The 64,490-nt window shown below is 59.1% G+C and overlaps 1 protein-coding gene across 4 annotated transcripts; it reads right to left on the bottom strand.

The window, feature by feature from the left end:
• Window positions 1-7,881: 7,881 nt before the first annotated feature.
• ADAM11 (ADAM metallopeptidase domain 11) lies at window positions 7,882-63,094 on the bottom strand. Of its 4 annotated transcripts, none has more exons than XM_032806588.2 (27): window positions 62,713-63,094; window positions 62,049-62,239; window positions 41,757-41,833; window positions 39,963-40,029; window positions 33,860-33,945; window positions 33,426-33,492; window positions 31,736-31,802; window positions 30,549-30,616; window positions 29,862-29,936; window positions 29,179-29,250; window positions 28,778-28,944; window positions 26,676-26,760; window positions 24,997-25,087; window positions 23,739-23,790; window positions 22,693-22,792; window positions 21,861-21,932; window positions 21,202-21,294; window positions 19,927-20,007; window positions 19,543-19,593; window positions 18,852-18,915; window positions 17,287-17,386; window positions 16,719-16,838; window positions 14,304-14,472; window positions 13,577-13,691; window positions 12,615-12,705; window positions 10,837-10,854; window positions 7,882-8,583 (listed from the first exon to the last, which is right to left on the bottom strand). In XM_032806588.2, exons 1-27 carry the CDS (start codon window positions 62,768-62,770, stop codon window positions 8,568-8,570), a joined length of 2,313 nt encoding a protein of 770 aa, XP_032662479.1. In that variant the 5' UTR covers window positions 62,771-63,094; the 3' UTR covers window positions 7,882-8,567. The 4 variants fall into 4 exon arrangements, with proteins under 4 accessions (XP_032662479.1, XP_032662481.2, XP_032662480.1 ...); XM_032806590.2 differs by having other exon boundaries at window positions 62,137-62,239; XM_032806589.2 differs by lacking the exon at window positions 10,837-10,854.
• Window positions 63,095-64,490: the final 1,396 nt, after the last annotated feature.

The following is a 64,490-nucleotide window of genomic DNA, read 5'->3' as shown; positions in this document are numbered from 1 at the left end:
AGCGCGTTCGAGGGCTGCAGAGGCCCCAGAATCGCAGGGTCCCAGGTTTAGCAGGGTCAGCTGGTCTCACTGCATCCAGGAACAGTGATTCCGGTCACTTTGGCTATGGCCTTAGCTGGCCTTGCGGTTACCCACAAAGCCAAGTCCTGAGCGTCTCTGCCACCTGCCCTGCTCCCCTGGAGCTGAGAGCGGACTGTGCACTGCCCCCTCCCCTGAGCAGTGCTCCGAGCTTGGCTCTGACCTATGGGGCGTGACTCACCTGAGCTGCTCAGGGGCCCTGCCCAGGGCTAAAGCTCCTGTCTCCCTGCTCAGCTCAGGGGTGGCTGACACACCCAGGCAGCTGCCGTCTCCTGCCTTGGTTCGGCTCAGAGGGGAGGGCTGCTCAGACCCAGTGCAAACCTCCTGGGGTGAGCAGAGGGCCAGGAACAAAGTGGGAACGCGGTGACCCCGCAGCCTGTGCTGAGCCACTAGCAGGAAACTCACCAAACATGTTTTTCTTCTTCAGCTGCACGGATTTGTGCTGACAGCGTCCGGCGTGGGCCCCAGCGCTCCCTGGAAAGCCCAGCCATGCCCACCTCATCCTTGAGTTAAAGCAAATGAGCCCCGGGGCTTGTCACAAGCGGTGGAGCTCCTAGGAGAGGGGTTCCCTGCCGCAGTGACGCTCCTCTGGCGGCTGCGTCAGTGGCCAGCTGCCAGCCCTAGAGGTGGCTGAAATGAGCCCCAGCTGGGCAGAGAAACCTGCTCAAGAGACAGAGTCAGGAGTGAAGGGGCCCAGCCCAGCATGTGTATGTGGCACCCAGCAGTCGCTGAGCAGCCAAGATCCATAAGGGAGACGTGCTACAGCACCTGATGCACAGTCCATAGAATCTCAGGGCTGGAAGGGACCTCCAACCCCCTGCTCAAAGTAGGACCAATCCCCAGACAGATTTTTGCCCCAGATCCCTAAATGCCCCCCTCAAGGATTGAACTCACAACCCTGGGTTTAGCAGGCCAGTGTTCAAATCACCGAGCTACCCCTCCCACAAGTACTCCTGGAGCATGTTGGGAGCAGGACTGTCCTTCACCATGCTGGGCCTGGGCTGGGTGCTTCAGACTCAGGTTTACGTATCCGATGCTGTGAACCCACCATGGGTTGGAGCTCAGCACCCAGAGAGGCTAAGCAGCACGTGTGCAGTGCTAGTGCCAGACCTCCGTCACCGGCCCGTGTGCACTAGAGTGTGCTGAGGGGATGTGTGGTGCTGCCCTCTGCTGGATTGAATTGGAACTGCTTAGCTGCATATCATAGAGCCTATACTGCTAGTGGAGATTCTCCTTTAGCTGAGGGTTTTTGAAGCAGGAGGATGGTGTTCTGAGCAGCCATGGCCTGCAGCAGAGTAATATTAGGTGCCCACAGATTTGTTCCATTTTCTCCCTCACGGTGCCACATGAATGCTAGTGCAGTAACCTCTGCTCTGGCAGGAGCTTTGCCTCCTGAGCAGCTCGTGGTCAGCCCCGGCTGCCTTGGAACTACTGGTTTGGCTAAAATGAGGGTTCAGCGGCTTCTGAGCAAAGAGACATTGTTTTTCAAATACTTTTTATTGTGAATGACGTTTGAAGAGTCCAGGGAAGCTTCCCATCAGCCTGGGGCTGGGAGCACTCCAGGGAGGCTCAGCTGCAGCACGAGCTGTTTACAGCTGCTCGTGTCTGCAGTCCCTGCCTGCAGGCTCTCAGCATGTTGCACTGGCGTGCAAATCTTCACACACTCGCCTCCCTCAGCAGCTTGGTCCTGGGGCACTCAACGACTGCTAGTGCAAGTCCTAGTCCCACTGGTGCAAAGCATGCATGTGACCTGTGGTGCTTGTGCATGGTGCTGGGTCGCGGGGTCCTCCTGTGACACTGATGGGCAGAGAGTTTACGCTGCAGGGTTGGGCCCTGGAGCGCAGGTACTGAAGCTGGTGCCTGTGTAACACGGCTGACGGAAGGGAACTTGCAGCCACCTGGGAGCATCTGAACCCCCCCGACTTGGGCCTTTTTCCGCTCCATGGCCCGGCTGAAGGGGCCTCAGCACCCAGGTTGGTCGGGTTTTTTCCTTGTTTGTCTCAATCTTCAGACAAATTTGCCACAGCATGGCCTGTGCTTGAGGGAGGGTGTGTTGTATCCAGAGGCTGGGCATTGGGAGCCCCACACATTCATTGGGGGCAAAGAGGGGACTTGAACTGAGGTGTCATCTCTCCCTAATGGGAGGCACTGGGGCTAGAGGCCAACACCCAGCAGCAGCCTCCACACGGCCTGGCTGAAAACCTGGCCTGACTCCATGGCTTGGCGCTCACGCCGGCCCTTCGCTGGCTCCAGCTGCCACAGAATCATGGCACTGGAAGGACTTGCCTGACCTCCCTAAAGCCTCCCCACCCCCATCCTGACCCTCCTAGACCCCCCTCCCCATGATCCTGACCCTCCCAGAACCCCCACCCGCTCCCCATTATCCTGACTCTCTCAGAACCCTGCCCCCCCATTCCGACCCTCCCAGACCCGCCCTCCCCACGATCCCGACCCTCCCAGACCCCACCACGATCCCAAACCTTTCAGACCGCCCACCCCCTCCCCATTATCCTGACTCTCCCAGAACCCTGCCCCCCATCCTGACCCTCCCAGATCCCCCTCACGATCCTGACCCTCCCAGGGCAGGGGACAAGGTGGCCACAGGTTACAGTGCTAAGGGTCACTTAGCCCCCCAGAGGAGCCTACAGCTGAGCGCAGGGCAAGGAAGTGCAGCCACCTCTGTCTGCAGAGCTGCCAGGCCTCCCTGCTGCTGGGCCATGGAGAGGTCACTGCCTTCAGAGGGAAGGTCCCACGACTGAGCCCACATGCAGCCACGGAGAAGCCCTGGCTTCTGGTGCAAATTGAGGCCAGAAGGGCAGCACAGGAGGTGGCAGTAGGAGGCTTTATACCAGTTTTGTATCTCCAGGATCTTGGGTTGGCTGCTCAGCAGGTGGGTGATGGCAGGACCTGCTCCGTTGCCAGGCGATGGCAGGATCTGCCCTGTTGCCAGATGACCACAGGACCTGACCCATTGCTGGGTGACAGCAGGATCTGTGTCATTACTGGGTGATGGCAGGATCTGCCCCGTTGCCAGTTGACAGCAAGACCTGTCCCATTACTGGGTGATGGCAGGATCTGCCCCATTGCTGAATGACCACAGGACCTGCCCCATTGCCGGGCAACAGCAGGATCTGCCCCATTACTGGGTGACAGCAGGATCTGCCCCATTGCTGAATGACCACAGGACCTGCCCCATTGCCGGGCAACAGCAGGATCTGCCCCTTTACTGGGTGACAGCAGGATCTGCCCCGTTGCTGTGTGTATGCAATAGGGCCATCTGGCAACAAGGTGGCTGCTCTGAGCACAGATCTCTGGCCTACTTTCTCCCTTCAGCCCTAGATGATCAACCGAGTGGTAGCCCATAGCTGAGGTCAGGATTTGGGGCTGTGTAGCTAAACTCCCGACTCAAAGGCACTGAAGCAGGGACACCATCACCTCTATGTTGGGATCGGGTTGTTTGCCCTGTGGTGCTAATAACCCAGCTGGATTTTAACACCCCACATCCCACCCCTCCTCCAGTGTACTGCTTTCAATCAGTGTGCTGACAGTACATGGAGACTAGGCAGCTTTACCTTAGGTCAGGTCAGTTTCACTGTCTGGTTCTGCACTGTCATCCTGCCCTTGGGTTCGCAAATACTGAAAGGCTTTGCCCACCCCAGCAAACGTGGCCTCAAGTTTCGGTTTTTCAAATGTTTCTGTAAGCAGAGTCAGGATGAGCTCTACCCTGACATCTGGTGGTGAATTGTGGCGAGTTGTGGAAAAGAACTTCAGGGGCTGATCTTGTTTGCATAGGCACACCCACCCCACCTAGCATAGCCCACAGCAGCCCAAATGTCACTTTGACAGCTGTGGGATCCCCAGTTTCTCTGTTATTGGGGCAGGAAGAATAGAGTGTTACCCTGATTATGTGAATCAAGGACAATGAAACTGTTTTATGACAGAGGGACTCGCCATCAACTAAGTAGCGCTCATTAGACAAGAGACATGGGTTCCAAAACCTAGTGAATTGAGAGAGGGTGGGGACCTGGACTTGGATGTATGGGCCCTCTCTGAGTGTCTGAAATACCAATTGCATCTTCTTGCTCTACTGTGGAATATGGGAGCTAATTATAATTCTGTTAGGAGTCTAGTTACAGGCTGCTGAGCTGAATTCACTTTGGATTGATAGTGCACCAGCACTGAGGCTCCCCTACTACAAGCTGAAATCACTGAGTGCTGTGGAGGGGTCTGAAGGGTATGTTGCTGAGCAGCTGGCAGAGCAGAGGAGTTTGTGGGATGACTGGAGTGGCTTGTGGTGAAGCTACAGCAGAACCTCATGGAGAGGCAGGACAGTCAGCCTCGGACCACGTAAGGTGCCCCTTAACACAGCTGCACCCTCCCCCCCTGCTGATAAATTTTTGAACTCTGGGGCATGACCAGGGACAGAGACTTTTGGGTTGTTGGACTTTTGGGTGATTTTTGCATTGCTGGACTTAAGACCCCGAGGGGAAAAGGACACTGGCAAACTTACTTGGAGGGGGTGGGTGGGTCTTTTGCTCATGGTTTGTGTTATGAGTCCTGTTTGTGGTGTTTCCCCAACATAATGCCACATTGTTTCCCTCTTTTATTAAAAGGATTTTGCTACCCTGACTCCGTGCTTGCCCCTTAGAGGTGCCCAGGGGGTGGTATGTAATTGTCCCAGGTCACTGGGTGGGGGCTCAAGCCGGTTTTGCATTGCATTATTGAAATGGACCCCCTAGATACTGAACCTGGCCCTTGTTGCTGCCAAATCAGATGGGCAGAAGGGCTACATTTCCAAGAACTCTTTTTCCCCAAAAGAACCCTCCCCCCCCCGAATTAGCAAACTTGCTGTGTCTGCAGCCCAGCCGGAAGTGCCACATTTCACTATCCAAATAGCCTGAGATGAAGTGCCTGGAAGCAGGCGGACCTTAGCCTCTGAGGTCTGCATTGAGCTGAGGTAGCTGGTTACTGAGGACGCTCTTCCAATGGGCCCTCATGTGAAAAGTTGAGAGCTTAAAGTTAAGCAGCAAAATAAATGGCGTCTCCTTCCAGTGGTGCTGAGTCCCCGCTGGCTGCAGTGGGAGCTCGGGGGTGCTCTGCACATTTGATAATTGGGACATTGTAGGCACCTTACTATGGCTTTAGGAACCGACCTCAAGGCTCCCACCGCTGAACACTGGGGCCAGCCGTGCTGCGTCTGGAATGAACCGTTCTGGCCTCAGAGCAGGGGCTTGCTGCAGTGATGGGCCCCACTAAACCAGCCAGGCCACGGAAAGCCAAGTGGAGGGGTGGGGCTTCTACCCCAAACACTATTTCCGGGCCAGATCCTGCCAGGTGGTGTATCTCTGGCATTACCCCACTGATGTCTACGGTGCTTAGGCCCCTTCACACCAGCACGACTGAGGGCAGAACAAAGTGATTTTTTTTTTATGGTGTAGGTAAAACCTCCCAGTCCAAGCTCATGGGAAATGTAGTGCCCACCGCAGAGAGCAGGTGCCCTGCCAGCTAGAGCCAACTCACAAGCAACCCCCTCCCCCAATCCTGTCCAGCTGGGAGGAGGCCTGGCTTTTCCTAGGGCCAGGCTGCCCCAGGCCAAAGGGCCATCAGTATTTGGCAGCATCTGGCCCCATGCTGCAGCCCCAGCTGTCACTGTGTGAGCCCCTTGCTCGTCCACTCAGGCAGAGGCCCCTCCTGCGGCAGAGCTTGGCCTCTGGGGGCCAGCAGAGGCTGCTCAAACCCTTACACAGAAGGTGAGGCCAGCACAAGCTGTGGAGCGTGTGCAGGGTGCAGCTTGGGCTGGCCAGGGCTCTGGGGAATGGAGAACTCTGCTCAGCCCTGCTGCATGGGGTCTGTGACGAACTGGGAATGTTCTTAATGTTTGCTCTGAATACGATGTTGGTGCCTCAGTGTCCCCTGTGCAGTTCTTAATATCTAGGTGGTGGAATAAGGGGGTGTGATTGCTGCAGAGGAAGGGGCCAGTGCACCTAAATGCCTGGCACTCTGTCTCCTAGCAACTGATGGCCTGGGCCCCTCCCCTGCAAAGGTGCCAGCTGAAAGTGTTGAGAAAAGGAGCAGTGTGACCTCTGGCCGCAAAGGGCTGAGCAGAGAGGGGGCTGGAGGGTTTGTTAGTCCTGGAGCTGGTGAGGACAAGAGTTGAAGTGCAAACCTGGGTCTGGCTCACTGACCCTCGAATGACCAGCAAGGGTCGATTCTTAGCTACAAGCTCTGTTTTAGACCCTGTTCTGCATCGAAATAACCTCTGTGTACTGGCTGTGAGTCCACATCTGACTGTGACAGTGGGTGCAGGACCCTGTGGCTTCCCAGCTCCACTGCAACGGACTCTCTGCACGGCTAGGCAGAGGATATTAAATGCGTCTCCAAGGAGAGACCCAGGTAAGGCGCATTGACATCATGTCCGAACAGTCTGCTCCAAGGAGGAGGCTCCCCAGAGTCCTGACTGGCTTTGTGGGGAGCAGTTCCAGAGCATCGCCCGGGGACTCCGTGACAGGGTCAGAGCCCTCCTCAGGTATTATCTGGTTACTCTACCCAAAGCCACCAGCCGCACCCCGGGGGCAGGGCTGGAAACCCCACCATACGCCACTTGCCAAGCCAAACAAGCCACGTTCCGGGGCCAGAGAGGGCGAGGAACTTTCCAGGGCTGCCCCAGTGGCCCTGCTGGGCCAGTTCTCCTGCTGCTGGAGCAGTGGTGCAGCAGCTGGGAAGGGTGGGTAACCGTCTCCAAGGTGTCTGAGGCCCTAGGGGCCCTGTGGAGGTGTTGGCTGGCCATGGACCTGCTCAGGAGGCAATTCACTTTCTGGCATTTTCTCCCGAAGGCAGCAGGCAGATTCCCTGCCCTAGCAGCAGAAGCGCATCCCTGGCTGATGTCCCTCCCCAGGCCTGCTTCTCTGCTAGCCCCACAGCCTGCAGTGCCAGGGCCCAGCCCGCACAGGCCATCCCTGCCATGGAAAGAGCTGTGCCTGCAGGGCGTGGGGTGGGGCGCCTGGCTGGGCCTCCAGCCTCACCGCTCCCTGCCCAGAAGCTGGGGGCACTTGGGCTTAGAGAAATGACTGTAATGAAACAGCCTCTTCTCGGCGAGGAGAGATGGCCTGGGCAGTGACAGGCAGCACCAGCACAGTCCCTCCTGGCAGCTCAGCAGCATCACATCTATGCATCAGATGGGGAAACTGAGGCACACGAAGGGGAAGTGATTTGCCTGAGGCTGCACAGTGAGTCAGTGCCTGAGAACCCAGGAGTTCTGACTCGCAGTTGGGCACAAGAGCCTGAGAGAGGGTGGGATGTAGTGGTGGATGTGCCAGCTGCTGGTCAGAGGAACCCAGCGGTGCAGGGCTGGCTGTGGCGGGTGGCGTGAGAGTCCCGTGGCAGTTTGTCGGCAGTGGTGTAGCTGCGTCGGGCCCAGGAGTTAGAGAGACAAGGTGGGGAAGGGGCTCGCTGGTATTGGCCCGTGTGTTGGTGCGAGAGCAGCTTTGGTGCTTACCGGCACAGACACTGGGCCATTCACGCCGTGACTACCCCACCTAGACACTCCATGGCCATTTGGATTTGGTTTGCCTGTGGGCTTGGTCCCCATTCCTGGGGGCGGGAGGGCGGCGCTGGGCTCCCATGGGAGCAGACTCCTGAGTTGTCGGGGCTGGGCAGGTTTGAGCTGGAGGCCAGGCACAGGCATATCTTCGCCTCCCCACTGGTTTGCAGCCTTTGGGTGGGGTGAGCGGGCGACGCAAGACCAATGTCTAAACCCTCTCCCTGCCGCCCCCAGCAAACACCCAGCTCCATGTTGCCCCCAGCTACATTCACTGTGTTGCTTTACATTAAAAAAATATCCCTGGCAGAATCCCAGCCCCATCGGCACAGCAGGGCACCAAGCTCCCCAGCAACTGGTGCCGGCAATGGGTCACGCTGGAGACGTGCTGAAGGCTGAGGCCAGGCCACGTGAATGATGGGAGCCCAGGCAGCCCCTAGGTCACGGGGTGGCTCTGCCTCCATTCCAGCCGGCTCCTCGCCTGTCCCCTGTGCTCCGTTGCCCGCTGTTAGCTGTGCCACCCAGACCCCGTGCAACAGGAACGTGAGCGTGTCCGCCCGCGGGCGGCAGGTAGGAGGCGTGCCGAGGTCTGCGGGCAGGTACATTCCGTGGTGGTAGTACAGTGCAGTGGGGGTGGAAGCTACATTCAGGCAGGGACGGGCAGCAGACGGCCCGTCGAGGAGACAGTGCCCGTGGCCAGCTGCACACAAGGCTGCGGCGTCCACGCAGAGTCTGTGCCATCAGGGTCCCTCCAGTGCAAGGCTGCGGGGCCCCCTCCCGGCCCCGCCAGGTGCAGCCAGGGCCATGCCAGGCGCCGGGCAGCAGCGGAAGACGTCACTGATTGTTCACCCTCTCGTCGCATCATTATTTGGTGGCTGGTTTGGTTTTTAGGCGATTTCTCCCCTCCCCTTTGGAAGGGCAGGCAGAGAGCCGCCAGGAGGGGGTGGCTGGACTAGGCCCCTCCCGACCTGCAACACAGAAGCGAGGGGCACGTTAGCGCTGGCACTGGCGTGCGGGAGATGAGGGTGACCCTGGCACGGTCCAACAGGCAGTGCAGGCAAAGCCTCGGGGGCTGGTTAGTCCCAAACCAACGGAGTTGCACAGGGCCCAGCTGCCTCAATGCTGCTCTGCACCCCAGGACACCTACTGAGGCCCGGGGTGCTTGGGCCTCACCCGGGAACCCCAAGACTTGTCTGAACACTACGGCAGGGGGGGAATGTCTGGGGCCCACCTCCCAGAGCAATGCACCAGCTGCGGGGAGAGGACAGGAACTGGGGGGCTGGGCAGGCACTGTGCTCTCGCCCCCACACTGGCTGGAACACACCTGGCCCCACCACTGCAGGCCTAGGCTATGCCACTCTGGGGGCAAACAACCATCTGGGGGGCAGGGAGGGGGTGCAACCAGCACCCTCCCAACCTGCACACTGTCTCCACTGCCCAGCCCCTGGAGCACCTGACGGGCCCCAGGCTCTGCCTCTGGCGTTGGTCCAGAACAGGAACCTGCTGCAAACTGGCCAGGGTGGGGTTTGAACTGGCCACCTTGAGTCAGCAGCTCCGTGGGCCATGGCCAGGCCCAAGCCCAGCTAGAGCACACATGCATTGAGGCAGTGGCCTGGACCTGCCCTGGGCCATCCACACATGTCCGGGGTGCCCTCATGCCGCTAGCCTGCGGAACGGCAGCCACTGGGGACACCTAGCATGGGATAGCTCAGGCCTCTAGGCTAGTGACCCTGCTTCGCCCACCTCCTCCCCATGGGTGGGGCAGTGCCCTGGGGCGGGCTGCCCCTCAGCAGCAAGCTTCCCAGGGATGGTGAGTGACGCAGGCACAAAGACGGGCATGGCCCGGGGCGACAAGATGGACACACAGACAGTGACATGTGGCGGGAGGTTCACATCGGGGGCACGATCCCACACCTGCCTGTGATGAACTGGGAATGTTCTTAATGTTTGCTCTGAATACTGTGTTGGTGCCTCAGTGTCCCCTAGGCAGTTCTTAATATCTAGGTGGCGGGATAACGGTGTGTGATTGCTGCAGAGCAAAGGGCCAGTGCACCTAAATGCCTGACACTCTGTCTCCTAGCAACTGATGGCCTGGGCCCCTCCTCTGCAAAGGTGCCAACTGAAGGTGTTGGAGACAAAGGGATCAGGTGACCTCCTGGCCCGGGAAAGGAGCTGAGCAGAGAGGAGGGGCTGGAGGGGTTGGTTAGTCTGGAGCTACCTGGGGATAAGGAGTGAAGTGCAGACCTAGGGGTCTGGCTCACTGCCCCCCAGAATGGACCCGGCCGAGGGGTCTGGTTCGCTGTATCTACAAGCTCTGTTTTAGACCCTGTTCCTGTCATCGAATAAACCTCTGTTTGGCTGGCTGAGAGTCACGTCTGACTGCAAAGTGGGGGTGCAGAACCCTGTGGCTTCCCCAGGACCCCGCCTGGGTGGGCTCGCTGTGGGAAGCCCACGGAGGGGCAGAGGATGCTGAATGCTCCAAGGAGAGACCCAGGAGGTGAAGACGTGTGAGCTTCTTGCCCTGAACAAGTCTGCTCCAAGGGAGAGGAGGCTCCCCAAAGTCCTGACTGGCTTTGTGGGGAGCAGTTCCAGAGCATCGCCTGGTGCCTCCGTGACACCACCCCACCCAGTCCCTGTCCTGGGGTGCCCAAGGAGCAGGCTCCCTGCAAATGCGGGCACTTTGCTGTGTGAATGGGGCGCAGCATCAGGGGAGCTGACGGAGGGAGAGCATCGGCTTGGGGCAGGGGGCCGGCTGTCCGCTGGAGCTGCTGCTAGTGTGGGGTCCAGCCAGGCCTGGCCCCTGGGCAGGGTGCCCCCAGCAGGATCCCTCCCTGCACAGGGGTCAGGTGCTGCTGGCAGCAAGGGGCCGGGCTGGATGGCCCAACCTCTGCTGCCTGCCCCTGCACACTCTGCCTCTCCAGCCTGGCCCAGCCCGAGCGCCCAGGACACACTAGCAATGGAGGGGATCTTCTGCCATCACCCTCCTGCTGGCCCCATAGAGCCCCCAGGCCTGCGCCCAGGGAGGGGGACACAGCCCCATGGAGGAGTAGAAGCGATGGTCATGGCCCATGCAGCAGGTTCCAGGCAGGCAGGTGCAGCAACCAGCAGGAGGCAACGGTAGTGTCCCAGCAGACGGGGGAGAGTGAGGGGTGGGGATGGATGGTGATGGGTGACAGATGAGTGGTGGGGGCTATCCCAGCCCCGGCTGAGCCGGGTCGTACCTTCCTCTCCGGATGTTCCTGGCGAGGTGAGGAGAGAGGACACAGAGAGGGGGGCAGTTAGCGAGGCCTCAGGGGGCAGCCTTGCTGTGTGTGTCTGATCCTGCCCGGCTCTGCCCTGACCCCGCCAGGGCCCTACTCTGGGTGGCATGTGGCTGAGTGCCAGGGCCCCTGCCAGGAGCCAGCCCCAGGGCTTTGCAGGCCTGGCATGGTGTGTTGGGCTTGGGCTAGCCACTTTGGGGGGGTGCTGGCGGCTACAAAGTCTAGCCCTGGCGCTAGGGAAAATCTCACCCCTACAAGCAGTGCGACCCACCAGGGCGGAGGGGCTGCCCCCTGCCAGTGGGTGCCCATCAGACCCTGCTTGGAGCCCTGTACAGGGCTCTCAGCTCCCCCTACCCTTTCTGTCAAGTGTTTTGGGTGCAGCTCTGGCCAGCACCAGTGCGGGACGGGGCGTGAACATACCCTCGGGGAGCAGGGCCAGTGCAGGGGCTTGGCATGGAGAGGGAAATGTGGGGCAGGTTTTCCCAGGGAGGGGGCATTGCAGCCTCGGCTCGTGGGCCATGGCGCGTTCTCCAGCCTCAGGAGCCTTTCCACTGAGCATGCCCACCCTCCGGAAAGCCGTGTGCTCACTCAGCCCAGCGCTGGTGCCGCTGGAGCGCCGAGTCTGGACACCAGCTGCTCCCACCCTGCGGCATCCCCGTGCACAGACCCGCCCCCCCCCCAGCACAGGACAGGGGCTGAATACTGCTGCAGCAGGGCTGGGACTGTCAGCCGCGCTCAGCAGAACACACACCAGGAGTGCGGCAGCCAAATAGCAATAGCCAGGGTGGCAGCAGCCTGGCCTGCAGGGCCCCAGGGGCTGGGCCCAAGGCTGCCCAGCACGAGAGCAACCCTATGCCGAGATCTGGTCCCTGCAGCGTCATCAGTCAGGGCTGGTTCGCCCAGGGAGCAGCTCCCTGTCACAGCCCAGGGTGGGGGCCTCCTGGCCCCGTGCCTCTCGCTGCTGCCAGGCCTGGGGCCTGTTGCCGATAGCTGGTGCATAGGTTCAGGGCCCAGGGTCTCACCACCTTTCCACACGGGGCAAGGCGGAGCACACCAGTCCGGCCATGCGGGTACCACCCAGTGGGGCTCCCCCTACACGTGCAATTGCCACTGCCCGCAGGCTGGATGCCACCCTGCTTGGGCAGCGGGGGCACGGCCGCGGGGGCACTCCCACCCCAGCGCTCCCTGCCCCACACCGGGGACGTTGTATATGTGTGCAGGGGGCAAGCTCCTCCATGAGTTATTTCTGCCTTTCTCCCTCCTGCCCCCCTCCCAGCTCCATGCTGTTCCTTCTGCCCCCCAGTCTGCTGCCCCTTGCCCAGAGCCCTCACCTGCTGCCTCCTGCCTGGCAGGCCCCAGGCAAACCCTGGCGTGACATGCATTGTGGTGTGAGAGCAGAGTGCCCCCAGAGCCTGCAGTCAGGCTGGGGAAAGCCCTGCAGTACCTCACTCCCCTTCCTGAGCCCAGCTAGGGGGCAACTCCCAGGGGACAGGGCTGGAGAGTAGCAGTGTGGGGTGCCCCCCTCATGCCCAGTCCCCTCCCCCCAGCACAGGACCAGGGCCAGGGTAGGAAGGAGATCTAGCAGCAGGACTGGGTCAGACTGGCCAAGTCCATGGAGTGCTGGCCTAGGAAATGCCTCCCTCCTGCAGCCTCTGAGCAGGGCAGGGTCTGTGGCCCGGTGCCCAGCCCCGGCATGGGAGAAGGATGCAATCAGGAAGAGGTACGCGGCGTTCGCTTACTTAAATCCCCAGCCAGTTCCTCCCAGGACAATGGCCGCCACCAGCACAGCACCAGCAATGGAGCCGATAATGATGTTGGTGCCGCTGGGACCTGCGACAGAGAGAGGGGAGGAGAGCACAGGTCAGGTGCGGGGCATGGGCACTGGCTTGGGGAAGGGCAAGGGGCAGGCAGGGCACGGCCCGGACTCTGCGGTAGCTTCGCCCCCTGTGGACGCTGAGCCGGGAGCGAGGGGTGCCATGATGGGCCATGCATCCTCCCAGCTCTGCTCTCCTGATGGCGAGCCTGGCACGAGATCAGCTTCTCTGCAATGCCAGGGGCCACCCTCGCAGGGACCATGGGGAACGGGCACCACAGGGTCCCACCCCCACCCTGAGGGCTCAGCAAACAGACCCCTCCAATCCCATCCAGAGCTCTGACGCCCGGCCACTCATGGGGATGCCCTGAGCAGAGCCCGGCTCTGCTGTTCCTTGGCCTGTCCATGCCACCCTGGCTCCCTGCAGCCAGCAGGGCAGAGGGATTCCACCAGGCAGCTTCCGTCAGCACGGGGCGCTCTCCCAGCTGCCTGGTCCACACCCTTTATAAGCCCACTCCAGGGCACTGTGGGCTCTGCAGCGGGGCCTTCACACTCCTCCAGGACCCCAGCAATAGCTCGTGGGCAAGCCACAACCCCAGGCTCTCCTGTGGAGATGCCCCTCTAGCTGGGACCCCCGCAGCCTGCCTGACAGACTGGGTGGGTGGAGTGGAGTGACAGACACAGGAATTTAGATCTGCGGGGAGAGCTGGGTGGGCTGGGGCCAGGGAGCTCCGGAGATAGAGCAGCCCCAGCCTCGACCCACAGGAGGGGGCCCAAGGTTCTGGGCAGGGCTCCGCGTCTGGGTTCACATTGCCTGGCCATGCAGGGAGGCGGGGGCTGGTAGCAGCTGGGAACCACTGAGCAGCCTGGCAGAGGGGGGACACGGACCCTTGTATCTCTCGGTTTCGCCGGTGGGCTTGGGCTCCAGGATGCGGTCGTAGACGCTGCAGTCCTTCCCCGTCCAGTCAGCGTGGCAGATGCACTTGCCCTCGTTGCTGCAGACCTGAGGCAAAGGAACAGGAGGCGGGTGAGTGCCGCAGGGAGTTGATTCCATCCCTGGCCAGGCCCTGTGCTCGGCTGGGTCATGGGTCCTCCCTAGGGCTGCGATGGGGATGCTCTGGCCTTCGGCCGCTCTGCTCCTCAAAGCTGGGGCTCCCCAGGGAACACCCCACAGCCTGAGAGCCCTGAGCCTTAGAGCAGTGGGGCTGCGGTCTCTTCCACAGCCCAGGCTCCTGGCACCCTGGGACGGGGACACCTCCCACCAGGAGTCCCACCCTGCCCCATGCTAGCCATCCAATCAGTCTTATCCACCGCCATGCGGCGGTGCCAGGATCTGGCGATTCATGGTGTCCCCAGGCAGCACCCTCCTCAGGCAGTGACATGCATGCACCTCCGAGCACAGGAGATGGGGAGGCCAGAGGCCAGGGCTCAGCACAGGAAGGAGACCAGCTGCTCGCGGTGGCGTGGAAATCAGGGCAGTGAAGGTGGGAGATGCTGGGTACCCCTGGGCAAGGTGCCACCTCTGTGATCCCATGCTGAGGCCTTCTGCCCCATAGATCTTCTCCCTGTGCACAGAGGGAGGCCTGGCACATCCCAGCCCCCAGCAAGGACTCACCCCATGGTCAAAGCAGATCATCCCGTCCCAGCTGGTAGGGCAGGCGCTGAAATTGAAGGTTGCTGCGGGAAGGCATTTGTGGTCAAGACACAGCATGCCGGGGCCGCAGGGTGTGCCGTCCTCCACGTAGCTCAGATCCGAGCCGTCCACCAGCTCGACGTGCCCACCTCTGGGGAGGGGAAGAGCAGCTGAGGGAGGGGGCAGGTGACACTTTCCGTGCCCCAGGGTGTGACTAACACGCCCCAAGGCCCCAGCTCCTTGCCTGTGGCCCAATGGGGGTGCAGGCTGGGGACGTATCTGTGTCACTCATGAACCCCATCATGCACCTGGAAGGATCGGAGCCTCTGCGGCGTAGCTATTGCAGAGCTTGGCAGGGCCATCAGCACTGCCTGATGCCACCAGGGCACTGCCTCTGCACAGCTCTCCGCACCGCAGCACAAACGGGGGCTGACACCCAGACCCCCCAGCCTAACACGTTAGTAAAAGGCCCAACTGCCATGCGAGAAGAGCTGCCTGCCCACAGGCGCTAGCCAAACCCTGCTTCACGGTGGGCCCAGGCCAGGGCACTGTGCTGAGGCCATTGCCAGGTCCCAGCGAGGGGAAGTTGTGACGAAGTCAGACTGTTCTTAATGCTTCCTCTTAATACTATGTGGGTGCCTGTTTCCCCTATGCATTTCTTAAGTCTCCAGTGTGCATAAATGGCCGACACTCTGTCTCCTGGCAACTAATGGCAGGGCCCCTTCCCTCTGCAAGGGGATGGCTAAAGGTGAATAAAGAGATCAGGTGACCTCCTGGCCTGGGAAAGAGACAAAGGCCAGAAAGGAGGGGCTGGAGGGGGTTTCAGTTTGGAGCTGGCTGGGAATGGGGAGTGAGGGCAGATGGGGGTGTCTGGCTCACTGGTCCCCAGAATGGACCCAGCTGCGGGGTCCCGTTCTCTGTACCCACAAGCTCTGTTTTAGACCATGTTCCCGTTACCTAATAAACCTCTGTTTTACTGGCTGACTGAGAGTCATGTCTGACTGTGAAGTGGGGGTGCAGGACCCTGTGGCTTCCCCAGGCCCCCACCTGCACGGACTCGCTGTGGGAAGCGCACGGAGGGGCATATGCTGAATGCTCCAAGGTCAGACCCAGGAGGTGAAGACGTGTGAGCTTCTTGCCCTGCAGACAGTCTGCTCCAAGGGAGAGGAGGCTCCCCAGAGTCCTGCCTGGCTTTGTGAGGAGCAGTTCCAGAGCATCGCCCGGGGACTCCGTGACAGAAGTGCCTGTGGTTAGGAGCCTGTTATACGTGTACAATGAGCAGAGGTCGCTGTGATGGAGTAGGGGCTGTCTGCATGGGGAATGGGAGAGCAGGGGATGTCTTTAGGTGACGGACAGGTGCTGAGGCTGTAACCCGACCCGGCAGGGGGGAGGGGGAGCACCTGGGCGGAGGGGAAGAGAACAAAGGATTCGGCCGGAGGAGGAAAGGCAGGACAGTTTCGGTTTGGGGCTGTGGGCGGAATTCAGGGGATCCTAGCTGGGATCCAAGCACCCTGAACCCCCAGAAGGACTGGATGGAGGAGTCCTGACTGTGCCTGCAAGCTCTGCTGTAACCTGTGTTCCTGTTGTCCAATAAACCTTCTGTTTTACTGGCTGGATAAAAGTCACTGTGGGTCCAAGGAAGAGGGGTGCAGGGCTGGAACCCCCAGACTCCGTGACAGTCGCCAACAGGATGTTTCCGTTTCTGGGGAGGTGGATCAACGACAGCGATGGAAGAACCCCCACCAGTGCCGTAGGAAGCTTCTGCAACCGAGCGGGGCGGCTGTAGCGTGCACATACCTAGGCTGTCTCCTCACTCTCTGCACACTCTCTCTGAAGGGCGTAATTGAGACCCCAGGGCTCCCAGAACCAGGGCCCTTGGAGACGTATTGAAGGGACTGGGGCTCTGGACAGCTGAGGCCCTGCTTCCAGAGTCTGCACCTGGGACCAGGAGCTGGCAGTGCCCTGAGCCAGGAGGCCGAGCAGCACAGGGGGCCCAGGATGTGGGTCAGAGAACTGCAGGGGAACACTAGGCTCCGGGGCCAGGCTACAATGGGGTTCTCCCAAAGCCCTCTCAGCTGTTCCCCTTCCCCCATCCCACAGTGCGCTGAGATAATGCCATGTGAGATAATGCCACCATGAGGGGTCACTTGGAATCAGGGTCATGTGGGATCCGCTGAGCCAGGAGAGGGCGACTGAGCCGATCTCACCGTGGCCAGCCTTGCGTCAGGGGCTCCCTGCTGGGACACCCCCCGCCCTGACCTGGAGCAGTGATGAGATGCTCCCCAGTAATGCCCCCTCCCTCGTCTCACTGGGCCCCCGGTGCTGGGGAGCTGGCCTGGCCCAGCGTGCCCTAAGCCAGTCAGGCGGCTGGCACTGGCCCGGGGCAGCCCCGCCCACCTGCAGTCGACGTATCTGTTCTGGTGGTAGAAGGTCATAGTGGTGATCTCCCCGCTGAGCTCGCCCAGCCGCGGCACACCTGTGATGTTGCTGCACAGCAGGTAGCCGCACAGGACGTCTCTGCAAGGCAGACACAGAGGGGTGGGCCCAGGGTACCCACTGCCGCCCCAACCCAGCCCCAGCCCCAGCCCGCCCGGCCCAGCGCAGCCCTGTTGTGGGAGGGGAGAGTGTGTCAGGCCAAGGAGTGCCAGCACTACAACTGGTTTGACAGCTGCCAATTACTGCGTGGCCATGCCCCGCTGCCCTCGCAGGCCTGGCAGTCTGCTTACAGGGGCAGGGCCTGCTGGCAGGAGAGGAGGTGGCGTTCCCTGGGAGTGGGGGTAAGACCCTCCCCCCTGGCCCAGAGCAGGTGCCAAGCAGATGGTGGCAGAGCATGAAGGGAGATGGGAGGAGGTAGAGGAAGGCCAGTGCAGAGGCGTGTCCACTGGGGCTGTGGGCAGCAGCTGGCATGGACAGAGGATGCTGCGATGCCCACGTCCCACCCAGCAGAGTGGGCCCCAGCACTTACTGCTTGCTGCACTGCACCCAGGCTGGGCCCTTGCGCCCACAGTTCCCTCTCTTGGTCCCTTCCACATTCAGCTTCTCGTAGCAGAACCTGTCAGCGGCAGCTGCGGTGGGAGGGGAGCAAGGCAGGGGAAGTTACCTGCAGACATGGCCCTGCCCTCCCCCTGTGCCCCAGGCAGGGCGGTGTGGAAGCAGAGGCGTGTGCTCTGGCACACAAGCCAGGCCTGGCAGAGTCCAGCCGGGAACACATGGACCAGGCGTGTCTGTGTGGGATCACGTGGGGGGACCCGCCCGTCAGGCTCCTGCTTTACAAACACATCCCTTAGCGGTGGGGCAGGGAGCGTTAGCTGAGTCAGTGCCAGAGCCACGAACAGAACCGAGGAGTCCCAGACCCCAGAACTACCCGAGGCACCTTCCTTCAGCCCTGGGCTGGAGCCCAGTTACTGCCCACAGCATCACAGCTGGTCCCACAATGGCTGCCTTCACAGAGCCCCGTGGCTGAGAAGGAACAAGCGGACAGCCCTTGAGGGCCATGGGAGGGGCTCAGCTCCAGTGTTAGGGGTGCGGCCAGCAGGGCTGTTTCCTTCCCACACACTCCAGTGGCACTGGGGTTTCTGCGGAGTGGGGCAGGGCTGGGAGGCTCTGGGAGAGGGACTAGCCATGAGTATGATGGGTGATACGCAGAGCACTGGACCACTGATCAGCCAGGCAGGGTCCCCCTGGGCCTTACACTGGTGTGTCACTGCATGGGGTCCATGGGGGGAGCAAGAAGAGAACTAACCCATAGGGATGGCCAGCCTCACTCATCTCAACGGGCCTAGACCCTTAACATCCATCGCGGTTTACTGCAAATATCTGGGCCACGTTCTCCACTGCCCTCCACCCTGTGCCACCCGTCCTGCTGGTGCCGGGTCCTGTTTGAAGCCAGGTGCCCCAAGCCTCTCAGCACTGATGCACTGACAGTGAGAGGAGGAAAGCTAGAGGAGGACGGGGGCCATGATGTTTCCTTTGGCAGGTTCCCTTTAACTGAGGGCTCCCAAGCTGTGTCTCTGCTGGCCGAGGAGAAGTGCGGCCGCCGGGGGATCTGCAGTGTGAAAGCGCTGGGAGCAAATTGGGGTTTGATGTGGTTTTGCTTGAGAGTAAGCAAAGGGCCCGATTCTGCTCTCATTGACCGTGCGGTGACCTGGAAGTGACTCTACTGAAATCTGGGTAGCGAGGCCAGCAGGCAAGGAGTGACACAGGCACACAGGGCGAGCCTGTAGTCTGTTGGCGGCTGTCGGCAGGATTAGAGGGCTACTCTGGGAGAGATGCGGCAGTGACATTGCCAGGGCAGTGCACCCTGAGCGCCCATGGCAGAGATTGGCTCACAGGGCCTCAGACCCCAGAGCTGACACCTCGCACTGCGCAGCACTGCACTTATCGCTCTGTGGGCTTCATCAATGGGGCCGCAGAGCCCTTGGTCGCTGGTGTTCAGCCTCCAGCCTGCTCTGCACCCCTGCCCTGTGCACGCGCTCCCTCATCTCACTGCGCGCCCCCCAGGCCAGCTGGAGAGCTCAGCCAGGCACTTACCACGGCCCCAGAGTGCCTTGCACTGTCTGTCCCTGGTTTTGCACCTGCCCCCATAGCACCGGCCCTGTGGGGCAGAGAGAGCCAATTTCACACAGCGACACTTGCAGGTGGGCACACGTGTGTTGACATGCTCCCAAGCCTTGGCATGGGGACTGCAGCCAGATAGCATGAGGTAGGCATGAAAGAGCTCTCTGGAGCAGCAGTGTCCCTGGCCGGCCAGCCGGCTGCCTCAGGCCGTGCGTCAGGGTACGGCAGTCACTGGGAGCCTGTTTAATGGAGCAGGTGTGCCAGTGTGTGTGCACAAGCAGCAGTGTCAGGCAGTCTGTCTGTGGGAGCAGGCACGTCTGCCTGTCCGGGCAGTGGGCATGGGGGTGTGGGGCCGTGCCAACCGACCTGTCTGTGGAGCTGGTGCAGGGCCGTGTAAACCAGCCTGTCCGTGGAGTGGGCAAGGGGGTGTGGGGCCGTGCCAACCAGCCTGTCTGGGGAATGGGCAAGGGGGTGTGGGGCCATGCCAACCAGCCTGTCTGGGGAATGGGCAAGGGGGGTGTGGGGCCATGCCAACCAGCCTGTAGGGGAGTTGGTGCAGGGCTGTGCCAATCAGCATGTCCAGGAGAGCGGACACAGATGCGTCAGTCAGCTCATGTGGGGGCGTGGGCGAGCGGGACATGCCTACGCTCTGCAGGGCTGTTACCTGCTCGTGGTCACAGAAGTAGCCATCCAGCTTGTGCAGATTGGGCGGGCACTGCAGAGAAAGAAAGGGAGTCTCCATGGGCCTTCCTCGCACACAGCTCTGCCAGTGCCCCGCAGCCATCCCAGCTCTGCCCCCCACACCACAGCACACCCCACCACCCCCCCCCAGGCCAGGTCCCTGCCCCGGCTTTGCCCAGCAGGCACCCCCTGGGCTGCGTCAGGGCCAGGACTGGGGCTCTGGCATTGGCCAGCTGGGAGCAGCACCACGGGGCAGGGCCAGGCGCAGCACAGCCTAAGTGCTGGTGGCAGTTTGCTCCAATGCCACTGCAGAGCTGCCAGGCGGGCGCCCTGACTGAGCTCCCACCCCTGCCCCCAGCCCCCTCACCTGGCTGGAGTCCCCCGTGCAGCTCTCCGGGATGTCGCACTCATTGACGGCTTCCCGACACAGTGTGCCCCGCCGCTCGTACTGAAAGAAATGGGAGCGAAGGCCATGACCGACGGGGGCAGCAGAGGAGCCAGCATCGGCACTGCTGAGTCCCCGAGGCAGAACTCCCCCCTCCAGGCTGGTGGCAGCACCCTTGCCATGTCCTGGCCAGGGCATGTGCTCAGCCCCTCGGGGTGACCTGGGTCCGGGCTCCTGGGTGCTCTGCCTCCGGGGGGGGGGGGGCCTTTGGTGATATCCCTGTCACGGTAGTCCACCGGCAATGCCTCTGGAACTGCTCCCACAAAGCCAGTCAGGACTTTGGGGAGCCTCCTCTCCCTTGGAGCAGACTTGTTCAGGGCAAGAAGCTCACACGTCTTCACTCCTGGTCTCCTCCTTGGAGCATTCAGCATCCTCTGCCCCTCCGTGGGCTTTCCCACAGCGAGCCCACCCAGGCGGGGTCCTGGGGAAGCACAGGGTTGTTGCACCCCCACTTTGCAGTCAGACATGACTCTTAGCCAGCAAAACAGAGGTTTATTCGATGACAGGAACAGAGTCTAAAACAGAGCTTGAGATACAGCGACCAGACCCTTGCCGGGTCCATTCTGGGGTCAGTGAGCCAGACCCGGTCTGCACTTCACTCCTCGTCCCAGCAAGCTCCAGACTCACCACCCCTCCAGCCCCTCCTCTCTGCTCAGCTCTCTTTCCGGGCCAGGAGGGCACCTGATCCTTTGTCTCAACACCTTCAGTTGGCACCTTTGCAAGGAGAGGGGCCCAGGCCATCAGTTGCTAGGAGACAGAGTGCCAGGCGTTTAGGTGCACTGGCCCTTTGCTCTGCAGCAACCACACACCCTTATCCCACCACCTAGATACTTAAGAACTGCCTAGGGGACACTGAGGCACCAACACAGTGTTCAGAGCAAACATTAAGAACAGTCCCAGTTCGTCACACTCTCTGTGCAGGGAGGGGCCCGTTAGCTGGCTCTATCCCTCCCTGCCCTGCAGCGGAGCCAGGATCCCAGGCTCTGTGCTCTGCATGGGAGGGCCGGGGCAGGGACTGGCTTTGGGTTAGTACCTCTGGCACATGAATGGATCATTAATAACCTGTCCTGCCCCTGGAGGGTGCTGCCCTCTGCTGGAAGGGCCCTGCCCAGGTGCTTGTGACTACATCGCCCCCTAGTGCCCGCAGTCTGCACTAGCCGCTGGTAGGCCCAGTGCAGGGCCTTTCGCCAGCCTCACCTTGCAGCCTTTGCAGCAGAGCCCGTCGCTGCACATGGCATCATGCGTCAGGGTGCATTTCTTGCAGCAGTTGCCGCCGCCCTTTGCACACTCCTGCCAAGGAGAGACACAAGCAGATGCCCATGATGTTTGCGCCTAGGAGCGAATGCCCCCGGCAGGGGGGGAGGGGGGTCAGTGTGAGACACCACGTCCTCATGCTTGTGGGCTGTAGGGTTAAGGCTGCAATGCTCCAAGCAGCCAGCAATGCCTGGTCCCGAATGCCCCCCCACATGCCCTGCCCTCCCCGAGGCCCAGCACCCACACTCTGACCCGCCCCAGCCCTGCCTCCCCAGTGCCTGAGCAGGGTCAGACTCCAGGAATCCTCCTTTGCCTGTGACGTGTGTCTTCGCTCCTGCTGAACTGCGGGGGGCCAGGGGGGCAGGCCCCAGAGTGCCCCCCAAGACAGAGTAAGAGCCCCAGCAGCCCAGGCCTCTCCCCACCTCTCTCTCAGCCCCACATTACAACACCTGGTCTCTGATCAGGGTGGGGGGCCAGGTGCCCAGCCCCCAGTGTCCCCAGCCCACAACTGTGCTCCTCCCCTGGTGTCCTCCACTCCAGTGGCTCACAGGCAGCCTAGGGGAACTGCAAACAGGCACTGCCCCTCCTGCACAGCCCCTCACCGCAAGCGAGCCGCAGTCGCATTCCTCTCCGGCCTGCACAAAGCCATTGCCGCACTCAGGGGGATCCAACAGCTGCAGGGAAGGAGAGAGAATGGGAGATGGGTCCTGCAGCTTTCATTCCCTCTCTGCCCTGGTGCGGGCATGGGCCATGCTATGGAGCACCCCGGCGCAGACACAGGGGAGATGGGCCGTGCCCAGGGCTCCCCATCTGGATGGGCAGGAGGGAGTCAAGCAGCTGGGGTGTTTCCAAGGCCTTCCTGGAGCTGCCTCTCCTGTGCCGGGAAGCTGGGCTGGGCTCGTCCCCGGGAGCTCAGAGCTCCTCAGAAGGGGAAGTGTCTGCAGTCATGGGAAATGCAGTCTGGGAGACAAGCATCTGGCTCCTCTGCTGCCTGAGGTGACGGCAGCAGGCTCTGGATCCCCCCTGGCCCCACATGACAGGAAGGGGGAACTCTCCACTCCAGCTCCCCGTCTGCCAGGGGCTTGGCAGTCTTCCAGCTCAGGAGCAATCGGGTGCCCCTACCCTGCAAGCCGGAGCTTCTGGAGCCTCAGTAGCACCTGCCCAGGCACCCACCTTGCCCTACAGCGACCCCGCTCCTGGGGCCCTTTCAGACCTGGATCTGTCTGCTCAGCCAGCTGGCCAGGAGCTTGTGTTCTGCTGTGGTGTGGACACTCGTGGCCCAGGGGCTGGGGGGAGCCCACATCCCCCCACACCCAATGAAGGGGAACAGCTCTCGGGACGGTGCTGCCCAGGCCATGGCGGAGCAGCGCTGCCAGGGCAGGCAGGAGTCCAGCCCACAGGCCTGGCTGGGGAGGGGGGAGGGGGCTGCGTTACCTTTAAGGGTTTGTTAAAGAGGCAGCTGCCCCCGCCCTCCTGCAGGAACTGACTGTACTCCTCGATGCTGCAGCGGGAGAACTTGCGCGGGAGGTAATACCTGGGGAGAGGAGCCAGCAGTTACCAGTGCCATGGTCAGTGCAATGCGCTACGCTTCCCTGCCCCCCAGCCAGCCAGGGCCATGTGCCCTCCCCACAGTCTATTTCCTACACACTGCGTCCTGCCCAGCTCAACATGAGACACACACCAGATGAGCATTCGACTCTCTAGCGATGTCTAGAGTCATTCCCAGTCCTGTAATGCTGGGGGCTGCAGGCCAGTCCCTCTGCTGAGGCTCCCATGGGGTCAGGCCAGACTGCCCACATCCTGGCTGCTGTGGTCTTAGCTCGGTCCCTCAGCAGCGGGTAGCGAGGGTCATACGCCAGCCCAGGGCTGACTGTAGGCTGGGAGGAGGCTCTCTGAGCACAGAACAGGCGAATTTAACATGTGGCTGCTGTTCACCTCGCCAGCAGGCCAGACTAGGAGCCAGGCTGGCCAGGAGCCGCTCTGCACAGCAACACAGGCGTCACCAGCGAGATTAGCTAGCAAAGCGGGCGGCCCCTGCCGTACCAGCCAAGCCGAGCGTCTCTCTGTGCTCCAAGAGTGACCTACGCCTGGACAGCTGGAGGAGGTGCAATGCGCAGTGTACTCTGGGGCACTGCCCTTTGTGTGCCCCCTGCCAGCAGAGGTGCCCTTCATGTACCACATATCGGGGGGCTCTTCATGGCAGCAGCTGGTGATCAGCAAATGCCCTGCCCAGGGCTCAGAAACAGCTGGTGCCACCCATATGTTTTACCAGCACATCCCTGAGCCCACTGCCATCTTCTCCCGCCCCCATCGACTCCAGGGGCCAAACAGAGCTGCAGTGCATGCCGATGGACAGGTGGTCCCTCGGCACATCAGCGGCTAGTGCTCTTACTCACTCCCTCCTTGGCTCAGATTCCTGGGACGCCAAGCCCACCCCCCACCCCCCCGCCCCCGCTCACTGAATCCAGAAGGGAGCTCACCCCGTGTCTTCCATGATGCATCCCAGCCAGGAATCTGGACATCGGCAGTCCCCTGCGGACAGACAGGACAGCGCATGAAGGCCCAGCCCTTGCCATCATGGGGCCAAAGGCACAGACCCTGAGCCCGCCCAGTAACTCTGCCAGAGGCATCTGGAAAGAGCCTCCCCCCAGCGCTCCCCAGGCCGTACCTCAGTGGGTTGCAAAGCAGCGGGCTCAGCTGCCCCAGCAATGGGGACACGTCACCCCCTTCTGTCATTTCAGGATGCAGCCCCAAATCGGCTTCCTAAGTGCCCAGCGCCAGGATTTGCTAGTCTGCTGCTTGGACTGGGACACTGACCCATCCCAAGCACAATCTTCCCCCCGGCCTCAGAGCCCACCCAAGACTGTGCAGGCTGGCAATGGGACAATCCACCCCCAGCTCCGCAGCCTGTTCCTGAGGCGCTGGGCACCTTGGGAAGAGTAGTGAGCACTTTTCCCTGCCCCTGCTGCCTGACTCTGCAAACACCTGCTTGGCCCCATCACCCCAGCCACCCGCCCCAGCACAGCCTGCTTTCCCCCAGTCAGTCACCCACCCCTCCCCAGCCCACCGCACGCACGCAACCAACCTGCACCCACACACTCCACCTGTCCTGACACTCCACCCTCTGTCTCCACAGGGCTCTCTGCCCCATGGCACTTACCAGGCACCTGGGCTGCCATGATGTTTGAGATGGGTTAACACCCCAGCGCCCAGCCCAGGGGATCTTGAGCTGACCACCCATAAAATCATAGACTATCAGAGCTGGAAGGGACCTCAGGAGGTTCTAGTCCAACCCCCTGCTCAAGGCAGGGCCAATCCCCAACTAAACCATCCCAGCCAGGGCTTTGTCAAGACAGGACTTAAAAACCTCTAAGGAAGGAGATTCCACCCCCTCCCTAGGGAACCCATTCCAGTGCTTCACCACCTGACACAGCCAGGACCTGAGCTGAGGTCACACCTGAGGGAGGTACCAGCACCCCTAGCCCCAAGCTTGGAAAGTGGGGTCAGCAGAGGCTCAGAAGGGCGCCCCCTAGTGCACCACTCTCCCTGCAGCACCTAGGGTTCCCATCCATGGACTGGCCTAGCTGTGCCCTGCTTCGCACAGGCCAGGCCCTGGTGGGCCAGCGGCGGCCTGTGACCTTGCACACACCCCAAATGCACGGCAGGGCCGGCTGTTCTTGGCACCCCGTGCCGGTGCCAGGGCCAAACATCCAGCCCTCTGCACGCTCGGTGCCTTACCCGCGGTGCGCCGCTGCTTGTTCCACATCATGCCGACGTTCTGCCCAAGGGTCTGAGCCAGAGTCACAGCCATGGCGCCGACGTTCCCGTACTGCTGGCGCGGCGAGAGAACGGCAAAGCCATCAGAGCGGCTGGGAGGGGAGAGATGCCAGCAGCCCCCATCTGTGCGCTCTTCCCCCTGGGCTCCCTGAGCCCCCAGCAGCCCCTCACACAGGGCCGGCTTTAGGCCGATTCCCCCGATTGCCCCACAATCCCATACCCCACCCCACCCCACCCCAGATCCTGCTGCCCCACAACCTCCCAGAACCCTGCCCAACAATCCCATATCCCCTGCCCCAGATTCTGCCACCCCACAACCTCCCGGAACCCTGCCCCACAGTCCCATACCCCACCCCATCCCAGGTCCTTTCCCCCCACAGCCTCCCAGAACCCTGTCCCACAATCCCATACCTTACCTCGCTGGATCCTGCTGCCTCACAGCCTCCCAGACCCCTGCCCCACAATCCCATGCCCCCCCAGATCCCATAACTTTCCAGAATCTTGCACAATCCCATAGTCCCCCCAGATCCTGCAGCCCCACAACCTCACAGAGCCCTGCTCCACAATCCCATTCCCCCCCCTACCCCCGGCGCCCGGCTCCTGCCACCCCACAGCCTCCCAAAACCCTGCCCCACAATACCATACTCCCCCTCCCTCAGATCCTGCCTCCCCACAACCTCCTAGAACCCTGCCCCACAATACCATACCTTAGCCCCCTGGATACTGCCACCCCAAAACCTCCCAGACCCATGCTCCCCCAGATCCCATAACTTTCCAGAACCCTGCACCACAATCCCATACTCCCCCCAGATCCTGCCACTCCACAACCTCCCAGAACCCTGCCCCACAATCCCATCCCCCCCCCAGATCCTGCTGTGCCACAACCTCACAGAACTCTGCCCTGTAATCCCATGCGCCCCCCCCCCCCCCCCCCAGATCCCACAACTTTCCAGAACCCTGCAGGGCCACCCAGAGGATTCAGGAGGCCTGGGGTCTTTTTTGCCACCAAATACCCAGCACTTTGGACGCAGGTCCTGGGGCAGAAGGACCTCCCGCCACGGGTCTTTGGGGCACTTTGGTGCACTTAGGTGGCAGGTCCTGGAGTGGAAGGACTCCCCCCCCACTGAATTGCTGCTGAAGATCCGGAGTGGAAGAAGCCCAAAAAACTCTCATGAGGGCCCCTGTGAGGTCCGGGGCCTGGGGCAAATTGCCCCACTTGCCCCCCCATTCTGGGTGGCCCTGGACCCCTGCACCACAATCCCATACCCCGCCCAGATCCTGCAGCCCCACAACCTCCCAGAATCCTGCCCCTCAGATCCCACAACCTCCCAGAACCCTGCCCCACAATCCCATACCCGAACCCCTGGATCCTGCAGCCCCACAACCTCCCAGAATCCTGCCCCTGCAGATCCCACAGCCTTCCAGAATCCTGTCCCACAGTCCCGTGGCCTCCCAGTGCAGTCCCATAGCTCAGTATCCTGCTCTGTATCCCAGCACCCTCCCACTGCTCCCCACACCTCCTATCTCCAAGGGGGAGGCTGTGTTTGGCTGAGGGTCAAAGCTGCATGGAGAGGACCATGTTCCCTCCAAGACCCTGGGCTCCTCTGCGCAGAACAGGCAGGACTCTCTTCCCCACTCACCTCATTGACACCCCCGCCCCGGGTGAGCGAGCAGATCCCTCCCACGTAGGCACTCCCGCTGCGGCTGCTCTGGAACGTCCTTCCGCTGTAAGGGAAGGAGAGAGGAGGTGAGTGGTGGCAGCCCAGCTGCAGGGCTCTTAGTATCACTAGCACCCAAGGGCTCAGCCCTGGCTGGTCTTGTGAAAGGCCATCATGATCATCTAGTTTGCCCTCCTGCACATCGCAGGCCACAGAACCTCACCTACCCCCTCCAGTAACAGATCCCTAACCTCCGGCTGAGTTACTGAAGTCCTCAAATCATGGTTTACAGATATCAAGGTTACAGAGAACCCACCATTTACTCTATTTCAAACCAGCAAGTGACCTGTGTCCCATGCTGCAGAGGAGGGTGAAAACCCCCCAGTGTCTCTGCCAATCTGACCTGGGGGAAAATTCCTTCCCAGCCCAATACGGTGATCAGTTAGACCCTGAGCATGTGGGCAAGACCCACCAGCCAGACACCTGGGAAAGAATTCGCTGTAGTACCTCAGAGCCCTCCCCAGCTAGTTAGTGTCTCCTCACCAGTCATTGGAGATATTTGCTAATAACAGGTGCACGTGGGCCATATGCCACTGTTGGCAGTTTCATCTTCCCAGCCCCTCCATAAACTTGTCAAGCTCAGTCTTGAAGCCTGTTAGGATTTTGCCCACAATGGGAATGGGAGAGCTCAATGGTTTGAGCATTGGCCTGCTAAACCCGGGGTTGTGAGCTCAATCCTCAAGGGGGCCATTTGGGGCTTGGTCCCCCTTTGAGCAGGGGGTTGGACTAGAACCTCCTGAGGTCCTTTCCAACCCTGATAATCTATGATTCTATGCTCCCCTTGGGAGGCTGCCCCAGAACTTCACTCCTCTGATGGTTAGAAACCTTCACCTAGTTTCAAACCTAAGCTTGTTAATGGGCAATTTATAGCCACTTGTTCTTGTGTCCACATTAGCTCTTAACTTAAATAACTTCTCTCCCTCTCTGGTATTTATCCCTCTGATGTATTTTTAGAGAGTGATCAGATCTCCCCTCAGTCTTTGTCTGGTTAGGCTAACCAAGCCAAGCACTCTGAGTCTCCTCTCCTAAGGTAGATTTTCCATTCCTCGGATCATCTTAGCAGCCCTTCTCTGCACCTGTCCCAGTTTGAATTCATCTTTTTTAAACATGGGAGACCAGACTTGCACACAGTGTTCCAGAAGTGGTCTCACCGGTTCCTTGTATAATGGCAATAAAACTTCCCTGTCTCTACTGGAAATACCTCGCCTGATGCATCCTAGGATCACATTAGCCTTTTTCACCGCCGCATCAAACTGGCGGCTCATAGTCCACCTGTGATCAAACAATATACCAGGTCTTTCTCCTCCTTCGTCACTTCCAGCTGAGAAGTCCCTCACTTGTGGCAGAAGTTTTTGTTGTTTAGTCCCTAAATGCATGACTTTGTACTCTGCACTATTCAATTTTATCCCATTTCTATTACTCCAGTTTTCAAAAGTCATTCAAATCTTCTTGTAGGATACTCCAGTCCTCCTCCCAACTTCCTGGCATCTGCAAATTTAATTAGCACGCTCCCCTTTTTGTGCCAAGGTCATTGAAAATGTTAAGTAAGTTTGGTCCCAGGACCAATCCTGGAGAAACTCCATTTGTAACCTCCCTCCAGCCTGACAGTTCACCTTTCAGTATGACCTGCTCTAATCGCCCCTTTAACGAGTCCCTTATTCACCTTTCAATACTCATATTAACCTCCATTTTCTCCAAATTAACCAATAATTTCCCATGTGGAACTATATCAAATGCTTTACTGGAATCCAGATAGATGAGACCTACTGCATTTCCTCAGTTTCCCCATCTATAAAATGGGGATGATGACCCTGCCCTACCTCATGGAGGACTGTGAGGATTAGTTAATCAGAGTTAAAATTGCAAAGTACTATGAGTATTCTCAACATGAGCCTCTCCCAGCAGGGGGTGCTCTTGGCTACTCCAGTCCTGGCTTCTCCCAGCAGGGGGCACTGTGGGAAGTGGGGCAGGAGTGCTGGCTGTTGGGGTAATGAGGAGCGCCGCATGGGCGTCGCGGATCTCACGAGAAGAGGTGGACAGCATCGCTCTGCTCCGGCAGCGCCTCCGTCCGGTATCTCATGAACTCGCTCAGCGTCTGCAGCGAATCTTCCCCCACGTGGATCTTGTCCTCGGAGGCCCATGTTTCCATGGCCACCAGCACAATGCGCGTGTTCAGCTGCTCCTTGTATAGCTGCAGTGCCAGAGGAAGGGGGCAGGCCATTACCATCCCAGCAGCCCTTGCAACCTCCCCAGGCTTCTGTGACATGAGAGCAGTGCATGGCCCTCCCCAGGCACCCCTGCTATCTCAGCAGGGAAGGGCCCCACGTCCCCTCCCATCCCTCTCCCCCTACACACACCCATCCAAGCAGGTCAGCCGGCAGCGGGAGAGGCAGTGAGCTGGATGTCCCCGCACAGCCAGACTCACCATGTCCGCCAGGTTCACCACGGACTTGGCGAAGTTGCTGGTGAGGATCACAGACCGGCGCGTCTGTTCGAACTGGAAAAGAACACACACAGGAGAGCAATGGAGGGTGGCTCTCACCCCACCTGCCACAGTGCCCCCTGCTGGGAGAGGCCAGGGCTGAAGTATGTGGGAGCTCCCCCCACAGCCAGCATTCCTGCCCCGTCCCCCATAGCGCCCCATGCTGGGAGAGGCCAGGGCTGAAGTATGTGGGAGCTCCCCCCACGGCCAGCACTCCTGCCCCGTCCCCCATAGCGCCCCATGCTGGGAGAGGCCAGGGCTGAAGTATGTGGGAGCTCCCCCCACGGCCAGCACTCCTGCCCCGTCCCCCATAGCGCCCCATGCTGGGAGAGGCCAGGGCTGAAGTATGTGGGAGCTCCCCCCATGGCCAGCACTCCTGCCCCGTCCCCCATAGCGCCCCATGCTGGGAGAGGCCAGGGCTGAAGTATGTGGGAGCTCCCACCACAGCCAGTGCTCCTGCCCGGTTCCCCACAGCGCCAGGGCTGGGATAGGCAGGTGCTGTGCCCTGCGTAGTCTGTTGTGTTCAGCCTGCCTCTGGCCCTGAGCACAGCCGAGACCCCGGCTGGCACCCAGGGCCGGGCCGTCCCTTCTCTGCAGGGGCATGGGGCCCCGGGCCCCGCACTCACCAGCTGATGGTCGTTGACCACCAGCAGCTCGATGTACTTGGTCTCGCTGTGCACGGTGTGCTGGGCTCGCCGCACCTGGGGAGCGCAGAGAGAGACGTGAGCGAGAGCGCGGGACCAAGGGAACCCGCTGGGCTGCTGGACACAGACAGGGCCCCTGGTCCCCTCTGGGGACACTTGCCCCAGGCCACCGGCCCAGCCAGCCTCTCGCTGGGACTGAACAGCCTTTGGTTTCTGGCCAGCCTGGGCCCTGCATGGCTGCCCCTGGAAAGATCAGCACCCATCCCTCCATCCCGTAGCTCCCCTCTCCTGGCTCCATAGCCCTCTGCTCCCCTCTCCCCCGGCCCCTGAGCCCTCTGCTCCCCTCCCCCGAACCCTGAGCCCTCTCTTTGCTCCCCTTCCCTGGCCCCTGATCCCTCTGCTCCCCTTCCCGCACCCCAGAGCCCTCCTTCCCTCACCCTAAGCGCTCAGCTCCCCTCCCCAGGTCCCTGAGCCCTCTGCTCCCCTTCACCCCACCTCTGAGGGCTCAGCTCCCCTTCCCCCCACTGCTGGATGCTCAGCTCCCCTCCCCCTACCAGCCTGAGCGCTCTGCTCCCTCCACCCTGGCCCACCCCAAGCGCTCAGCAACCCAGCCCACCCCTGAGCACTCGGTTCCTCCCCCCCAGCTGGCTGGCTGAGCAGTGCCCCTACCTGCCGCCTCCTCCGCAGTCTGGGCAGGTTGTCTGGGTCCTGGTGTCTCAGGGCTGCAAACAGGCAGCCTAGGGGCAGAACACAGCAGGGTCAGGGGGTGATGATGGGGCTGGCAGGCAGGGCCAAGGCAGACGGTCCCAGGCTGGATCCTCCAGCCGGGCACAGGGGATCCAGTGGGAGGCAGAGCCAGGGCTGCTGCTGGGCAGGGGTGGCTAGAGGAAGCGCCATGATGGAAGTGACCAGGTGTGATGATGTGGGAACTTTTTGCAATACTTTGTATGACCCCTATGTGTGCCTGGCCTGGGGGGTGGGGTTGCTTTGAGCGGACTGACCGGTCATTAAAAAGGACTGGCCAAGGCAGACCCATATCAATGGAAAATTCAAGACGACCATGGAAAATCCACTCACCACAACACTGACATTCAGCAACCAACAGCCCGGAGGGAGGGGGCTTTTCCTGACTCTCAGCCGGGAAGCAGAGCAGAGACCCCTGCTCCAGAACAAAGGACTCGGAGGTGGGGGCTCTGCAAGGCACTTGGGGGTCCTCTCCCCTGGGAACTGACTAAGGAAGAAGTCAGTGAGACAAAGCCTGCAAATGGAGGTTGCTGCAGCTTGGCAGGGCTCTGGGCTGGTCAGAATGGACAATGCTTTAATCTGCAGTTCTCTGGGCTTCCCTAAGGGCTCCCCGTGCTGGGTTCCTGCTGACTAACCACCACGCCTGTTCTGGCGAGTGTCACTGGGAATACTTGGGGAGGTACATCAATCCCTGCGGAGGGGCAAGTCCCTAACCAGAGCCCATGGCAGTGGGATTGGCTGAGCAGTGCCCACGGTGACCCCCAGAGGATCAGGCTCAGGAGGTGGTGAGGTCACGTGCCCCACCTAAGGAAGGATGAGACCCGTGGGGTGTGGCACACTGCAGGGTTCCTCCCAGAGTCGGTCCAAAGCTGGGACATAGCACGGATCCTGTGGATCTGACACCAGGTGAGAAGGGAGCTAGCTCTCAGCACAGGCAGAGGGCTGGGCATGCTGGGCAGGCAAACCTACCTTGAGGGAAGCCCACAGAATGGACATAGGGGGGAGAAACAGCTTCTGTAGATCTACTTCCCACCAGCTCCTCAGCTCAATGACCCCAACGCAACTTAAGGGCCACTGTGTCATGGGGAGCGGGGCTTGCATGCGCCACTCACCTGGCTCTGTGCACCCCTGAGCGGGGCGGGGAGCAGGCATGCGCTGGATCAGGTGAGGCAGAGGCTCCTGCACAGGGAACAAGAGAGCAGGAAGGTCACCGGCGGCTTTTCCAGCTCCAGCCTGGGCCACTGCCCCCTCCACAGGGCAGGCTGGGGCCAGGAGCCACCGTTCCTTGGTTTCCTGAGTGTGTGGCAGGACGGGGAGAGCTCCCCATGGACAGGTGGGTAGCACCAGTGCACTGGCCACCTACTGCTCAGGGTCTCAGCACCAATCTGACGGGAGATGCCCCGCCCAGGGACTGGAGTCCCAGCACCAAGGCCCGTTATCCACACCCAGAAGTGTGAGTCCCAGGGACAGAGTCCATCTCCCGAGCCAGAGGAGGCATCTCCAGGCCTGGCCGCTGTGTTTCAGCCCCTTGGCTCCACATGACACCAGGGATCATTAACTGATGACTTCTGTGGCTGGAGGGGCCGGTTTGCTCTGGCTGGGCCAGCGGCAGGGTGGCAGGGATAGGATTTCAGCCCTTCCGTGCTGCCCGGTGGCTGGGTTATCGGCTTTGGCGTGCAAGGGGGGTGAGAGCAGGGGATGGAGTGCGGGAGGGACCACTGCTGGCCAGGATCTGGCACAGACCTGGCAGCTCGAGGGGAGGCCCCTCACGGCCCCACACCGTTACCTCACTCACCAGCGCTTGAGGGCCTCATAGACCCCACAGGGGCTGTCACCCCAGCAGCCCTGGTAGGCACAGCCTGCCCATCCTGCAGGGACAGCATGGGGCTGGGGAAACTGAGGCAAGGCTGGGGGAGGGGAGACACTCCATGGACTGAGGGAGCGTGGGGGAGGGGGAAGCTAATGACTGGATGGGGAGCAGATGTCAATGGAATCTCCTTCCATTTGCTGCCATGGCAACAAGGGGAAAGCAGGCACTCTGGGAAATCCCTCTGGCTGCAGCCTCAGCTGCAGGGCTTTGGATTTAAATGGGCCAGTGCAGGCGATACCAGAACCTGGCGTCTGAGCGCCCAGAACCTGGCGCCAGTGTCCGAGTGCCCAGGACCCAGCAGCACCAGTGTCTGAGCGCCCAGAACCTGGCGCCAGTGTCCAAGTGCCCAGGACCCAGCAGCACCAGTGTCTGAGTGCCCAGGACCCAGCAGCACCAGTGTCTGAGTGCCCAGAACCTGGCGCCAGTGTCCGAGTGCCCAGGACCCAGCAGCACCAGTGTCTGAGCGCCCAGAACCTGGCGCCAGTGTCCAAGTGCCCAGGACCCAGCAGCACCAGTGTCTGAGTGCCCAGGACCCAGCAGCACCAGTGTCTGAGTGCCCAGAACCTGGCGCCAGTGTCCGAGTGCCCAGGACCCAGCAGCACCGGTGTCTGAGCGCCCAGAACCTGGTGTCAGTGTCTGAGTGCCCAGGACCCAGCAGCACCGGTGTCTGAGCACCCAGAACCTGGTGTCAGTGTCCAAGTGCCCAGGACCCAGCAGCACCGGTGTCTGAACGCCCAGAACCTGGTGTCAGTGTCTGAGTGCCCAGAACCAGCATCAGAGTCTGAGCCCCAGGAAGGCTGGGCTTGTGCCCTGGTGGTTGGCCGTGCCGTGACCCTCGGCCTCCCCTTCACCTCCCTGGGGAACAGGAGCCGGGTGAGCGGGAACCCAAGTAGGCAGCATGGGGGGTGATGGAATTCCAGCCCAGCCCTTACCTGCCAACGCTCGACTGCTCTGCGGGGCTCAATCAGGTACATATCCCTCCCGTCCGAGAAGACTCCGCTGCAGGGAAAGCAGACACCCCTTTGTCACAGACGGATGCAGACCCATTCCCCTGCCCTCGCCCCCCGAACCTTCCAGCACCACTGGGCAGCGAGAGACCTGCAACCCAGTTCCCCAGCCAGTTTGCTGCCCCGCAGAACAGAACCACCCCTCCCACTCCCTGCACCCAAAGCCAATGTAGCACTCTGGATTACCCAGCAGGGCAGGGCCATGACACCCACCCTCATCCAAATCCCCCTAGGGTGAGCAGCCCTGCAAGAGGGCTCCCTCCCTCCTCACTTCCACTCCAGCATCAGAGCCTCCTGGGGGCTCTGTCCCTGTGCTGGCTCAATCCACTCCCGCCCCCCATGCCCACGGTGGTACTCACTGCAGACCACGGCAGCTGGACAGAGCTGCCAAGGACCTCGCCTCCCCTCGGAGTTTGCCCTGATAGTAACAGTGCTCCCCCGCTCCCTGCAACAGAGCAATGGGACAAGGAGAGCCATCAGCCACCACAGCGGAGAGGGAGCACAGGCTAGTGACTGGAGGCGATTAGGAGCCAGGACTCCTGGGCTCTAGTCCCAGCTCTGGGAGGGAACACGGTTTAGTGAAAAGAGCCGGAGACTGGGAGTCAGGACTCATGGGTGCCATTCCTGGCTCTGACCTGGGGCAAGTCCCAGCCCCTCTCTGTGCCTCAGTTCCCCCCAACTGGAACATGGGATGACAACTTGCAGCCCCTTCCTGGTTTAGGATGCCAAATCAAAGTTTGCTGCACCGGAATTGGGGTCCCCCTGCACATCTCTCAGACTGTAACAACAGCTTCTGTCAGATGGACAAGCCCGTCTGTGCCCACATGTGCTTGTATTCCAGGTGTGTGCCCATGCACGTGCAAGTGTGTGTCTCTATGTCTGTGTACGTACCTATCTGCATGTATGCCATGCTGTGTCTGTGGGGGTGGGGTCTGATCTTTGCATGTAGCTGCCTGTATGCATGTCCTAGAGAGTGTGGGGCCTTTGCTCCCATTTTCATGCCCAAGTCAATGTCCCTTTGCATCCATATATAGGCGTTACCCTACCTGCACCCCTGTCTGCAGGTGCATGCATGTCCTTGCATGTGGGCATGCATGCGTGTCTGCCCAGATGTGTGCGTGCACCTGTCTGCATGTGCGTCATGTTCCCTCTTAGTGCAAGTCCATGTTTGCCAATAGCAATGCACGGGTGCCCTTCCCCTCCAGACGCCTGGGCACATGTGTGCAGCCCCATCTCAACAGGCTCGCATGACGCACTAGCAGCAGCCCTGCTCCACTGTGTCTATTTATAGGAACCGTCTCTGCACAGGTTACAGAGCCCTGGCCTTGGGCATCCACAGGGGCAGATGAGGGGTCCCAGTCACCACAGCCCCAGGCTGGCACAGAGTGGTGGGAGGACTTGAGGAGAGGCGGGACATGAGCAGGGTAGCCCAGAAGGGCAGAGAGCGGGTGAGGGCTGGCGGGGCAGGGCGGAGCAGGCCGTTCAGCCCCTCCCTGCCTGTCCATGTTTCGCACTCCCTCGGCATTACTGCTGCTCCACTTCCAGGGCTGGCTTTGTGCTGAAAGGCACCGTGAAATCTGCATGACAGGCAGGGTTACTGGGCGAGAGACATGCCAGGCTATTTATGGACAGACCCATTCATCTTTTTACCATGGCTGCGCCTGCCGCGGCCGCTCCCCCACCCCTCCGCCGGCTGCAGGGAGAGTCCCAGCAACCTGGTGTCATTCTGCTTCACTCCCACGTGCGCTAAGGGGGCTGCCCCGTGCCCCAGGCTGGGGAGGTGTGCTGTGCTCTCTGCAGCAGGCCAGAGCAATAGGAGCAGCCTCGATGACCCCTCTCACCCCCATACACACACCCCAACCTCCTGGAAGGGAAATATCTTTACAGCCCTGCTGATCTATTCTGGGAGCAAAGTCCAGATGCACCAGGACCCCTCTCCTCCTGTTATACCAGCCCTGGCCTCTCCCACACACAGCTCAGCCAGTGCCCCAAAATCCTGACCGACAGCCCCCTGCTATCCCAGCCCTGGCGTCCCACACATACAGCTCGGCCAGTGCCCCTCAATCCTGACCCACAGGCCCCTGCTAGCCCAGCCCTGGCCTCCCCCACACAGCTCAGCCAGTGCCCCTCAATCCTGACCCACAGTCCCCTGCTAGCCGAGCCTTGGGCTCCCCCACACACAGCTTGGCCAGCGCCCCTCAATCCTGATCCACAGCCCCTTGCTAGCCCAGCCCTGGCCTCCCCCCCCCACAGCTTGGCCAGCGCCCCTAAATCCTGACCCACAGTCCCCTGCTATCCCAGCCCCCAGGGCTTTCCTAAGTAGGGACAGACACTCCTACTCAGTCCTCGCCAATTGCTTCGTGGGTCTCAATCACAGATAGCTGGAACTCAACTGAACCCCTAAGCTGAGTGCCTAGGGGTTGGCTGGCATTGTGTGGTCATGGGGACAAGCTCACTGCCCCTGAGCTCTCTGGGGAGGGGTCTCTGTGTCATGTGTCTGTGCAGCACCCCGCACAGTGCCCCGATCCCTGATCGGGGTCTGCAGGCACTGTCGCAAGAGGACACTAAAGAGCCCCGAACGAGTTGATCTGCAGGGGCGGTGCCCAGGCAGGCCAGAGCCACCCCAGCCGCCTGGTCAGGATCCGTAGATTCACCGGGTTCTAAGTCAGAGGGGGCCATTAGTTCATCTAGTGACCTCCTGTGTAGCACAGGCCCTTACTTCAGCCACTTGTCCCTGTGCTGAGCCCAAGGGTTTGTGCTTCATTACCACATCTTCCAGAAAGGCCTGGAGCTGCAGACACCCCTCCCCCTGCTCAGCCCTGCCAGTCGTTTCACTTCAGTAGAGTACATGTCTGCACACATCTCTGTTTCACAAAGCTAACCCAACGTTCCCAGCTGCTTCAGATTGATCATGGCAGGTCCCATCTAGCTAGAGGTGAAAGTAAGCCAGTACGGTCCAGTATGGCATACCAGCAAGAGCTAGTACACCGTGCCAGACTTCATCGGCTTCTGCGGCAGGGATTTAAAGGGCTCTGGGCTCCTAAATCCCACCTGCAGCTCCGGCAGCTGGACTGGGGCCGGGATTTAAAGGGCTTGGAGCTCCCGCGGCTGGGAGAAGCCCAGAGCCCTTTAAATTCCCCCCTGCAGCTCCAGCAGCCAGGCTGGGGCTGGGATTTAAAGGACTCGGAGCTCCCCACAGCGGCAGGAGCTCCAGGCCCTTTAAATCCCGGCCCCAGGCCAGCAAGGCTTAGGCCTCCCCACAGCCATAAGAGCTGCAGGCCCTTTAAATCCACACCCGAGCACAGCTGCCGGAGCTGAGGGGGCATTTAGAGGGCTTGGCGCTCCATGGCGGCCAGAGCCCTGGGCCCTTTAATTTGCCCCTGAGCCCTGGGGGCTGCCAGCCACCTCTGCAGCTGGGAGCCCCGAGTTGATTTAAAGGCCCTGGGGCTCCCAGCCACAGCTAATGCCCCAGGACCTTTAAATCTTGAGAGGCCCCACCTCTTCCGGTTGAGGCCACACACCCCTCAGGACTCCGGCAGTACCAGTAAGTCCTGTAAGTTACTTTAACCCCTGCATCTAGCTCCCTGGCCAGCTGTGACCAAGTTTCTGCCCCCCCACCCCCAGAGAATCCCTGATGTGTCCAACCACCGTCTGCCTGGCTGCAAGCCCCTCGGATCACTGCCCTCCTTTGCTGAGCTTCAGTTCATCTGCAAATTTGACACTATCAGCTCAGAATTAAACAAAGACTGTGAACGGCTAGGCAACTACAAAAGCAGCTTCTCCTCCCTTGGTGTTCACACCTCAGCTGCTAGAAGAGGGCCTCATCCTCCCTGACTGAACTAACCTCATTATCTCTAGACTGATTCTTGCCATATTTATCCCTGCCTCTGGAAATTTCCACCACATGCGTCTGACGAAGTGGGTATTCACCCACGAAAGCTCATGCTCCAATACATCTGTTAGTCTACAAGGTGCCACAGGACTCTGTCACTTTCTACAGAGCTAGAATAACACGACTACCCCTCTGATACCTGCCCTCCTTCGGTGACCTCCTGGGGCACCCCTGCATCCTCCGTAAGCGGAAAAGCCAGGGAGCTTCTCAAGAAGAAGCTGGAGGGAGCAGCTTGGGAGTAAGCCTGTGTCATAGCCTGCTGGCGTGCATGCCCGTGGCTCTCTGGCTGGCTATGCCTCTGACTAGTGCTCTGAGCTAGAGCAGCAAGGGGCGTCTCAGACAGGGAGGAGGGATACGTAGCCCAGACACGCCCTGTCTGCAGCAGTGACTCACTGGGCTCCATGCAGCTGATTCTTTCTGCCCATCTCAAAGCAGTGATGCCTCCTGGGCCTCTAGAGCCAGCGGAGCCAGGCTCGCCATGGTGGATTGCTCTGCTGGGAACACAGGCCCAGTTAGATTTTGGGGCCCACACGCTGGAGGCCAGAACCAGGCCACAGAAACCACCCTGGAGAGCTCAGAACACAGGGAGCCGCAGGAAACGAGGAAAGTCAGAGCCACAACATGCACGACTCCAAATGGTGAAGGTGATGGATCATGGCAGAAGATGGATCACAGCCAAGGCCAGGAGGCCTGGCTCGGTCCAGCCACGTTCTGCACCTCCAGCAAAGGCAGGGGCTGGGCCAGAAAACATCCCTCTCCTCCCCCAAGGCCTGGTCAGGAGCCGAGCACAAGAGAGAGATCCTGTCCTATCCTTCTTCCCTCATTCACTTGCCTCTGCACCAGGGGGGCTCATGCTGGGGTGGCCAAGCTGCAGCCCCCTACCTATAATGCCAGGGGAGGACACAGGCTGGTCAGAGGGTGCCGAGCACCAGGCAATTCCTGTCCCTCAGTCACAGGGGGCTTGGGCCACAGCAGGTGGGGGTGGTGCTGGCCCAGATGCTGCTGGGCTGCAGCAGGCAGGATGGGGGAAGGCAGCTCAGGGGGTGGCTGGGCCAGAACCGGGGGGTGGGGGGAGTGCTGGTCCTTGGGCCAGCTGGGCTGTGGCATTAACCCTTCATGTTGCGTGCGTGCTAAAGAGGCTGCCATGGGCCATACCCCCGAGTGGCACAAGGCCCGGGCGGGGAGTGGCACTCGCAGCCACTGACCATTTTGGGGACGAGGGCCCAGGACCCAGACTGTACCACAGTGGCTGGGGCCAGGGTAGCTCGTGAGGGGGCGGGGGGGTTGCAGTTAAAGAGACAGGGTCTCATTTGTTCTGCTGACTGGTGCTCACAACCGGTGCTCTCAGTATTGGTGTGATCACACCACACCCAGTTCACCATTCACCATCACCAGCCCCAAAGCCTGGAGTGGCCACAGCCGCAGCGCAGGGGAGGGGAGGAAGACCGGGCCTGGATTTCCATCCCCCTTGAGCTGGGCTCTGGCTGGAGCCCTGCCTACGGCAGGTCCCCTCCCCTGCTCTGGGGCCGCACTGAGTCAGGCTCCTCTCAGCAATGGTACCTCTAGTGCTGGCCAGTCTCAGGCCTGGATATAGAGGGCTCTGGGGATCCTTCCAGCCAAGGGGACCCGAAATGACCCCGCATTGTCCCATCGGGCCTGTGCTCCCTCCTTGGCTCCGAGAGGCGGCTGGCGGCATTTCTCCAGCTCCACGCTCGCTGAGCCAGGCAGAAGAGCGGCGCTGCCATGACCTGCTAGTCAATGGCCTTGTGCATCACCGCACGCAAAACTCGCTTTGAATTCCCCCCTGAAGGGAGCGCCACTCCACGCTCCCCCGCCCCCCCCCCTCCCCAGTCACCAGCTCCCTGGCCTGGCAGCGACTCATCCAGCAGCACCAGCAGTGCCGAGCAGGGTCAGCTCTGGGCCCAGCTAGCCCAGTGCCTTGTCTCCGGCAGGGGCCAGCTGCAGATGCTGCAGAGGACGTTGGAGGAAACCCACACAGCAGGAGAGGGATAATCTGCCCCTGCAATAGGTCTCATCCTAGTCGGGGATGGGCCCAAGCCCTGAAGCACCAGGGTTACTATCCTGCCACCATTCATTCATTAAGATACTCTTGTACAGCAGACATGCCTGGTCCCTGTTTGAATCTTGCAATGTTCTTTGTCTCCAGGCCAACCTGTGGCAGTGAGTTCCACAGGCTAATTAGCACTGGGTGTAAAAGTATTTTCTTTGCTGACTTTCAAATGTGCCACCTATTCATTTCATGAGCCATTGCACCATTCATTTAACTTTGCTAATTTCATTCCCATTCTAGTCACCGGGCAGCCAGGACCCGCAGGCTCTCCTGACTCCTGGCCAACGGCCTGGGCTCTCACAAAGGCTGCTCCAGCCCGGCCCGCACTGCAGCATGGGATTGGGCCACTGCTGCATGACATCGACACAGGCTCCTGGCCCAGGCTCGTCCTGCAGCTCTACATCTGCCACCGGAAAGACTCTGCCTGGTGCCTCAGCCCCACTGGCAGGGCCCTTCTCGCCATCAGCACCCAGTGAAACTCTGTGCTGCTCCCACTCACCGGGCTGTGGCTGCTGTTCCCATCCTGGCCATAGTGCCGCTCCAGGTAGCGCGAGGAGAGCAGGTGGCTGCCAGGGAAACGAGAGGGGGGACAGGTGAGGAACTGCTGCTGGCTGGGGCAGGTGGGGGATGAGGGGGTCAGATTAACCAGGGCCCCGATGTGCAGGGCCGGTGCCATCCTTGTGGCAGCACATCCACTGGCCTTTCCCCCTGTAACTGCAGGCTCAGCCGCCTGGACCATGCACCCAACAGCCCTGTTCCCCTTCCTCTCCTGCACCCCTCGGGAAACACACACAAAAATACACACTGCACACTGTCCATGGCTGCGCTCTAGCTACACAAACACACACACTGCACACTGTCCACAGCTGCGCTCTCACTACACACACACACACTGCGCACTGTCCATGGCTGCGCTCTCACTACACAAACACACACACTGTGCACTGTCCACAGCTGCGCTCTCGCTACACAAACACACACACTGTGCACTGTCCACAGCTGTGCTGTTGCTACACAAACATATACACTGTGCAGTGTCCACAGCTGCGGTCTCGCTACACAAACACACACACTGTGCAGTGTCCACAGCTGTGCTGTTCCTACACACACACACACTGTGCAGAGTCCACAGCTGAGGTCTCGTTACACAAACACACTGCGCACTGTCCACAGCTGCACTCTTGTTACACACACTGCGCAGTGTCCACAGCTGCGCTCTCGCTACACAAACACACACACTGTGCAGTGTCCACAGCTGAGGTCTCGTTACACAAACACACACACTGTGCACTGTCTACAGCAGTGCTGTTCCTACACAACATATACACTGTACAGTGTCCACGGCTCCGCTCTTGCTACACAAACACACACACTGTGCACTGTCTACAGCAGTGCTGTTCCTACACAAACATATACACCGTGCACTGTCCACAGCTGCACTCTCGCTACACAAACACACACACTGCGCAGTGTCCACAGCTGCGCTCTCACTATACACACACACACTGTGCAGTGTCTACAGCTGAGCTCTCATTACACACACACACACACACACACACTGCGCACAGCTGCGCTCTCATTACACACACACACACACACACACACTGTCCACGCTGCATTCGCTTTTCACTGGGGGCTCCTGCAATGGGCTGGGGGCTCGCCTGGGTTGCGGGGAGGCACACTGGAGGGAAGTCAGGGTGGAGCTGGGCTGTCAGGACCCAGAGCCTCCCCCCCGCTCCGGGGAGCTCTGCAGGTTCACTCCCTGGCACAGAAACCCAATCGCCAGCCACTCAGGCTGATCACGCCGGCTCCCATTACACCAGGCTCTGGAGCTCACCTCATCCTGCTGACACCTGGGCCTGGGGCTTCAGTGTCAGAGCTGGGTGGCTCCAGAGGGCTCCATGAAATATTAAGGGGGCAGCTTTCACCCGATGCCAGAGCTTGGAGCCAGCCCAGCATGGTGCCAGGGCACCTGGCACCCACCTGCCCCCCTCGAAGTGTCTCCTGCAAATGTGCTCAGAGCCTCCCACGCACACCTGGCCTGGAACAGCCGTGGGGCCAGGCTGACACCACAGTGCCCACGGCTCCTCTGCTGCGATACTAGTGGGGGCCCTCTGCTGTGGATGCTCGATCGCTGGCACCTGGCCTGAGCCCCACCAAACTCACGCCCCACAGCTGCTGAGCCCCCCCAAGTTCCAGCGCTGTGGGACAGGCCACGCTTTGCCTCCTTCCACTCCAGCCTGCCCTGGGCCTCAGCCCTGACTCGCACCCACAGCCCCAGGGAAGCACTTACTGGTTGAGCTCCAGGTCCAAGGTGAAGGCTGAGCCAAAGGCATGAATGAGGAAGCTCACCTGGGCCAGGTGCACAAACTGCAAGAACCAGAGAGAAGCGGAGTTAAAACACCCTGTCCAGCAATGCACGCCCCTGACACCTTGTCCCCCAGCAATGCACGCTCCTGACACCATGTCCCCCAGCAAAGCACGCCCCTGGCACTGCGTCCCCCAGCAATGCATGCCCCTGGCACTGCGTCCCACTGCAATGCACAACCCTGACACTGCATCTCCCAGCAATGCACGTCCCTGGCACTGTATCCTCCAACCCCCAGCAATGCAAGCCACTGACACTGCGTCCCCCAACAATGCATGCCCTTGACACTCCGTCCCCCAGCAAAGCATGCCCCGGCACTGTATCCCCTGACCCCCAGCAATGCACGCCCCTGGCACTGCGTCCCACAGCAATGCACGACCCTGGCACTGTATCCGCCAACCCCCAGCAATGCACGCCACTGACACTGCGTCCCCCGACAATGCATGCCCTTGACACTGCGTCCCCCAGCAAAGCACGCCCCGGCACTGTATCCCCTGACCCCCAGCAATGCACGCCCCTGGCACTGTATCCCCTGACCCCCAGCAATGCATGCCTCTGGCAGTGCATCCCCCAGCAATGCACGCCCCTGACACTGCATCCCCCAGCAATGCATGCCCCTGGAACTGTATCCCCTGACCCCCAGCAATGCACGCCCCTGACACTGCATCCCCCAGCAATGCACGCCCCTGGCATTGCGTCCCCCAGCAATGTATGACCTTGACACTGCATCCCCCAGCAATGCATGGCCATGCATTTAACCCCTGTCATTGCCACCTCCAACAAAGCACCCTCCAGGAACTGCACACCCTTCAATGTACCCCCTGGCACTGCATGACTTGCAATGCAAAGCCCTAGCACTGTACCCCCTGGCACTGCACCCCCCACAATTCATGCCCCAGACACTGCACACTCACATCCCACAATATACCCCCAGCACTGCATTCCCCTGGCACTGCACACCCCACAATTCTTTCCCCTAGCACAGCAACCCCCCAATCACTGAACGCTCCTGTCACTGCACTGCCCCACCATTGTCACCCCAAAATTATAACCTCCCTATCCCCAGTACTGCAGCCCCCCATCTGCAGGCAGAGGCTGGAGGGGGCATCGCTATGCCACTGCCCTCTCAGGGGGAGATGAGTGGGGTCTGTACTGACTCAAGGGGCTGTCTGGGTCAACACATTTGGACACTAACAGCTTCTCTCTGCACAGCGAGCCATGGCGGCAAGAGCCACGCCCTGGTGTGCTCACACATACAGGCTGTGGTCACTGCAGAGCCAGCAGCGGGAGCTCTTGCTGTGGTGGCAGCGCTGCAGCTGGAGAGGGAGTACAAAACCCTGTGCCCTTCCCTATGGGCCCTGTTTAGGGTTGCCAGGCATCGGGTTTTTAACCGGAACACCTGGTCGAAAAGGGACCCTGGTGGCTCCGGTCAGCACTACTGACCAGCCCGTTAAAAGTCCAGTCGGCGGCACAGCGGGGGCCCGGGGCTAAGGCAGGCTCCCTGCTGCCCTAGCCCCGCACGGCTCCCAGAAGCAGCCGCCAGGTCCTAGCAGTCCCTAGACTCATGGGCGGCCAGGGAGGCTCTGTGCGCTGCCCTTGCTCTGAGTGCCGGCTCCGCAGCTCCCATTGGCTGGGAACCGCGACCAATTGGAGCTGTGAGGGTGGCACCTGCGGGCACAAGGGCAGTGCACAGAGCCTCCCTGGCCACCCATGCACCATTGGGACCCTGCACTTCACCCTTCCTCCCGCACCCCAATCCCCTGCCCCAGTCCGGAGTTCCCTCCTGCACCCAAACTCCCTCCCAGAGCCTGAACCCCGCCCAAAACCTCAACTCCCTGCCCCAGCCTCCTCGTGCACCCCAAACTCCTCATCCCCAGCAGGAGCCCTCCCCGCATCCCGACCTCCTGCCCCAGCCCATACCCTGAGCCCCTCATTTTTGCCCCCACACCAGAGCCTGCATCTCCAGCCAGAGCCCTCAACCCTCCCCCACCCACCTAGATGGGGAAGGGGCGGGGCCTTGGTAAGGGGTGGGACAGGCGTGTTCAGTTTTATGTGATTAGAAAGTTGCCAACCCTAGTCCTGCAAAAATGGTGACTCCTGCTTGGGAAGCTGCCTGAGACCCCCACAAGGCCAGCCCAGCATGGCTACCCATGACATGGCCACCAGGACCAGGCTGCTGCACACCTAGACTGAGCCAAACCCATCCCAGGGCCAATGTCAGCCCGTCCACCTGGCAACCCATCAGTTTTCTCCCATCCACTATAAAAAGATGGCAAATGCCCAGGCCCCCACGATGCAAGCCACGCTCTGCCCCATGCACAGCCCCACAGATTCCCCACTAGCTCCAGGGCCTCAGCACCCATTTACCACCCCCAGAAACACTGTACTGTCATCCTCAGTGGGTCCCACCCCCAGCACACTGCTCAGTGTTGGCCCCCCATCTCCAGAATGGGCAAATCAGAATGATGGGGTTCAGAGTGGGAGATCTAGAGAAAGAACCAGTCAGGACTGTTTGGTTTCGAAAGCAGACAAAGAAGCGAGGCCATGATAGAAGGACAGAAAACAATGAGTGAGACAGAGCAGGGGGATCAGGTGCCACATTTCACCCTGTCTGCTTATAAAGAACATAGGGACAGTCAATGAACAACACACAATTAGCCTGTGGAACTCACTGCCACAAGATCAGATTGAGGCTGAGAGCTTAGCAGGACTTGACGGGACTATGGTTAATGAGGAAGTCTGAAGTTGTAGTAGAGCTGATCCCATTTTCTTATAAGGAATATTGACTCTCCTCCATTAGACACTAATTGATCAGGAAGTTATTCTGCAGCTGTTCACTGGAGGGAAGATTCTTGCACCTCTTCCTGGAGCAGTTGGTGCAGGTCATGGCTGGAGACAGTTGCCTGCACTAGACAGACCCTGGACTCATCCAGTCTGGTGAGTCCCATGTACCTAGAAACAAATTCTATTTCTTACGGTTGTGAAGAAAAGGCCCAAATGTGAGCTGAGCAATAGTTCCTGAGTCTGCAGGCAGCATGAAACCACAGCTCAGAGAGGAGTGAACTGCCCTCAGTTGGAGGGTTGGCCCTGGAGCCTTATGCCCACAATTCAATGTCCACATAGAGCAAGGGACAGCCTTTCCCTAAGAGCTCTTGGTAGACCAGGGGCAGCTCTAGACATTTCACTGCCCCAAGCATGGCGGCATGCCGCGGGGGGTGCTCTGCCTGTCGCCGGTCCTGCAGCTCCGGAGGACCTCCTGCAGGCATGCCTGAGGAGGGTCCGCTGGTCCCGCGGCTCCACGGAAGCTGCGGGACCAGTAGACCCTCCACAGGCACGCCTGCGGGAGATCCACCGGAACCGTGGGACCACCAGAGCCTCCCGGCGACCAGCAGAGCACCCCCTGCGGCTGGTCGCCCCAAGCACGCGCTTGGCGTGCTGGGGCCTGGAGCTGCCCCTGCAGTAGACAAAGCAGACAGAGGCTTGGGAAATGGATGGACCATTATCCCCATGATACAGGTGGGGAAACTGAGGCACAGAGTTAGACGGGAATTTCCAAAGCATCTCCATGTTTCACAGGGAGCCTGTAGCAGAGCTAGGACCTGAACCCGGCTCTCCAAAGTCCCAGGCTAGGCCAGCCCTTCCTGCCTGACCCCAAAGCCCTTTATAAACACAAAGGAGTGAAGCTCACCACTCACGCTCCCCACAGAGCAGTGAGGCCCCACAGCACAGATGGGCCACCTAGTAAGTCAGCCCAGACAGCAAGTGTGGGGGAGTCAGGGCCCTGCACCCCTCTTCCTGGATTCACCACGACTCTCAGCCAGACAGTAAAACGGAAGGTTTATTGGACAATAGGAACAAAGGCTACAACAGAGCTTGTAGGTACAACTAGGACCTCCCAGTCAAGTCTTTCTGGGAGGCAGGGAGCTTAGACCCCATGTGACAAAGTGGGGGGTTTTCTTGGGTTTTCTGTGTTTTCCAGTGGGTTACATGCAGAGGGAGGGGGACTCAGTGTCCCCAGGTGTTACTGGTTAACCAGGCGAGGGGAGAGGGAGTTTGTTGGTACAGAGGACTGGAGAGGGACTCAGGACCCCGGATGATGGCCTGGAGGATGGAGACCTCAGTGACTGATGACCTGGAGACCCAGCTCAGGAGTCACAGCCGGTTCTGGCCAGTGGGAGGACAATGGGCTGAGAAGAGAGGACCCCGGTGACCTGAGCAGCGGTTCCAGCCAGAGGGGCCAGAGAATGGCTGAGAGGAGAGGAGACCCAGGACATCCTGTTTTACGACCCTGTTTACCTGGAGAGAAGACAATGGACAGAGGGGGCTTGAGGCCGGGGATATCAGAGGCCCAGCTTTGAAGCAGGGGGCCTCTGGACTGGAGAGGGGGAGCAGGCAGAACCCACCTGGATGCAGGGGGACTGGGATGTGCTGTGCTGAGGGAGGCCAGGCCTGAGGCCCTGAGAGTTTCCTGTGCTATGTTCATCCCTCAGTAAACCCTCCTGTTTTATGCTGGCTGAGAGTCACTCTGGTCTAGAGAGCAGGGTTGCACCAACCCCTTCCGGGGTGAGGAGGCCCGGGGGGTCCAGAGCGTGTGGATTCCCTGAGGGGGCCCACAGGGAGAGACAGACGTGCTGAGGCTCAGAGAGGTGCGACTCCAGGAGGTGGAGGGGCCTGACCCCGAGACAGAGTGGACCTCCAAGAAGGGCTGTCGCATTGAAAGGGGCACCCCCCACGGACCGCATGGGGCCAAGAGTGGGCATGATCTGTGAGTCCGTGACACCCCAGCCTTGGGGTTCCCTGTGTTCCAGCACAAAACTGAAACTAAAAACTCCTCCAGCAGCTCTCTCCCCAGCTCCTCCTCTCCTTTGTCCAGTCTCTGGGCCAGAAGGTGTCCGTTCTCCCAACCCCCTTCCTGGCTCAGGTTACAGCTCAGGAATCTTCCTTCAAGGGAAGTCCTCCATCCCCAGTGTATCTCCCCTGCAACATTCCCAGGTCAAATCTGCCCTGCTCCCTGTTGCGTCACAGCAGGCTGTGGGTGCTGAGTTTTGAGGCGGTCACAGGAGGAGCACGTGGGGCAAGGAGGATACTGGAATCTGCCTGTTTCCAGCCACTGGGATGATCCGCTGCAGCCAATGGGACAACATCTAGTGTTCTCCAGTAGTGAAGGATGTTGGTTTCCATCCCACCAAATCACTTGCTGCAAAGCCTCTCCTTCAGTACACGAGGAACATATCGCCACGGTGCAGTACTGATATACAGGACTGTAGTGCCCAGACATCTCATAGTGCCAATGTTATGAGTGCAAATCTTCGTGGTCTGCAAGCTCGCTTGCAGGAAGTAGTGCCTCAAGCACTGTAAGTTCTCTGTTTCAAGCACAGGTACCTTTTAGTTTTTGTTCATGTGTGCAAAGGAAACAAACATACACTGAATTTTTTTCACCGTCCTGGAGAAATTTTTGTACACTTTTCTCTCTGGGTCAGCTGCACACACTAAATTCATAGCCATTCAAAAGAAAGTACAGCCCCAAAATAAAGGCTTGGCATTGAAGCAGCTCTGGCACTCGATGGGCATGCCGAGTTTCTGCTTGTAATGCTAGGACATGACAATTTCATGCATTCTTGTGACACTCGCAGGGGTGACAGGACAGTAGGTGCACAAGTATTTGACTTTATTGTCCTCCTGTGTAACCTTTGATGGGAATTTAGGATTTGGACGTAAAGAGACCTTATTGTTGAAAAGCATCGTAAAGCGGGGGATCTGCCATCAAGACTCCAATCTCCCCAACCCTACAGGCCAAAGTTATGGCAACTAAGAAGCCTGTCATCATAGATAAACAGTAGGGAGCAGGTGTCCATTGGTTTGAATGGAGGTCTCATAAGGTGGTTGAGAACCAGGTTAAGATCCCACCATGGAGGACAGTATATAATGTGAGGGAAGAGCTTACACAGTCTGTGACGAGGTGGAGTAGATCCAGAGGCCCCCAGCTGGAGGCCTCATGGCCCTGACTCACCCTGCCCCTCCCCCGCAAGCACGCTGCGTCCCTGCTTCTCCCCCTCTCTCCCAGTCCTTCCCACCCCTCTGCACCTAACAGCTGTTTGGCGGCGCTTAGGACTTTCCAGGAGGAACGGGGAGGAGTGGGGATGCGGCGCACTCAAGGGAGGAGGCAGAGAAGAGGCAGGGCAGGGGCAGGGACTTGGGGGAAGGGGGTAGAATGGGAGTGAAGGGAGGGTGGGGCCAGGGGTGGGTGGCGGTCGAGCCCCCTCCGGGCAGAGGGGAAGTTGGCTTCTATGTACTTAGTCCTGCCCTGAGTGCAGGGGTACTGGACTAGTGACCTCTCGAGCTCCCTTCCAGATCTATGATTCTTTCTGGGGTTCCCAGGGTCTATGGTCCCTCGAGAACCGAGCAGGGTATGATCTCTGGGCAAGACCCCTTAAAACATGTCTTCCTCATAGGCGTGTAAATGCCCTGGGAGTCCTTCAAAGTTTGCAGAGAGTTGTTCAAGGTCTCCTAGAAAAGCCATGGCTATCAAAGAGGAGTTGCTCTACTGGGTTCTGAACTTCTTTCCGAAACCTGAAAGTTGGAGCCAGGACACCTTGTGGTTCCATAACTGCTGTGGTGGAGCTGGAGCTGACAGCAGTGTCTGCAGCACCTCGGGATGCTCGGAGAGCTGTGCTGGCCAAGAGTTTGCCTTCTGCGACTAGGGACTGGAATTGCTCCCTGCGGTCGTGTGGCAGCTGCTCAGGAGCTTGTTAGAATTCGTAACGTTGTATTTGGCCGGGACTGCCTGGCAGTGTGTGATGTGGAACTGCAGGGTTGCAGACGAGTAAAACTTTTGTCCAAAGAGATCCAGCCATTTTTGGTCCTTGTCACAGGGTGTAGATCTCAAAAAGTGCCGCCTGACCCCATTCATTCATTGCACCCACCGCTAGGAGTTAGGTGGGGGATGGGAAGATAAAAAGTTGGAATCTTTAAGAGGCATCTAGAACGTGTTCTCTGCCCTTTTGCACGTGGTGGAACAGTGGCAGCCGTTTGACACACTCCTAGCTGGGTCTGGGAGAGCCTTGTTAATAGGAAGTGCCACTCTGGAGGTGTCACGGAGTCACCGGGCGATGCTCTGGAACTGCTCCCCACTAAGCCAGTCAGGACTTTGGGGAGCCTCCTCTCCCTTGGAGCAGACTTGTTCAGGGCAAGAAGCTCACACGTCTTCACCTCCTGGGTCTCTCCTTGGAGCATTCAGCATCCTCTGCCCCTCCGTGGGCTTCCCACAGCGAGCCCACCCAGGCGGGGTCCTGGGGAAGCCACAGGGTTCTGCACCCCCACTTTGCAGTCAGACGTGACTCTCAGCCAGCAAAACAGAGGTTTATTCGATGACAGGAACAGGGTCTAAAACAGAGCTTGTAGATACAGTGAACCAGACCCCTCGGCCGGGTCCATTCTGGGGGGCAGTGAGCCAGACCCCTAGGTCTGCACTTCACTCCTTATCCCCAGGTAGCTCCAGACTAACCAACCCCTCCAGCCCCTCCTCTCTGCTCAGCTCCTTTCCCGGGCCAGGAGGTCACCTGATCCCTTTCTCTCCAACACCTGCAGTTGGCACCTTTGCAGAGCAGGGGCCCAGGCCATCAGTTGCTAGGATACAGAGTGCCAGGCATTAGGTGCACTGGCCCTTTGCTCTGCCAGATACTTAAGAACTGCCTAGGGGACACTGAGGCACCAACACAGTATTCAGAGCAAACATTAGGAACAGTCCCAGTTCGTCACAGGAGGGTGTTGAAGAAATCCAGCCAGATCGCAGTGTCTGCTACCCTTCTAACGAGGATGTGGAAGGTGGTAGAGGCATAACCACCTCATCCAGTGACAATGAGGCAACAGGAGCAACGTCTTCATCTGCCTTAGCCTCCTGCTGTCGGTGAAACCCTGGCCTCACTGAGGGGAGGTGCTGGTGGGCTGTAAATTACTGCCGATGGGCAGCCCCAGGATCCCAGCGTGGCTGTTGCAGGCCTTAGAAGGCACTGGGGTTGCAAGAGCACTGGGCCCCTTAAATCCCCGCCCGAGCCCAGCTGCAGGAGCCCCAGGGTAGTGGCGGCAGTGATTTAAAGGGCCAGAGGCTCCGGCTGCAGCAGGGAGCCCCAGGCCCTTTAAAGCGCCGCTGAAGCTCCGGCAGCAGGGCTCGGGCGGCGCTTTAAAGGGCCCGGGGCTCCCTGCAGGGGCCAGAACTCCAGGCCCTTTAAACCCCCGCCAGAGCCTGGCTGCCAGAGCTCCAGCAATGATTTTAAGGGCCTGGGGCTCCCCGCAGTGGCTGGAGCCCTGGGCCCTTTAAATCACCATCGGAGAAGCCGGTCCAGTCTGGCATGGTGTCCTGGCTCTTGCTGGTAGGCCATACCGTATCGTACCGGCTTACTTTCACCTCTGCTTGTTTCCCAGTGGGTGGAAAAGGGGCAGGCTGAGAGACATGGGGGTGGGTGTCACAGAGGGGCAGCAGAGCCTTCACAAAAGTAGGGGGGCTGGGATCGCCCTACCCCTCCTCTTCCCCCAGGGCCCCACCCCACCAGCCCCCTGCTCGTGTCCCTGACCCCCGGACCCGCCGCCCAGGGCAGGTGCAGGGACCTAGGCTCCCCACAGCTGCCCGCATGGCTCTTACCCCGACCCAGCTGCAGCCAGGGGGCGTCACCTTGGACCTGCAGTCTGGCCACGGTAAGAGCCGTATGGGCAACTGTGGGGAGTTAGTGCGGACCCTCCACCTCCATCTGCCCTGAGCAGGGAAACGGGGGTGGGGAAGAGGAGGGGGAGGAGGTGAGATCCGCCATGGTGAAAAGTGGACGGGCCAGGCCCCCTGTCCCCCTATTCTGACGTCACTGGGTGGAGCGCAGGCAGGGTCATTGGGGCCCAGGCGTCCAGCATCAGGTCGGCAGCAGACTGTCGCTGGAGGAAGAGTGAGTGCAGACATCTGGTTCCACCTTCCTTGGGGACCTGCAAGGTTCTCCCTGAGCAAGGGCAGATTCCCAAAGTGGTACATAGGAGAACGATTCACTGAGATCCAGGCGACTGACTGGGAGTCCTCTCCCTCCGCATCGTCCCATGGGGGGGCAGCCACTGAGGAGAGTCCTAGGCCACAGGATGGCTGCTCAGAGACAGAGGTCTCGGTACCAACAGATGCTTGGTACCCATCAAGAATGGGGACTCTGATTCATCCAACACCAAGAGGCCCCTCCAGAATCGGAATTCCTGTGTTACCAGAAATGACCCCAGTCCTTGGATATCCAGGGCTTCACAGGCCCACTGGTACTGGAGGAGGTGTCCTTGGCCTCAGCAGTCCCCTCAGAGACCAAGGCCTGGTCGTGACCTAGTCTCTTTGGAGTGAGAGTCCGTGCGCCTCTTTCCAGGAGTCTTCCAAAGACCTGTCTGTCATAGGAGAAGCTTGCCCCAAGGTTGCTGGGCACTGGGGCGGCCTGGGGACAGTTGAACGGGAAGAGGGGTCTCCTGACTTGGCTCAGAGGGGGGCTGCATGGCCAACAGTCTGAGACAGAGCACTTCTGGGAGACATGGCATTCCCACAGGCAGTGGCCATGCTTGGAGCACCTGTTGCTTTCCGATAGAGCCTCCCAGCAAGAGAGCCAACAGGCAAGCCCTGCCAGGAGAAGACAAGTCTCCCAGAGGGAAGTGAGCAGGAAAACAATCCTCTTACCTGCACCTAACTAACTATACTAACACTATCAACAATAAACTCCCTCACTGAGAACAAACAGGGGCCGAGGATGCGCGAGGAGGCCATGCGAGGCAGTAGAGAAGCAGCTGTCGCCCATCCTTGGTGTCTGCCACGAGGCAGAGAGGGAGCACGCACAGGCTGAACCGATGCTGCTAGCTGGAGCTCTCCAAGCAAGGGCTTGAGAGGTGCATGGAGCACCCAGCGGGACACCACTCGGAGAAGAAAGGAGACCTCAGGAAACACCGTTTAGCCACGCTTCTGCCGATACCTGGAGCACGTCAAAGATTTTCTGAAAATAAATCTGTTCTTGGTGTCAGTTGCCTTAGCCCAAAGGCTGAGAATTAAAGCCACTTGCAGAACACTAGGGAGGTGGTAGAGACAGTGTGGAGACCAAGGTAAAGCACTTGACAAAATGAAGGGGGGGCTAGGAAGAAGACTGTTTGCTGCAGCTGCTAACTTTTCCGAATAAATACAAAACTTGCCTCACATAAACTCTGTGTGGTGGGTGTGCGTATTCCTCCGCCGAGTGCTGCAGGGGAGAGACCATTCGCGCGCTTTGATGGATGGCAGATGACCTGAGGAACTGCATGACATGGGACTGGTTAAGGGTCCTGGCTCTCGTGGCTATTGGAAAAAAGTATCTAAGTCTCTTGATGGGAAGAGAGTTGTCAGCAGAATTGCTGCTGCTCACAGCACCTGACACATCCAGCTTCCAGAGGGTAAAGAAATTGTTCCCAACACTATTTATCCCCATTCTATAATGTCTGAGTAGCAAAACCCTTGTTCCCCCACACTAGCATATACCTCCCCTTCTAGTTATTCTAGCTCTGCCTTGGGCCCACACACGACTGTTAATACATCCGAGTCCTGACCTGCAACACACTCGCAGAGCACGACAATTATGCTAACTCCTCTGTAGCTATGGGGGGGAGGGCATAAAGACGTGGCAACAACACCAAGTTCAAACCAGTTATTTCTCCTAGAAGGAAATAGTTGGTCTGTGGAACTCCCAGCTCCAAGATCTCAGTGAGGCCATCAGCTCACCAGGTTCCAGGAAAGGACCAGCCACGGACCTGAGTGATAAGGATGACGCCTTCCCAGGCGCTGTCTGGCTTTGCTGGCATATCAGTGGCAGCCTGGTCTTATTTCCCTCAGAGGCACGGTAGGACTTGAGCCAGCACCTGCTGAAGACTGAAAAGACTCCCCCGGCTTCCCTGACTTCAGCCCAGGTTTTCCAAGGAGCCCAGCACTCTGGGGGTGGAGATGCTGAGGAGAGCCAAGCAAAATGTTTTCAGGAAATTTTCACCCCAAAACATTCTGGCAGAGCTGGGCACCAAATACAGGTGGAATTCAGGTCAAAGTCAGCAAATTGTGAACTGAGGAAAAAATCCCCAAAGTTGAACCAGTTCATTTGGGGGTTTGCTTTGAAATTGTTTCATTTTGAAATTTAGCTAATTTTTTTTTAAAGAGTTTTTAATAAAACACCTGAAAATGACCCCAGATGAAAAACAAAAACAAAAAAACCCACAAATTATTTTCAGATTGAACAAAATGTTTCCATTGACCGGAAATGAATTTTTTTTAATGTTTTGTTTGTGTCAGTGAGAAAAGCCGAAAACCCCAAGTTTCAGTTCACACAAAACATTTCATAGAATTTATTTGATTTTTATTTTGCTGTTCGGCCCTAAGTCACCTCATGGAGCCCTTGGAGGGCTGCCCTGATACAGGACTCTGGGAGAGGGTCAAACCTTCCTCAGCAGCGCCTGGTGCTGGCCAGTGGGAGATGCTGCTCTGGCTAGGTCTGCAATTCCTCGCCCCCTGGCACAGAGTAGCGAAGAGCTGCGCTAGCCGCACCAAGTAAGCAGGAGGCAGGAGGCAGGGCTGTGCACTGGCTTTAGGGACGCAGGGTCGGGGATTTTGCTGTCAGAGGCAGAGATTCCAGGTCAGCAGCCAATTAATGAGGAACCGGAGAGTCCGATTCCATCTCTGGATGATTCAGTAACCGAAACCCTCCGTGTGCTGAGTGACAGCAATGGAGCTATTTTGGGGCGGGGGCAGGAGGGGGAGCCCAGCGTATGATCTGCCTACAGCTTGGAGGAGCAGCTGGGAGAGGCAGGAGGTCAAGGATCCGGGGGTTAGTATGCAGCCGGCTGCAGAGGCTTGCCCAGTGAGTGAAGGGCCAGCTGCTGCTGAATGAATGAATGAGGCGCTGTTCCATTTTTCTGCTCCTTCTCCTCCCCAGCAGCTAACTGGTGTGATTCCTGGTACATTCGCACCTCTCCCACCCAAAGAAATCCCCCAGGAACTCTGGCCGACCTCTTCCAGCTCTTGGGACCTGATTCCTCCTAGTACTTGTTTGAATCATAGACTCATAGACATTAAGGTCAGAAGGGACCATTATGATCATCTAGTCTGACCTCCTGCACAACGCAGGCCACAGAATCTCACCCACCCACTCCTGTATCAAACCCCTAACCTATGTCTGAGCAATTGAAGCCCTCAAATTGTGGTTTAAAGACCTCCCCAGGTGCAGAGAAACCTCTAGCTAATGACCTCATGCCCCAAATGCATGTCGGAAGGAAGATGGAAACACCGTAACAGGCCGCCTTCTGCAATCTCTCTGGGGGGAAAATATCCTTCCCACAGTCCCAAATATGGCGATCAGTCTAAACCCTGAAGCATGGGGCAAGTACTCCCCAGCCAGACTCAGGAAAAATTCTCTGCAGTAAAACTCAGCATCCATCCCTCCAACATCCCTATCAACAGGCCATTGGCATAATTTACCGCCTAATAGTCAAAGAACAATTTAATGCACAAAATTAAGGACTAACCCCATATAGCCACTCCTCCCAATAACGTATCAAGCTTAGCTCAAAGCCAGATATGTACTTTGTCCCACCACCAGGGCCCCACTTGGAAGCTCGTTCAGAACATTCACCTCCTCTGATGAGTTAGAAACCTTCGTCTAATTTGCAAGAGTCCTAAACTCCTGATGGCCAGTTATTATACATTAGTTGCTTGTGCCACATTGGTGAAAACGAATGACTTAATATAAGTTTGCCTGCTCGCCCGGATATTCCTCTAGATATATATTATACATGATGCATATCTCACGCCCCTCATGCTTCTTTTGGCCAGGGCTAAAACAACAAGCTCATTATGCTCCTTTCATAAGGCCAAGGTTTTCCAGTCTCGGATTCATCCCTAGTAGCCCATCTCTGACCTTCTCCAGTTTTGAATCATCCTCTTAAAACTGGGAGCCAGAACTGCACACAGTATTCCAGATGAGGGCCTCACCAGTGCCTTGTATAACGTACCTAACACCTCCTGTCTTTGCTAGAAATTACCTCGCCTCATGCCCATCCAAGACACATTAGCTTTTTAATGGCCATTCATATTGGCAGCTCATAGTCTCTGCTTGATCAACCCATACTCCGAGTTCCTTCTCTTCTGTTATTCCAACTTATGGTCCCAGTTTATAGCTAAAATTCTTTGTGTTAAATCCCTATGCATGACCTTGACTTTTCCGTATACATTTTCATTCCTTTACTATTACTCCAGTTTCAGGTCATCCAGATCTTCCTGTACGGATACCCCGGTCTTCTTGTGTTAGCAATACCCCCCAGCGTTGTGTCATCCGCAAACTTTATTAGCACTTCCCGCTCTTATGCCAAGGTCAGTAATAAAGAAATTAAATAAATTGTCCAAAACCAGGTCCCTGAGGAACTCCACTAGTAACCTCCCTCCAGCCTGACAGTTCAACTTTCAGTCGACCCGTTGTAGTCTCCCCTGTTAACAGTTCCTATATCCACCTTTCAGTTTTTATATTGTCCCCTCTTTTTCCAATTTAGCTAACAATTCCCATGTGGGAATCGATATCAAATGCCTTACTGAATCGAGTAAATTAGATTCCTGCGTTTCCTTTTGTCTAAAAAATCTGTTACCTTCTCAAAGAAGGAGATCAGGTTGGTTTGGCACGATCTACCTTTTGTAAAACCATGTTGTATTTTGTCCCAATTACCATTGACCTCAATGTCCTTGACTACTTTTTCCTTCAAAATTTTTTCCAAGACCTTACATACTACAGATGTCAAACTGACAGGCCTGTAGTTGCCTGGATCACCTTTTTTCCCTTTCTTAAAGAAAGGAACTATGTTAGCAATTCTCCAGTCGTACAGTACAACCCCTGAGTTTGAGGCACAAGGTGGAAGCAGCTCTCCCCGAGGAGCTGGGTGAGCTGCACTGGAGTGCCCTCCTCCCAGGTGAACGGCACCTGTGCACGGCACTCTGGGACCTGAGACACAGGCCAAGGGCCATCAGCCCTTCAGTTTCCCCCTCCACAAGCACACAGCTCTCAACTTCTAATGGACACTGACAAGACAAAGCTCTGAACATGAGACCCAAAGAACCCAGCCAACCCCTTCCATCCCCAGCCTCCTCCCCCTGAACAAACATTCTTCCCAACCCCACAGGACCCTGCTGCCAGGACTGTGAGCCACAGGGTGGCTCTTGCTCTGTGGCATTTCTATGGCCTTCATGCCCACCGTGCCTCATCCCCAGGCTCAAGGACAGAGGTGAGGGGAGTGCAACAGTGACCCCTCCTGTGGAGTAGCTCAGTATTCTCCTCACTTTGCAAATGGGGAAACTGAGGCACAGAGCCCAAGTACTTGCCCAAAGTCAAACAGTGACTCAGTAGTGGAGCTGGGAATTGAACCCCAGAGTCCTGACTCAGAGTCTTCTCCGCTTTCCAACCCATCACACATCCTTTCCCAGGAGCAGATTACCTGTGGCCTTTCACATTCTTGTTACAGTAAAAGCAACCTTGCTGCCGTGAGAGAAGCACCTGTGCTGTGCTGGGAACACCTCCCTTCAGGGCTTTGGAACAAGCAAGGAAGAGAGATCCCCATCTCCCCCGAGAATCCAGGCCAGCTTTTACACTCAGCCTGGGCAGGACTTGGGGGGTGGTTTGGGCAGTGCTGGATGGATGCGGAGCAGGGCAGCCTGGGTCAACAGAGCTCCTGGCTCTGACTCTCACTATCAAGTCTAAGGATCCTAACCTAAGCAGCTCCCAGGAATGTTGGATATTCCCAGGTCCCAGGCAGGGCCGGCTCCAGGCACCAGCGCAGGAAGCAGGTGCTTGGGGCGGTCAATGGAGAGGGGTGGCGTGTCCGGCTCTTTGGCGGCGGGTCCCTCGGTCCCTCTTGGAGGGAAGGACCAGCTGCTGAATTGCCACCAAAGAACGAAGCGCGTGGTGGAGTTGATGCCTAAGTGCCGCTGATCGCGGCTTTTTTTTTTTCTTCGCCACTTGGGGCAGCAAAAAAGCTGGAGTCGGCCCTGGTCCCAAGGCAGAGGGAGCATGTGATCACCCAGTCTGACTCCCTGCATAGCACAGGCCGCGGACCTGCCCCACAGTAATCCCTAGAGCAGAGCTAGAGAGCCAGCAATCTTGAGTTAAAACCTGTCAGGCCCTTGGGAAATTGTTCCAGTGGTTAACTACCCTCTTAAAAATAGACACTGCCTTTCCAGTCCGGGTCTGGCCAGCTTCAGCTTCCACCACTGGATGCTGTTACACTTGTCACTGCTAGACTGCAGAGCCCCTTATTAAATCTTTGTTCCCCATGTAGTGTGACAAAGTTCTTCCTCTTCCCCGGTGGGTCCTGCGCTTATTGGCGGATTTGTTCACCTCAGCGATCTTCCCTTCTTGTGGAACCCACAGTCTGGGTCAGCTCCTCCTGTGTCTGATCAGGAGTTGGGAGGTTTGGGGGGAACCCGGGCCCACCCTCTACTCCGGGTTCCAGCCCAGGGCCCTGTGGATCGCAGCTGTCTATAGTGCCTCCTGTAACAGCTGCATGACAGCTACAACTCCCTGGGTACTTCCCCATGGCCTCCTCCAAACACCTTCTTTATCCTCACCACAGGATCTTCCTCCTGATGTCTGATACGCTTGTCCTCCTCAAATCCTCCAGCAGTACACGCTCTCGCTCTTCAGCTCCTTGCCTTCTTGCTCCCAGCTCCTCACACACACTCCTCCTCTGGCTCCTCCCTGCCTGACTGGAGTGAGCTCCTTTTTAAAGCCAGGTGCCCTGATTAGCCTGCCCTTGATTGGCTGCAGGTGTTCTAATTAAAGTAGCTATCTCTACTGCCTTCTAGAAAGATCTTAATTGGCTCCAGGTGCCTTGATTAACCTGGAGCAACAGCCATTTGGTTACCAGGGTACTAGGGATTGGTTTAGCCTGGGGCTAACATACCTGTTTCTCAGTACTTCACTGTAGCCATCTGGCCTTGCCACTGTGACCAAGTCTCCCCTTAACTGTCTCTCTGTTAAGCTAAATAAGTTGAGCTCCTCAAGTCTATTGCTACAAGGCAGATTTTCCAATCCTTAATCATTCTCATGGTTCTTCTCAGAACCCTCGGCAATTTGTTAACATCCTTCTGGAATTGTGGGCACCAAAACTAGGCACCGGATTCCAGCAGCGGTTGCACCAGTGCCAGATACAGATGTAAAAATAAACCTCTCTGCTCCTCCCTGAGATTCCCGTTTATACATCCCAGGACGACATTAGCCCTTCGGCCAGCATGTGGCAGGGAGCTCATGTTCAGCTGATTATCCAGTGCCAAACCCAAATCTTGTTCAGAGTCTCTGCTTCCCCGGACAGAGTCCCCCACTGCGGCAGTATGGCATCTGTCTTTCTTCCTACAGCCAGGGGCGGCTCTAGGTGTTTTTCTGCCCCAAGCATGAACAGGCAGGTTGCCTTTGGCGGCTTGCCTGCGGGAGGTTCCCGGTCCCGTGGATTCGGCGGCAGCCTGCGGGAGGTCTGCTGAAGCCGCGGGACCAGCAGACCCTCCGCCGGCATGCTGCCGAAGGCAACCTGCCTGCCGCCCTTGCAGCGACCGGCAGAGCGTCCCCCATGGCTTGCAGCCCCAGGCACACGCTGGTGCCTGGAGCCACCCCTGCCTACAGGTACATATATACATGTAGCCATGTTAAAACTCATATCGTTTGCTTGTGCTCAGCTTACCAAGCAATCCAGCTTGCCCTGGATCACTGACCTGTCCTCTGCATTATTTACCACTCCCCAATTTTTGTGTCATCTGCAAACATTATCAGTGATGATTTTATCTTTTCTGGAGGTCATTAATAAAAAGGAGCATAGGGCCAAGAACCAATCCCTGCAGGACCCCACTGGAAGCCGACCTGTTTGGTGACAATTCCTCATTTAAAGTTACATTTCAAGACCTATCAGTTAGCCAGTTTTTTTGTGTACTTAACGTGTGCCATGTTCATTTTATATCATCCTAAATTTTGAATCAAAATGCCAAGCGATCTCAAGTAGCTGCCTTACAGAAGTCTAAGTATGTAGCGTATGCCTGGTCTAGTCACATTGGGATGATCCCAAATTTGATCTGTACAGGTCACTGCTTTGTCTAAAAAAAATGCCAACAAAACAGAAATTTACGAGCAACCCAACAACACCAAACCTGCCAGCTCAGCCCCGAGCGCCCAAGCAACCCCGCGATCTCGAACCGGCCAGGTCAGCCCCAAGAACCCGAGCAATCCCACGATCCCAAACCTGCCAGCTCAGCCCAAGCGCCTGTGCACCCCCACGATTCCGAACCCGCCAGCTCAGCCCCGAGCACCTGAGCGACCCCGCGATCCATTAGGGCAGCCCAGCAGCCATGAGTTACTTTCCAATGGCTAATCAGTGTGGGAAGCTGCGAAGTGCTGAGCAGCCCGAGGCTAACAACCCCTTGGCCGGCCCTGTGCCCCTTCACAGCCCGGCAATCACAGACCCGTGGGTCTCACAGCAAGATCGGCTGGCGAGTGACATGGTTGGGGTGGGGAGTCAGGCTATTGTGGTGCTAGGCCTGGTCTGATGCTCCTGAGCTGTGCGGCCGCTGTCTGCCCAGCCGGCTAAGGGGGAGCATGACCTGCCACGCCACCTGAGGCCGTTTCAAGGATCGACTCACTAACGCCAGCAGACTTCAGGGAGCAGGCAGGGGGGCTCGGGGAGTGCAGGATATTGCCAATAACGCTGGGCCTTGGTCCCGTTCCCAGCTGGCTCCCCCACAGTGGGCCAAACATCCCTGGTTGGCGTATAAGGCAGCGAGTCAGGGACCCGCCTGGCATAACTGCACCTGTGCTGGGGCTGGTGCCAGCAGGGCTGAGGGTGGGCAGGAAAGGGGTCAGGGTAAGAGCCGGAAACGGGGGGGGGGGGGGCGCTAAGCAATGTAAAAACACACATGTGAAGTGAAAGGCTCCCTGGAGCCAGCTGAGTGAGTCAGGGCAGGGTGAGCATTGTCTGGGCTCCTGGAAACCAGTGTGGGGCAGGTCTGCGGCTGTGCAGCGTGCAGTCCCTCGGATGTGTCTGCGCCATTGCCCAGCAGGGTCCCACACCGGGCCCTGCTCCATGCTCTGCAGAGGAGACGGGCTCCTCCAGAGCTGCAGCTTCCCAACAGAGATCTGGGGTCTCTGGGAGTCTTTCCACGGACATCGCTGGCGCCGGATCCAGCCCCTGCACCACGGGAGAGCAGCAGCCAAGGAGCAGATTGTAGGCAGCGAGCAGCTGCGGGGGTCTAGGCCCAGGCCCAGGGCTTGGGCCTGCCTGGCGACCTAGTGGCACCTGAAACCTGGGAGCCTTCCCCAGGGGCCTGCAGCCAGTGGGAAGTGCTGGCTGGGTGACACCCTCATGCTCCAAGACCCGCTGCCATTAGAGCCCCTGGGTGGCAGCAAGGATCCTCGCTGAGGCAGAGAGAAGCAGCCCCAGCTGGCATGGCCAGACCTTGCCGTCTTCAGCCTGTGCCTGATTCCAGAGCACTTTGCCTGGCGCCTCGGCAATGGGGTTCTGCAGCGAGAAAGAACCTGCTTTGCTTCCTAAATGCCAAGGAAACTGCTCTAACGAAACCCCTACAGGGGTCACCAGCAGAGTTTGAACCTGGGACCTCAAACCCTGCACCGACTCTACCCCTCACACTAAGGAACAGCTCCATTAGCTGCTCGTAAAAATAGATTGTTATACTTCAGTGAATCAGCTGGTAGGGAACAACAAGACTCCCGTGCTGGGAGATCGAAAAGCGTTTTGGAGCCTATTCCCATAAGCTCTCTGCCCTGAGAACCCCACAGATTCCTGGGCGAGATCCAGAGCCAGGGGCTGGCTGGATCTGTTTTGAGCAGGCTGGTGCAGCGGGCAGGGGGAACCTCTGGGTACGCCATGGGTGGTGTGGGATGAACACGTGGGGCTGGGGGAAGGTCTGGTTGGGTTCTGGAATTTGGGTGCCTGGATTCAGAGCTGGGCTCACAGGATCGCTCCGTCACATGCGCCAGACAGGCTGCAGCCTCCTGGGCCCAGAGTAACCACCCACGACTGGCCAGGGCCCAGCAGCTGGGCCTCAGTGGATTGCCACAGTCCCTGGGGCTCTCCCAGAGCTCCTCCCTGCCTGACGGGTCTGTTCCCCCTTCAGCGGATTAGTCAGCCCCTGCGAGCAGGCAAAGTCTGGGCATATAAGTGCTGCAGGCCAAGGCACATCCTATCCAGCAGCCTGTGTGCTCCCAGGGCAGGGCCCAGAGTGTGGCTGGAGCCCCTAGACAGGGGCGGCAGGTTTGTGTAATTTTTGGTGGGGCCCAGAATGGGTCCAAGCCCTCCCACTCCCACACACACACCCCCCGGGCTCTGAATTTGCTGGAGCTCAGGCACCACGGGCCCATACAACTCGCCAGCCCTGCCTAGTCCCCGTGTGCTCCAGACGGGGCGAGCCATGGGGGGTCCGTCTTGGTGCAGGGGTGGGATCCAGCCGCAGGAAAGCATTCAAGGCTGCCTCGCTGTTTGCTGGAACAGAGTGAATGGAGCAGAATGCACAGGGCTGGAGCCCATCTCCCATGCAATGCAGGCTAGAGGGGTTCCAGCACGGCCCCACCGCAGCATCCACCCACGCGGCAAGGCCAGGGAGTTAACCGGGGAGCGTTGATAACTCGCTTCTGGTTACAGCAAATGTGCATCCTCCTCCTGAGCCTGAGTGATTCTCCCATTCATTATGCATGAGCCCTGCCACGGGCTCCCACGTAATCTCTCCAACCCGCCCCAGATTGTAATGGCTACGTTAAGGGTTCGGCTGCTGGTGAAAGGTGCCAGGTAGCCCCAGGGGCCTGCGACTCCGGGGTAGCCCAGGATGGGTACAGCGTGGGCAGTGGCAGAGGGCCTCCCCCCTCCCAACCCCCAGGACATGCTCGAGGCCCAGGCCCGGTGTGGTGATGGTGCAGGGCACTGCTACACCAAACCCAGCTATCCCAACAGTCTCTGCCCTGAGACATTTTTTGCAGCTGAGCCAAAAACAGCTTTTGGCCCTGCTCTGAAGAGCAGCAGGTCTGTGAACTTGGATGAGCCTTTGCCATCCACCTGTCCCAGCACAGCCCCCAGCTGGGACTCCTACTCCCCACCCGGGGGCCCGGAGAGCACTTGCAGCCCGGGGTGCAAGGCGCTGACAGCGTGGAAGGGGGATGCTTGTACGGGTTCACTTACAGGGCTGCCTCCTCCTCGAGGCGCATTCCTGACCCTGGTGTCCAGCTGATGCTTCTGAACTTCTCCTCCCGCGCTCTGCCCCACTAACCTGCTGGGGTGGGTGATTTCTGAAGCGACCGGCCTTGTGTCCCATCTAGGGCTGGGAAACCTCCCCTGCAAAGCACCAGGCTGCGTCTCCACCTTAGCGCGACCTGCCGAGTGCAAAGGAGAGCAGACACTGCAGCGGAATAGAAGTTCACCATGGCAGGATGGGTGTTAGCCAGCAGAGTGGGGTGAGTGGACAGGCCAGGCTCTGCCAGCAAGAGAGTCAGAGCCTCCCACGCCAGGGGGAATCCCACCAGGTCCCTGAACAGGTCTTCCAAGACCTCCCTGCTCCCACCACCTTGGTGCCGGGGGAGGCACTGCAGAAAAGCGTGCGGCTGCAGCAGAAGAGACTGCAATCACGGCAGGGGACAGAAAAAGGGTGGGGGTCGAAAGCTGGGATCCTGCTCACAACCAGCAGAGCTCAGGGCCCGCAGGGGAAGACAAGGGGGACTGGATCTGCGGGTTTGCTGGAGGTCATGTTCCTGCCCCGCAGCCCCAGCCTGTAGCCGCCAGGACCAGAACAAATCCCTGGAGGGAAGGGGGAGTCCAAAGTTGAGGGGCTGCCTGGGGCAGCACTTACCTGACTGAGGCACGAGGGAGATGAAAGCTGCTAACACCCACTGCTGCAGGAGGCTCATGTTTGCCTCATAATCCCCCCAGGCTCAGCGTGTCCTGGAACTGCCCCGGCTGGGCTCACGCTGCTCGGGAGAGAGACCTTCGTGCTCTTTCTTCCTCTCGTGGCTTCGCATTGAGAGGTGGGTACGCTCTTCCTTTGCTTTCTTTTGCCAGATGAGGAGGGAGGGAGAAAATGGACCTTTGAAAGCCAGCACAAATGGAGGGTGTGGGACAGGAGAAGCAATTGGGGCAGGGGGTTCTAGGCTGCAGTGCCCAGCAGCTGCCAGTTCTCCATCCTGAGCCTGCAGTGACAGAGAGAAAAGCCCAACATTAGCAGGGCGAGAGGAGACACGTGAGCTGCTCAGATCCCTCCCTCCCTGCCTACCAGCATCCTCCGAGCTCTCACAAGCACCTGCTCCAACCTACATGCACAATGCACCAGTGCAAGCAACCGCAGCTGCTACCAGGCAGCCTCCGCCTTCCCTGCTGCTCCACCGGGCGGGAAGAACAGTATCATGCACCCAGACCACCTCTGCCAGGGGCTTTCGCCCTCCCCAAACAGCGACTGGTCTTCCCCCCACGCTGGGTTCTGTGCCAGCTGTTTGAGATGGATCTCTGCCGCCAGCACCAGGCACATATCTAACAATACTGCTCTGCACCCAGCCCAAAGCCCTGTGCCCACTTGAAACATTCAACCCTGCTGAAAGCAGCCACCTCGGGAGTGGAGAGCAGCAGCCCACTGGACATGCTGGCCCAGGGAAGGAACAGAGCAAAGCCCTGCTCTCAGGAAAAGTGCCAGGGAATCATTAGCAGCTGCACAGGGCCAGGTCTCACCTGAGGATGCCCCTGACCCTACACATCTGCCACCCACAGCTCAGCCTGCAGGATGTAGGCTGGGGATTTCAAAGTGCCCCTGCACATCCTGGCCAGGCTGCACAACAGACTGTGGGGAGGCTGTGATGAGGTGCAATCTCTGACCAATAGAGCTGTTCTGGCAGAAGCCCCTGGGCCATGGCTTGTCTCACTCGGGGGGCTGGCGTGTAGGACTGAGCTCCAGCGATAATCACTGGGTGCTCCTAGGGCTCCTAGCCCCACGCTGCTGGGCTCTGAGCCTAGGGCTCCAGGGAGAGGGGGAGTAACAGTCCTGCAGTTCCCCCTCCAACGAACCAGTGTCCCACCCAAGTGCCCAGGGGAGCACGAAGCTCAGCCATGACTCAAGCTGCTCCAGGGAGGGCTCCTGGCCATGCCGCAGCTGCTTCGTGCTGGTATTGTGGTGCACCCCAGGCCTGCCGGGGAGGGACAGGGACGGCTGCATGCTGGGGAGCTGACCCCAGCCCTGCATGAGGGGAGCTGGCTCTGCCCGTGTGGCAGAGGGGAGGGCCGGTGGTGGATGCGGCAGCAGGCAGCCTCCAGGAGGAACCCAGCAGCCATGCACATGGCCATAGATTGTGTCACTGGCTTGCTAATAAGCTGGGCAGTGGCCCAGAGCTGCCTGGCTGCAGTCCGAGCCAGTGGGCTGGCAGCAGGCCCAGGCTGGGTTGGGGACACCAGCACCAAGGGCCTGGTCCAGAATGGGGCTCCCACCACTGACTGAAGTGACTCCATTGGGCTCAGCACAGTGACCCGAGCACAAGGACAGGGGACACTCCACTTCTGCCAGGGACCCCCGTCTGGCTGGCTGCTTCCCCACCGGCCTGGCTCTGGGTGATGCTTGGGGCAGGCAGATCCCCCTGCCCCAGGAGG

Source organism: Chelonoidis abingdonii, chromosome 21, assembly GCF_003597395.2.
Source record: "Chelonoidis abingdonii isolate Lonesome George chromosome 21, CheloAbing_2.0, whole genome shotgun sequence".
Lineage (NCBI taxonomy): Eukaryota > Metazoa > Chordata > Testudines > Testudinidae > Chelonoidis > Chelonoidis abingdonii.
Note: the sequence above shows the minus strand (reverse complement) of the source record. Positions and strands in the feature narration are given on the sequence as shown.

Coding starts and splice junctions, on each gene's coding strand:
- ADAM11 (XM_032806587.2), bottom strand. CDS start 62,770: ATGAGCCTCCTGCAGCAGTGGGTGTTAGCAGCTTTCATCTCCCTCGTG. Junction 29,251..29,861: donor TGGTCAACGACCATCAGCTG/GTGAGTGCGGGG, acceptor GTTCTTTTCCAG/TTCGAACAGACGCGCCGGTC. Junction 19,594..19,926: donor GCACGGGGGACTCCAGCCAG/GTGAGGGGGCTG, acceptor CTTTCTCTGCAG/TGCCCGCCCAATCTGCACAA.